The 71,687-nt window shown below is 44.5% G+C and overlaps 1 protein-coding gene across 3 annotated transcripts; it reads left to right on the top strand.

Annotated features, from left to right (window-relative positions):
- The first annotated feature begins 54,598 nt into the window (after positions 1–54,598).
- On the top strand, positions 54,599–62,555 carry LOC126981484 (ubiquitin recognition factor in ER-associated degradation protein 1-like). 3 transcript variants are annotated; one of them, XM_050832567.1, is made up of 6 exons: positions 54,599–54,757; positions 56,017–56,120; positions 58,133–58,250; positions 58,843–58,997; positions 60,332–60,992; positions 61,275–62,555. In XM_050832567.1, exons 2-5 carry the CDS (start codon positions 56,118–56,120, stop codon positions 60,962–60,964), a joined length of 909 nt encoding a protein of 302 aa, XP_050688524.1. In that variant the 5' UTR covers positions 54,599–54,757; positions 56,017–56,117; the 3' UTR covers positions 60,965–60,992; positions 61,275–62,555. The 3 variants fall into 3 exon arrangements, with proteins under 3 accessions (XP_050688524.1, XP_050688523.1, XP_050688526.1); XM_050832566.1 differs by lacking the exon at positions 61,275–62,555 and having other exon boundaries at positions 60,332–61,085; XM_050832569.1 differs by lacking the exons at positions 54,599–54,757; positions 61,275–62,555 and having other exon boundaries at positions 55,992–56,120; positions 60,332–61,085.
- The last annotated feature ends 9,132 nt before the right edge of the window (positions 62,556–71,687 follow it).

The following is a 71,687-nucleotide window of genomic DNA, read 5'->3' as shown; positions in this document are numbered from 1 at the left end:
TTTCTTCTCCCTTCTGGTTACCTCTTTCCATATACCTTCATCTCTCCTTTCAAAGTTACCCTCCCTCCCTTATTTTTTATATATTCCACCTCAGTTATTTTTTTTAACCTCCCTCCTTCTACTGAGTCTACTCCTTCCCTTCTCTCTCTTTTTTTTTTTTTCCACTGTCTCTCCAGCACTTTTCACTCTGTCTTCCTTACTCCCTTTTCCTTACCTTTAAAGCCCTTCAGATTCCCTCACTTCCTCCCTTATGCACTCCTTTAGTCTCTCCATCTCTGCTGCACTTTTTCTCGCTTTCCCTCCCTTTCCTCCTCCCTCCCATCTCCCTTATCTTAACTTCTCTACACTCCCTCACTCCCTTTCCTCCATCCTTCCTTCCTCTTTTGCACTCCTTTTCTCTCCCTCCCTCCCTCTCTCCCGCACTTCTTACCCCTCACTCCTGCTTTCTCTCCCTCCCACACTTTCTTTCTCCCTATCTCCCTCCCCTCTTCCCTCCCTCCCTCCCCCCCCTCAGGACACCCCGACAAGACGTAAGGGGCAACAGAGGACTTTTCTGCATCGATTTTCAATGTGGAAATTCTCTCTCTCTCTCTCTCTCTCTCTCTCTCTCTCTCTCTCTCTCTCTCTCTCTCTCTCTCTCTCTCTCTCTCTCTCTCTCTCTCTCTCTCTCTCTCTCTCTCTCTCTCTCTCTCTCTCTCTTCTTTTCTCTTGTTTTTTTCTTTTCTTTTTTCTTATTTTTTCCCTTTTTCTCTTTTTCTTTTCATTTGTTTTCTCTTCTCTTCTCTTCTCCTCTCCTCTCCTCTCCTCTCCTCTCTACTCTTCTCTTTTCTCTTCTCTTCTCTTCTCTTCTCTTCTCTTCTCTCTCTCTCTCTCTCTCTCTCTCTCTCTCTCTCTCTCTCTCTCTCTCTCTCTCTCTCTCTCTCTCTCTCTCTCTCTCTCTCTCTCTCAAACAATTTAACCATTACCTGGACGAAGGGTCCTTTTGCGGCAGCCGTTGTTAGAATTCACTTCTCGGGTCCGTCTTCCGAAAGGGCGAGTCTGGGGCCCCTTTTTTTTGGTCAGTGGTGGTGGGGGGGAGGGGAAGAGGGAGGGTGATGGTGGTGGTGGGTATAGGGTAGTGGTGGTGGTGGTGATGGTGCCATTAGGTTGTCCATTGTGCCCTGACCAACCAGACGACCGCCCTGCACGATACAATAAGCACCATTACGTATCCTTTCAGTTCCTTTTACTCTACTACTACTACTACTACTACTACTACTACTACTACTACTACTACTACTACTACTACTACTACTACTACTACTACTACTACTACTACTACTACTACTACTACTGCTACTACTGTCCATCTTTTCCCTTCACATTCTTTTCCTTTATTTTCCTTCCTCCCTTCCTCACCCTTCTCTATCGTCGCTAATACTAGTTTCTCATCTCTCCTCGCCCCCCTTTCCTCCCTCTCCCTCGCCCTTCTTCCTCTTTTCTTCCTCTCATAGTATCCTTCTTCCTCCCTTCTTCTTCCTCTTCATAGTATCCTCATTTCTCCATGCACTCAGCAGCTCCCTTTCTCCCTCACCCTTTTTCCTCCTCCTTTAGACTCTATGTTTATTCACCCTTTGTTACTCCCTATCCTTCCTCCCTCACTCTTCATCCTCCCTTTCATTCCTCATTCCTCCACTCTCTGCATCTCCCTTTTCACTCTTCTCTCCTCACTCTTCCTCCTCCTCCTCCCTTACACTTCTCATTTCTCCACACTCCTCACCTCCCTTTCCTCCCTCCCTCTTCTCTCTCTCACTTATTAAACCTCTCTCCCTCCCTCTCTCACACTCTCCCTCTCGTATACAAACCACTACGCCCTCCACTCCGCTACTCCCCTCCCTTCCTCCCCTTCCCTCCAATACCCTTCATCCCTCCCCCCTTACCCCCCCCTAAGAAGATTACCCAGCATCCCCTCCCGTGAATAAGAAACGTGTGACAATTTAATGAGAAGATTGTCATTAAAATCTTCCAATCACTTGAACCGTGAACCTTGTGTATGGAGAGAGAGAGAGAGAGAGAGAGAGAGAGAGAGAGGGAGAGGGAGAGGGAGGGGGAAGGGGGAAGGGAGGGGAAGTGTAGAACTGGCAGTGGAATTCGCTTAATTAGTAAGAATAAACAAAATAATGATAAAAATAATGATAGTGATATTAATAATGATAATGATAACGATAATAAATGTTGAATATTCGGAGTTAAAAGCTGTTTATTCCCCTCTCCCACTTCTTCCCTTTCGCTGCCTCCCCTCCTCCTCCTCCTCCTCCTCCTCCTCCGAACATAATCACCCGGGTTGCTTCTCCTCCTCAATTAAAATCTGTCTCTTTTTACCTTTTTCATCTCGTCACCACCAAAGTTCTTAAGACCATTATCACCTTGTTTGCCTTAATTAATGTTACCTGAGTGCGAGTCGGGCGATCATTGGGACGCGGCGGTAAGGGATAATATTCTGGCGGAGTTGGGTTGTTAGCGCGCCGCCTCCCAATGCCTCCACGCGACCTCGGCTTCGGGTTGAGTTTGGTCGGCGGGCGCGCGGGTGTGAGGGAAAGGAAGGAAGGGACGGGAAGGGAAGGAGGGAGAGAGGGAGGGATTACGTTCTTGCCCCCCCTGTCTCTCCCTCTTGCTCTTGGTCTTGCTGTTGGTTATTATTATTATTATTATTATTTAGCTTTTTTTTTTTTGTTGGTTTTTGTGTTGTGTAGGTGTGTTTTGGGTTTGTGTGTGTGTGTTGTAGTTGTTGTTTTTGGTGGTGTTGTAGACGTAGTAGTAGATGGTCTTGTAGTAGTGCAATAGAAGTGTCTGTGTAGTAGTAGTAGTAGCAGTAGTAGTAGGAGGAGGAGGAGGAGGAGGAGGTTAGTGATATTATTAGTGTTGTTAATGTTGTTGTTGGATTAAGAGACGAAAAAATATTATTACGAGTAGTTTTAACGAGGCGAACACACACACCTTTCCGTCTTAATTAATCACAGGTGAGCGGCTCATTGCAGGTGCTCAGGGATCGGACCCGGAATAAATTGTCAACGAAGTGAAAGAAAATAAAGATATACATAAAATCTCGGAAAACATACTAAAACAAAATTAGTGAATATAGTTAAGATTGAGCGTTAGTGTGTTTATGAAATGGTAATAATAAGCGATACAAAATTAATACAGTATATGAACAGAGATAAGAGCAAGTAATAGCATGTGATAAGACTTGTTAAACGCAAAAAAATCTGGTGATAAAAACTGATTGAATAAATACAAGAAAAAATATAGATAAGGTTGAATAAGACTTGTTAAACGCAAAAATCTGGTAATAAAAACTAATGGAATAAATACAAGAAAAAATATAGATAAGGTTGAATAAGACTTGTTAAACGCAAAAATCTGGTGATAAAAACTGATTGAATAAATACAAGAAAAAATATAGATAAGGTTGAATAAGACTTGTTAAACGCAAAAATCTGGTGATAAAAACTGATAGAATAAATACAAGAAAAAATATAGAAAAGGTTGAATAAGACTTGTTAAACGCAAAAATCTGGTAATAAAAACTGATGGAATAAATACAAGAAAAAAATATAGATAAGGTTGAATGATACAGCGTGTTAAAGAGTTCTATTAAGCGCAGAGAGATGTCGATAATATGAATGAAAAAAAAATACAGGAAAAATAACGTAGAGGGATATAAGGTTCATTAAGTCTTGTCAAACGCAAATAGGTGACAATTAGAATGATACAAATACAGAAAGAAAAGATAAGGTTAAATGATAGCGTGAAAATAAATCTTGTTCAGCTTAAAAAGATCGTAATAATAACATCTCATCTGTCCTCGCCTCCCTTTCCTCCCTCTCCCTCGCCCTTCTTCCTCTCTTAGTATCCTTTTTCCTCTCTTCTCCTTCCTCTTCATAGTATCCTCATTTCTCCACTCAGCAGCTCCCTTCCTCCCTCACCCTTTTTCCTCCTCCCTTAGACTCGACATTTATCCACCCTCTGTTACCCCCTTTCCTTCCTCCCTCACTCTTCCTCCTCCCTTATATACAAATACAGGAAAATAAAATACAATGAACGAAACCAAAATTGCTACACCTATAATATCGCGTTCTGTGTCCGGCGTGATCAGGTAAAGGTAATATTTTGTGTATAGGTGTGATGAATATTATTTGTGTGTTAATTTGTTGGTTATAATCGGTTTACCAGTGAGGTATTATTTTGTTATGTTTATTGATATTGAAGGTTTCTGGGTTTTGTTGTTGTTTGTGGTGGTTAGTGTGATGGTGGTGGTGGTTGTGTGATAGACGCTGTTGTTGTTGTTGTTGTTGGTGGTGGTGGTGGTGTTGGTGTTGGTGTTGGTGGTGGTGTGTTATAATTACTACTACTACTACTACTACTACAACCACCACCACCTTCTTCTACTACCATTATTATTTTTATTATCATTGCTGTTATTAATCATCTTCTCCTACTACTCTTCTTCTTTTCCTTCCCTTCATCCATTATTATTATTTTTTCATGGCCCTGGACATGAGTAATATTTTTTTCAGGCTAATGGATGCTCTCCCGCGTGAAAAATCTTAACGATCATTCAGTTTCCTCATTATCAGCCTTGAGTCCGTGTGGGTGTGTGTGTCTTAATACGGTACACATCAGCAGCCTCGTCATCTATGCTGGTGGTGGAAGAGGAGGCGGAAGAAACGGGAAAGGAAGAGAAGAGAGGATATAACGCGGATGGGATGGGGAGAAAAGGAAGGTGAGTGGTGGAGGAAGAGAAGGAAAGGAAGAGAAAAGAATCGATTGATGGGAGAAGGAAGAGGTGGAGGAACAGGTGGAGAGATAAGAAATAAAAGTAAATGAAGAGGAGTGTTAGAAAATGGAGAAGAGAGAAAGAGGAAGAGAAAGAAAGAAAGAGGAGGATAAGAGAAGGAAGGGCAGGAAAGGAAAGAGAGAAGAAGGGAAAGGTAGAGAAGGGAAGTGGAGGGGCAAGGAAAAGAAAGAAAAAAGAGAAGAAGAAGAAGAAGAAGAGAAAAAGATGAAGAAGAAGAAGAAGAAAAAGAAGAAGAGTAGAAATGGGGATAGGAGTGGCAGAGGAAGAGCAGAAAAGGAGAAAATGAAGAAGAGGAAAAAGGGACCAGTAGGAAAAGGAAGAGGTAGAGCGGAGAAAGAAAAAGGAAAATAAGTACAAAAGAAACAAAGATGTGGTCAGAAATTCAGGAAATGTATAGGAACCAAGTTATAGGAAGAAAAGTTAAAAGTGTGTGTGTGTGTGTGTGTGTGTGTGTGTGTGTGTGTGTGTGTGTGTGTGTGTGTGTGTGTTCATGTCTTTTTTTTTTGTTCTTAGTTTTCACTCCGTCTTATTATGAAAAAAAAAAACGAAAAGGGTGTGTGGTTTCTGGTTTTTGATCTTTGGTCTTTACGTCTGTGGTTTTGTTCTCTAATTCGTCGTTTGTGGCCTGTTGAAATTTAGTCTACTTCTCTTCCTTTCTCTTCCTTTCCTTCTACGTTTCCCTTCTTTCATTTTCCTCTTTATTTTTGTCTTTCCTCTTTCCTTCAATTTTCCCTTCTTTTGTTTCCTTCCTTGTCTTCTTCCAGCTCCCCTCGTCCTTCTTCTCCCTTTCCCTCCTTTCCTTTTTCTTTCTTTCCTTGTCTTCCTCCACCTATCATCTTCCTTCTTCTCCCTTTCCCTCCTTTCTTTTCTTTTTTTTTCCTTGTCTTCCTCCTCCACCTATCCTCTATCTTCTTCTCCTTTTCCCTCCTTCTTTATATCCTCTTCTATTCCTATTCTTTCCTTTCGTCTTTGTTCTCAATAAGTCTGTGGTTTGGTCTTTAATTTTTGGTCTGTGGTTTGTGGTCTGTGTATCTTAAGTCTATTGTCTGTCTGTGTTGTTAGGTCTTTGCTTTGTGGTCTGTGCTGCGTCTCTATAAAAAAAAAACTTCTCCTCTTCTTCTTTTTCCACTTGCCGTTGTTGTTATTGTTGCTAATGTTGTTTTCTGGCTCATACAAACAGTGAAAAAAAAAATCTTGGAAGTCTTTTGAACCTATAAGTACAAAAAAGGTTAATTTATAGTCATTTTGTTGTTGTTGTTGTTATTATTATTATTGTTGCTGTTTTCTAACTTATATACAAACACAGAGTAAGGAGAAACAACAACTTCATATTCAGAACTTGTAACTGAAAACAAAAAGATCATTCATGTTCATTTCAGACTTAACATTTATCAACAAAAAACGAAGCAAAGAACAAGAACGCACCTAACCCAAGTAGCGACCGAAAGAGAACGTAGAGTAAAAAAAAAAAAAAAAAAAAAAATCTTCTGAACTTAAACTAAAAAAAGAAGATCATTCCTATTCATTTCGGACTTAAAACTTATGAATAAAAAACGAAGCAAAGAACGAGAGGAACGCACGTAACCCAAATAGCGGACGAAAGGGAACGTATTTTTTGGACAATTTCACGTTCCGGGGGGGCTAAGCGAGGAAAGAACGGACGTAATGTAGAAATTCTGGTCACGACGAAGCCAGCGGAAAAAAAAAAAAGTTTCAATTTTTTATACTATTTATTTTTTTATCTTCGTTCCTCCAAAAAAAAAAAAAAGGAAATGTTTCAGTCTTCAAAGTGATGCGAGATATGCGGGTTCATGTGATTTTGTTGTTGTTGTTGTTGTTGATGTTGATGGTGATGGTGATGATGATGTTATTAGAATTAGTTTTAGTATTATTTTTATTACTACTACTACTACTACTACTACTACTACTACTACTACCACTACTACTACTACCACTACTACTACTACCACTACTACTACTACTACTACTACCACTACCACCTTTACTACTACAACTATCATCATCATCATCATCGTCATTATCGCTGTTTTCATCGCATTTCGCATCGTTCCCCGGAATAACGAAACAACAAGAAAATTCCAGCCCAGCGAACACTTGACAACGCTGAACAAACGGAGACAAACGAACGAAATAAACAGAAAAAACGCAATGATGAAGAAACAATGAGAGGGAGAGGAAAAAATAACAGGACACGTGTAACAAACAGACAAAAAAGGGGAAATAACATAGAGGGAACAAAGAGATGGAGAAATAAACAAGCAGACAGATAAACAAACAGACAGACAAACAGACAGACAGACAGACAGACAGACACAACTAACAGGCTGACACGACTGAGTGACTAGCGGAGAAATGTAAAAAAAAGAGGAAATAAAACAAAATCTGCTAAAAGTATACATGAACACACATTCCTGCAAACTAACGGGGCAAAAAAACAACAAAAAAAAAAAGCAAAAAAACTCAAATCTGGGAAGTATATACATATTTTTTGGGGGGGCATCAATTACGTGTGTGTGTGTGTGTGTGTGTGTGCGTGTGTGTTGATGTGCGTGAATACCTGGGGGACACACACACACACACACACACACACACACACACATGAATACCCCCCCCTCCCACACACACACACACTCGGAGGCCTAAAAAAAAAAAAAAAAACAGGGCGCCCCGCTTTGAAGAAGGAATAAAAAAAAGGCTCGTCTCTTCCTTTAGTGTTTTCCGCGGCGCTGGTAATGGCGGGAAGTTGCGGCATAAAGAGGCGAAAATAAATAATACGGGACTTTGACAGAATTTTCACACGCTCTTTTTAACTCCGGCATTATTTAAGGTGTTGGCGGTGGCGGCGGCGGTTGTGGCGGGGGGGGGAGGGGGGGAGGGGTGTAGTGGTTGTGGCTCTCTTTCCGTCTGTCTGTGTATGTACCTGTCTGTGTGTATGTTTTTTTTTGTTTATGTTTTTTTGCGTGTTTGTGTGTGTGTGGGTAACCTAACTTAACCTAACCTACTAAGCTGGTAACGGTGGGGGGTGTGGTGGTGGGGGTGGGGGAATGGGGCTCTTTTCGTATGTTTGTTTGTCTGTGTATGTACCTGTCTGTGTGTGTGTTTTGTGTATGTTTTTGTGTGTTTTTGTGTGGGGGGGGTAACCTAACTTAACCTAACCTAAACTAAACTGGTAACGGTGATGGGGGGCGGGGGGATCTCCTTTTGCCTGTTTGTTTGTTTGTGTATGTGCTTGCCTGTGTGTGCGTTTTTTTGTGTATGTTTTTGTGTGTTTTGTGTGGGGGTAACCTAACCTAACCTAACCTAACCTAACCTTACCCTGATATAACCTAACTTAACCAATCCTAAACTGCGCTGCGCTGCTCACGTGTGTTTTTAGGGTCATATATGTGTGTGTTTGTGTGTGCGTTTATTTGTGTATGTGAGTAGAGAGGGAGGGGTCATGTGTGTGTGTCTGTATGTTCGTGTATCTGAGTGTGCACCTATATATATACCTCTAGTTAGTAAGATGTTTGAATTATAAGCATCCCTTTCTATCTGCCCGTGTCTGTGTATCCATCTATATGTGTGACTGTGTGCGTATTTTTCTTTCCCTGTGCGTGTGTGAGTTCATGTGCGTCTCTGTGTGTGTGTTCGTGTGTCTGAGTGTGCATCTATACCTCTAGTTAATAAGATGTATGTATTAGCACCATCCCTTTTTATCTGTCTGTGTCTGTGTATCCGTCTGTAAGTGTGAGTGTGTGCGTATTTTTCTTGCCCTGTGTGGGTGGGTGAGTTCATGTGCGTCTCTGTGTGTGTGTGTGTTCGTGTGTGTGCGCGCGTCTCACTTCCTTTCGATCAGCCTCTCCGGCGGCCGCCTCGCCTCGAAAACAACGAAAGCTGACGGAAAGGCGCCTGGATTTACGATTTCCTATTTTAATGAGACGATGTTTATATCTCTGTAAGTAGAAAGGGTGAGGGCGGCGATAGGGGGGGAGGAGGAAAGGGGAGGATGCTGCGTTGGCTTTGAGGGAAGGGGATGAGAAAGGGGGGAAGCTTTGTTAAGGGAAGAGGAGGAGGAGGAGGAGGAAGAGGAGGAGGATAAAAGAGAATGGAATATAAGAAAAAATGGATGATTAATTTTTTCCTCTTTCTTTGTGTGTTTACGATTTTTTTCCCCGTGTCGAACTTTATTCCGTCTTTTAATTTTCCTTTTTTTTCCCTCTATTTTTATCCTCTTTGTTATTGACACTTTTTGCTTTCCTAGTTACTTATTTCACACTTTTTCCTTAGTTATTTTGTTATTATTTTTTTCTCTAGGTACTTTACTTTTTTCCCTGGTCACCTTTTCCTTTCCCTTTTCCCCTTTTTCCCTTTTTTCCTCTACTTTCCCATATTCCTTACCCTATACTTTTTTCTTGTTCTCTTTCGACGTTTCCCCTTTTCATCACTTTACTTTTCTTTCTTTTCTACTCATTCTTATTGATAACTTTTTCATATAATTTTCCTTCTATTTCTGGCTGTTTTTTTTTCCCTTTTATCAATCTCACCTATTATTTTTTTCGTTCTTTCTGCATCTATTTCCCCCTTCCTATCTCTCCCTCTAACACTCTCCCTGTCTCTCTCTCCCCTCCCTTCCTCTCCCTTCCCTCCTCGACCCCTCCCCTCCTCCCCTCTGTGTGTGTGATAGATGTAATTACCGCCGCACGTTTTGTTTCCAGCTCGCCAAAGTGTGTTGTTCGACCGGCGGTTCGGGCGCGGAAGAAGACGTGAATATACTCCTCGTTAGCGGCGGGAGTAAGCGAAAAATATATACGCGTGTGTGGGGGTTGGGGTACGGAGGGGAGGGGGTGGCGTGTGGGTGGAGGGGTGTGTAGGTGTTTGTTTTGGTGGTTGTGGTATTGGGGTATGTATGTGTGTGTGTGTGTGTGTGTATGTGTGTGTGTGTTTAGCTTTGTTTGTTGTTATTCCTTTTTATTCTTCTTTGTTTTGTATATCGCACAGGTACAGGTAGAAGGAAAGAAAAAATATCCATACAGGTAATATTAGTAGATGTGGGTATGCAGGAATAGAAAGATAGATACATTCGACAGTTTTTTATTTATTTTTTTATGTGCCAATAGCGCCGCCCCAGGCCGTTAGTGGCACAAGCGAATTTTATTTATAGTGGCTGCCTTGATATATGATTATTGCTTGGCTCATCCTGCCCCCCGGTGCTCCACTTGAACGAAGTCGCTGAAGTTTGGGTTAACTGACGATCTAGGCAACATGTGGGTGATCTTCAGACACTCGGCGATGGTTGAAAATTGTCAGGTAGAAAGGAAGGTAGAAAGGAAGAAAGGCAAAAAGAAAGAAAGAAAGAAAGAAAGAAAGAACTTGAGCTGTATCTTGTATCCTTTGTTGTAAAAAAAAAAAAAAAATCATCCGTGGAACTCGAACCTAGTCCACGGTCTCACCACGCCCGCACACTGACTACTCGGCCACATACATGCATACATACATACATAACTACATAGATGAAGAGATAGACAGACGGACACATACAGAAACAGAAAGAGAATGGACAGACAGACATATAGACAGATAAATAAGTTGACTGACTGATTGATGTTATAAGACAGAGTTTGACAGATAGACAAATAGAAAGACAGACAGATCAACAGAAGGACGGAGAGGAAGAGGATGAGAGAGATGAATAACAAAGATGAAAGAAGACAGACAGACAGACAGACAGTAAGACAGAGACAAACCAACAAAGCTGAGGAGAAAAAAAAAATCCCAAGAGGCGTTGATGAAGACACTGATAATTAGAAGAAAAAGTGACATCTCATCTTTAGCGGCATTAAGGGAGAGAGGGAGGAAAGGGAGAGAAAAGGGAGAGAAAGGGGAGAGAGGGATAGAAGAGGGAGAGTTCACATGAAGTAGAAAATGAGAGATAAAAAAGAGGCATAAGAGAGAAGGTAAGAAAGAAACAGTCCATGTGAAAGTTGAGGAAGAAAGAAAGAAAGGTAGGAAGGAAGAAAGGCAAAAAGAAGTAAATAAAGAATGAAAGAAAGAAAAAAGGAATGACGGGGAAAAAGAAGGAAGGAAAGGGCGTAAGGAAGATAGTATGGAGAAAAGAATTAAGGGAATGAGGGAAACGGAAATAGATGGATGAATATGTTGGAGAAAAGAGAGGAAAAAGATGGAGAGAAGAAGGGAAGTAGGAAAGGGAAGAAGGTAAGGTATAAAAAGGAGGGAGTGGAGGAAAAAAGGGAAGGGAAGGAAGGATGGATGGAAGGAGAAGGGAAAAGAAGGAAGAAAGGAAAGAAGAAAGGAGTAAATAGTAAGATTCCTTCGCTATATTTGCCTTCAATGGCCGTCTTGGGTGACTCGCTACGGTAATGGTGATCTCCACACACACACACACACACACACACACACGCACACTCAAACGCACAACACCCCCTCTCCCTCCTCCCACACACAACCCCCTAAACACGCACATACTCCCCCTCCCTCCTCCTCCTCTCACCTCCTTCCCTCCACACACACACTCAAGACAGATATAAGGAGCAAGCAGGCAGGTAAGCAGGTAAGGTAGGTAGGTAGGGGACAGGTAAGGAGGTGGGGAGGGAGGGACAGGTGTACGGGCAGTTAGGTAAGGAGAGGAAAGAGACAGGTAAGGAGGGAGGGAGGGACGGGGACAGGTGTGAGGGAGGGAGGGACAGGTGTTCAGGTAGCCAGGTAGGGGACGGGAACTCACATACATTTGGGATCGTTGCGCGAGGAGCCGTGACATCAAAGACCATAAATTGAGCCATCGATCCGTCAAGAGGCGCTGCGCAGGCCGGGGGGAGTACGCGGATCATCTCATAAAGGCGCAACCACGGCCAGGGATCGATGGACGCACTCACTCACACACTCACTCACACGCACACACACACACACACGTACGCGCATTGCATTGTCAAGAAAGCAAGTCTGAAGTGTTTGTTTTCTCTTCTTCGTCGTATTTTGGTGTTTTCTTTTGGGGTCTTTTCTCTTCTTCTCTCTCACTCTCTCGGGCTTATAGATGCGGACCAATAGCCAGAAATACAGACACACATGCACACACACACACACGCACGCACGCACACAAGAGGGAGATTCGCAATGGATTAAAAACTTGTATACCGACAGGAAGATGACAGGAAGGAGTTGGTTTGTTGTTCCCGTGGCGCCGACGAGAGAGAGAAAGACACGAGAGATAAGAGAGAAGAGGAAGAAAAGAAAGAAAGAAACACAACAGGATCTCGCGTGTTTAGAAAAGTGGGACATTCTTCGCTGCTTTCTATTGATGTTTGTTTTGTTTGTTTGTTTGTTTAGAGTTGAGAGAGAGAGAGAGAGAGAGAGAATTATGATGAAAAGTATATTAAAGGAATTGATATCAAATGGATGTCGAGGAAAACGGATTGCGAAGATTGCTAAAAAAAAAAACGGGAAGACGAAAAGTAAAATAAAGGTAGACTATTATGAAAAAAAAATGTAGTTAAAGAAAATGATGCGGAAGGATAGCAAAAAAAAAAAAAAAATGCAGGTAGTGAAAATATCTGAGCATTGTCTTAAGAGGCTTGAAAAAAAAAATGTGAATAAACTAAACTATGAAATATCTTTACTTTTTTAATTTACATAAGAAGCTCACCTCACCTCTTTTGATTCTTTTTTGTAGGAGCAGCGAGTAGCGTGCTTTTTTTATATTATTGTTTCCTTTTTTTGTGCCCTTGAGCTGTCTCCTTTGTTGTAAAAAAAAAAAAAGGAAACTGCAAGAGGCTGGAAGGATCTTATTTTTTCTTTTTTACAGCAAAGGAGACAGCTCAAGGGCACAAAAAAAAGGAAACAATAATGAAAAAAAGCCCGCTACTCACTGTTCCTAAAAAGAGTAAAGAGGAGTGGCCAAAAGAGAGTTAACGAGAAAGGGTTAAAATTCCAACTTCTCCACAAATCCTCACCCATTCCACATATCCACATACCCAACACATCCAGTTTTCCGTATACTCATTCCACATGCCCAGTTACACCCAGTCATATCCAGTCTTATTGCACCCCCATACCAAACATTTTTATTTTTTACAGCAGAGGAGACAGTTCAAGGGCATAAAAAAAAACAATAATGAAAAAAAAAAGCCCGCTCCTTACTCCTCCTAAATAGGGTGGAGTGGCACACATACCAATCTAAACCAATCACTCCTTCTACCCATTTCCAACACGACTACCAACATTCCACAGTTCTTTTATTCCCGCGTATCCAGTTCAAGAATCCTCATACCCAATCATACCCAGTCATACCCAATCATACCCAATCATATCCAGTCATACCCAGTCATACCGTCGTACCCAATCATACCCAGTCATACCCAATCATACCCAGTCATACCCTGTCATACCCAATCATACCCAATCATACCCAGTCATACCCAATCATACCCAGTCATACCCAATCATACCCAGTCATACCCAATCATACCCAGTCATGCCCAATCATACCCAGTCATACCCAATCATACCCAGTCATACCCAATCATACCCAGTCATACCCTGTCATACCCAATCATACCCAATCATACCCAGTCATACCCAATCATACCCAGTCATACCCAATCATACCCAGTCATACCCAGTCATGCCCAATCATACCCAGTCATACCCAGTCATACCCAGTCATACCCAGTCATACCCAATCATACCCAGTCATACCCAGTTCACCCCGTTTCTTTCTTCTCACGTTCCCGGTTTTAAGAGATCTCGTATACCCAATCACCCATGCCCAGATCATGCCCAGCCGTGCCCAGATGTTCCCCGGGGCATGAGTGGCCGGGGGGGGAGGGCGTGAAGGGGATTAGGGAGGCACAAAATGGCGGGGTTCGGACAAGGGTTGGGTTGGTGGGTTTGAAAAAGGGTGGGGGGGGACAAGGGCCTTTCACACACCCTCTTCTTCCCTCTCTCTCTCTCTCTCTCTCTCTCTCTCTCTCTCTCTCTCTCTCTCTCTCTCTCTCTCTCTCTCTCACCTACAAACACTCTTCATTCCTCTCTGTCCTCCTCTTCCACCCCCCCCCCCTCTCCTCCTCTTCCTCTTCCTTCTCTCCCCTCCCTCCTGCCTTATTCTCTCTTCTCATCTCTTCTTTTCTCCCTTCTCTCCTCTCCTCCTTCTATGCCCTTCTTTTTTTGCTCATCTTTTTTCCTTTTTTCTTATCTCATCTCTTTCGTCTCCTCTCCTCTCTTCCCTTCCCTTCCCTCCTTTTTCCTTATCTTCTCTCTATCTCTTCTGTTCTTTATTAACTCTTCCTCTCTTCCACCCTCTCCTCTCTTCTCGGTTTCTCTCCCTTTCTCTCCATCTCTAGCTTCTTCATTTCCTTCCTCTTCCCTTTCCTTCTTCCCCTCTCTTCTCATCTTTTCAGTTATCCTTCCCCTTCTCTTCTTACTTCCCCTTCCCTCTCCTTCCTTTCAATCCTCCCCACTAATCCTCTTCTCCTCCCCTTTTCTTCTTTTCCTCTTCTGCTTCTTTCACCTCTCCTCTCCTTTTCTCCCTTACCCTACCTCCCCCTGTCTCTTCCCTTCCCATCACTTTCCTTTCTGCCGCAGCTCCCCGCCCCCCTTCCTCCCCCCTCGCCTCTGCCCCTCCCCCTGCCTCAACCCTACCCAAACCAGTTCACTGAAATCGCTTATATACTCCATCCTATCCTTTTATTGGTCTCCTCCTCCTCCTCCTCCTCCTCCTCCTCCTCCTCCTCTTCCTCCTCAACTCCTCTGTTCATCACCCTTTTCAACACCATTCAACACCACCCTTCCCTTTATCATGTACCCCTCCCCCCTTCCCCCTTCCCCACTTCCCTCTTCCTCTTCCTCCCTCCTCCTCTCCCTTTATCCACTTCACTCACCGCATTCTACTCCCCCCCCCCTTCCCATCCCTCTCTCTCACTCACACCTTTCCCTTGCTTATTCTCTCATGCCTGTGTCTGTCTGTTTCTCTTTCTATTTTCTCTGTTTATTTATTTTTTCTCCATCTCCATCATCTTGTAGTTTCTTGGTTTCTCATAATTTCCTCTATTTTCTTATCAGTTTGTTTATTACTCTGTTTCTTTATTCCTTTATGTATTTCACGGCGTTTAGTTCCTGGTATCTTTATTTCATTGACTTCTCTAATTATCATTTCTTCCTCTCTTTCTTTTTCTTTTTTGTGTATATTTTATTTTTCTAAGGTTTTGAGTCTGCTACTGTTTTTTTTTCTTTTCTCCTTCAAAGTGGATTACCTTTACGTTATGTGTACTATCTTTATCCCACTTTTATTCATCTTAAAATCAAAATGTTTTCCTCTTTTTTCCCATCTTTTTCTGTGCTCATCTGTTCTTACCAAATCTCAGTATGTGAATATTGTAGGTCATCTGAGAGTTTTTTTTTTTTTCTCCTATTGATATTTCGTTTTCTGTGGGATGCGGAATCGGACACCCCAAGAACCGGTTTTCGTAAATAGAAACGTGAATACTTGTTTGTCATTTCTCATTTCCTAGTTTATTCTCTTATATCTTCCGCGAGTGACCGTTTTCTAATAATAATTCACTAACATTTTTTTATGATGTAGTAAAAACAGTATTTAAAAAGATCTTCATACTAAATAAGCCGTGATATTAGTGAACTGTTCTTTAAGTACCGATTCATTTTCTTATATCGCAGTGCAGTATAAAACAGTATCTGAAGGTTTACATGCTCTAAAAGCCGTAAAATTAATGAGCTGTTCCTTAAGTACTAACTCTTGTTCTTATATAGCAGTGCAGTATAAAACAGCATCTGAAGGTTTACATGCTCTAAAAGACGTAGTATCAGTTAACCGTTCCTTAAAAGAAAACTAATCCACTAACTTGATTTTCTTACAATATTATTTTTGTAGTGTTGGAAGATCTACATACACAAAAGGCCGAACCATAAGTGAACCGTTACATAAATACTAATCCACTAACTTCATATTCTTACATCACTATTTTTGAAGTATTCGAAGATTTACGTTAAACAGCAAAGCGTGAATACTCCTGAACCGTTCCTTAAGTACAATAAATACAAGTACAATAGACACACAACATACCACAACTGTCCGAATATTATGACGGCTCGTTTTTCCTATTTTCCATCCCGCGTTTCTTTGTTGTGGTTCTGGAGACACGAGTTTCCTTGCCGCGCGGGAGTCCAACTTGGGGCTTTATTTACTTCGTCGCCCAATCACACATATTTGCCAAGGCTTTCGTAGGAGTTTTGGGCATTCCCAGGGGTAGTTTATTGACCCTGGTGGTAGTTTGACCCTTCTTCTGTACCATGAACCTAAAGAAACACTCACGAGAACTCGATTGATCTCCTTTTTTGGCCCTTGGAAATAGTTGGCGAGGGAGAAGGAAGCGTCTGAGGATACCGACCCGAGGCTCTTCTTCACGCGGCGGCGGAGTGACAGCAGGACAAACAGCCACCTGGGCCCGCGGGACAGATGAGCAGCCACATAAATAATATGGGCGAGGGAACAGAGGGTGGGAGGGAGGCGGCCAAGAGGAGGAGGAGGGGAAGGGAAAGGACGAGGAGGAGGAAAAGAAAACTGGATCGCGAAAACTGAGAATGTGATGAGGAATAAAGGCGGTCGAGTCTATTGCAAGGAGGACCGTTGAAGAAAAGGAGGAGGAGGAGGAAGAGGAGGGAAGAAGATAAGATATGAGGGACCATACAGGAGGCTTAGATGGAGGCTGTTGATGGATTGGGAGGGGAAGGGGGAGGCTGGGAGGGGGCGGAGGGCATGGGAGAAGGGGGGAGGGGCCGGTGGGGGCGCGGAGGGCCCAAGACCCCTCACTCTATTTATCGGGCCAAGAGCTGCCCTCAATAAGCCGTCGGGGCGCCTGTCCCCCGCCCGCTGGTGTGCCTCAATGGTGACGCCAATCATGGTGACGCCGAGTGTGGAGGGCCGCGGAGAAACCATTCACCCATCCCCGGCCCGGCAGGGGGGGGGAGACGGCTGGGCGGCGGGAGGAGTGGACAAAAACATATACAATTACATTCTCATCAACCAATCTGTCACAGGAAATCAGAGGCAACGATGTGCCTTGGAGGCGCCGCCGATGCCTGCCCGCGGCGGCTGTCTTGGCCCGCTGAGTGTGGTTATGGCGGTGGTGGTGGTGGTGTCCCGCTGCTGTTGCTGCTCCTGGTATGTGCTGCTTGGCGATGCTTATGTACTTGTGTATTTTTCGTGGGGGTGACTGACAGTGCTGCTGCTGCTGCTATTTTTGCTGCTCATGCTGTTTTTGCTCCTGCTGCTGTTGCTGCTGTTGCTACTGTTGTTGCTGCTGCTTCTGCTACTGTTGCTGTTGCTGCTATTTCTGCTGCGACTGTTTTCGGTATCATAGCTTCTTCTGTATTTGCTGCTGTTGTTACTGCTTATGCTGATGCAGTTGTGTTTGCTACTGTTGCTGCTGCTGCCACTGTTCGCCCGAGGCCTTGCCGTCGTGGCCGCGGCGCGTCACGTGGCGCTCCTCATGGAACCGCTGCGTCACCGGCACCTCGTCATTAGGGACTCGCCTCACCGGCACCGCTCCGCGCCCCGCGCCCCCGGGACGCCGTGCACACTGACCTGTCCTTGACCCGCTCCTCAGCATTAATTGTATTTAATCATGGAAGTTGTGTGAAACATATTTTCTATAAAATTTCATACGCTAATGTGGCCCGCGGCCCCCAGCCTCGTCAAGGAAACAAAAATTATTAGAAAATGTTCATCATCATATCCGCGAGGCGCCCCTTCCAAAAATTCATACCTGAAATTACGGCCAGGAGGGAGGCCCCGCGGCCCCGGGGACTCCCATCACGCCGCGCTGTCTTCAGGAGCCGCGCCGCCCCCGGCACCCCCACCCATCACCGCGCCCCCGCCCCCCGCCCCTGTGCGAGTGTATCACCGCCACACAATGTCCAAACTCCCGCACTGTGGCGCCGCTCTCGACACATCATCAGCCAAAAATGCACTTGGCAAATTGACATGAGAGCCCCGAGCGGTGGGGTGGGGAGGGTGGAGGGGGGAGCGCTCCTCTTACCGCCGCAGTCCCGGGGACTGAGGCAGCACCAGCGGAGGCAGCAGCAGCATGACCAGCCATCACAGCGTCCCCCGCAGGCCGCGCCGCCGCGTGCGTCATGAGCCGCGGCGCCGCGGGCGGCGTCGTGCCGCGGCGGCCTGAGGGCGGCGCTGTCACTCCGCCCACCGCACTTATCACTCACGCCCGCACGCCGCCGCCCACCATATTAAAAATGAATATTAATATCGGCCAATCATCAGCCCGGAGCGGGAGTGAGAGGCGCCTTAGTGCTCGGCTCTTTTGTTTGACTCCATCCGCCATCTTGGTTTGGGCGACGCTGACGCCCCCCGGCACCGGCCTTTTAAGCGACCCTCACACGTGGCTGGCGGCCTTTGTGCCGCCTCGCTGCGGGGGGCGGGGGGCCGCGGCCTGACACTCACGGCGCGGCTCTCGGCGTCCTGCGCAAAACTGTGCCGTGTGAAAACCTCAAAAATAGTAATCACGGAATTGAATGCCGCGGCCACTGCGCCACAAAAACACTCTGTGCGCGCCTTTATGCCGCTAATGCAGGAATTCCCGCGCCGGAGAGTGCTCGCGATCTCTGTAAACACCGTAATTTCCAGACATTTTCCTGAGTTTCCTGAGCTTAAGAGTTAGTATTCATGGCGCCGCGGCTCCGGGTGGCGGCTGAGTGGTGTTGAGTGTACGGGGCCCCTCCCCCCTGCCCCCCTCCACCCTTCCCTTCACCCGCTCCCCCCTACCCTTCTCCCGCCCTCCCCCTGCCTCTTCCTCTTTCGCTATGCCTCCTCCAGCCTCCCTCGCCCGCACCACCACCTGTCGACCACACAATTCATAATTCACACACACACACACACACACACACACACACACACACACACACACACACACACACACCATCATGGGCCCTGACCGTCGGAAATAAGATTTTTATGATAATGAGTTTGGTGAGTGAATATTGCTGAGTCCCTTGTGAAGAGGTGCACGCAATTCCTCGGCCCGCCACGCCTCATCTCTGTCCTGTGTGTGTGTGTGTGTGTGTGTGTGTGTGTGTGTGTGTGTGTGTTTACTTCACCTATGACCTCCGTTTACCTGTCCGTTTTTTTCTTCTTACCTGTTGGTCCTGTTTACGGTTCACCTGATTTTGTTTTTTTTTACTTTATTAGAAAAAATTTTGGTCCTTTTTTTTACTTAGTTCTCGTATTTTTTTTATTTTTTTTATTTATTTATTGTATTTCTCGTAATTCGTGTTTGTATTTATTTTTATGTCGAACTCTCGTATTATTCTCGTCTTCATGTTTTTCTTATTGTATTTTTCATATATGTTGTAGATCTCTTTTTTTTTTATTTCCTGTATTTCTTTCTCATTCGTGTTTCAGATAAATTCTTCAGCATTTTTTTCCCATTTTCTTCTTTATTTTCTTCGTTACATATTCCATACACCATCCCTACCTCCTCCTCCTCTTCTCTTTACTCTTCATCTTTTTTCTCTTCCTCTTTTCAACTCCTTGTTTTTCATTCTTCCTTCTCACCTTCCTTCCTTTCCATCTTATCATCTTCCCCCTCTTTCTTCCCCTTTTCCTTTTCTTTTTCTTTTTTCTTCCATTTGTGTCCTCTATTCCTCCTCTTCCTCCTCCTCTTCTCTTTACTCTTTATCTTTTTTCTCTTCCTCTTTTCAACTCAATTTTTCATTCTTCCTTCTCACCTTCCTTTCCATTTTGTCATCCCCTTACTCCTTTTCTTCAATTATTCCTCTTCTTCTTCTTCTCTTCTTTCATTTGTGTCCTCTATTCCTCCTCCTCTTCCTTTTGGTCTTTTTCTCTTCCTCTTCCTTCTCTTCCTTTTTCGTATGTTTCCCCTTCCTTCTCCTCCTCCTCCTTTTTCGTCTTTTTCCCCTTCCTCCTCCTTCTCCTCTTCCTTTCTCGCCTTTTGCTCTTGCCTCCTCCTCTTCCTTCTTTTGTCTTTTCCCATTACCTCCTCCTCTTCTTCTTCTCCCTTTTTCTTCTTTTCCCTCTTTCTCCTCTTCCTGCTGCTCCTTCTCCTCTTCTCCTCCTCCCCTGCATCCTTCTCCTCCCTGGCATCTTCCTTCTCCCCTGCCTCCTCCTCCTCCTCCTCCTCCTCCTGGTCTTCCTCTTCCTTTTCCTCCTCGCGTCTGTAATTCTTGGCGGCAAATTGGCTGCGGCTTCGCGTTGCCTCGCCGCACTTTTCCTCCTCTGCCATTGTTAATTTGGGCGCCATTGTCTCCGGCGGGAAGTTCAAAATTGGCGCGCAATTTTCGGCGCGGACAATGACCAATCAGCGAGGCGGGGCGGCGCGGGATTGGCTTTTTACCTTGATACCAGGCGCGTCAGACATTTTTACCTTGATTTTTACTTTGATTTTTTCTAGATTGATTATTTACCTTGAAAATTTACCTTGATTTTTTAACCTTGACTTTTTACTTTGATTTTTTTTATCTTGATTTTTTTACCTTGAAAATTTACCTTGTTTTTTAACCTTGCCTTTTTTGTACCTTGACTTTTTACCTTGATTTGTACCCTGAAATTTTACCTAGAATTTTACCATTTACTTTTTTTTTTGTTTTTGCTTTCTTTTATTCACTACATCTCTCTCTCTCTCTCTCTCTCTCTCTCTCTCTCTCTCTCTCTCTCTCTCTCTCTCTCTCTCTCTCTCTCTCTCTCTCTCTCTTTATTTGAGTAACATCCCCCCTTGACTTGATTTTCCGATTTCTTTTCTCCTCTTCCTCAATCATTATCCTCCTCCTCCTCCTCCTCCTCCTCATCATCATCATCATCATCATCATCATCATCATCATCATAATTCATCAACATCCTCTTCCTTTTTCACCAACATCCTTCTCATCCTTCGTCAACATCCTCCTTTTCCTCCTCCTCCTCCTAATTCATCAACATCCTCTTTATCTTTATCCTTTTCCTCAGCCTTCGTCAACATTCTCCTTTTCCTCCTCCTCCTTCACCACAAACAACAACAACAGAGGACGCAAAATTACCACCAATGAGGCGCCGCCCTGCCCCAAGCCGGAAGTGACGTCAGATCCGCCGGGGAGGGGCAGCCAATCAGAGCCCCGGACGCACTCTCGCTGCAGAACGGGATAAATAATATGCTCTCATGCTCTCTCTCTCTCTCTCTCTCTCTCTCTCTCTCTCTCTCTCTCTCTTCACTACTTTCTTATCATATTCGTCGTTTTTCCTTTCCACCATTTCTTTATTTTTAATTTATTCCCTTTCTTTGTTTTTTTTCATGTCTTTCTTCGATCTTTCATTTCATATTTCTCTCTTTCCTTCCTTTCATTCGTATCTACTTTCTCCTTCCTTTCTTTCCCGTATTTCTTCTTTTTATCCTTGTTTCCTTCCATCTCTTCTCTATTTTCTTGTCTCTCCCTCCCTTCCTTCATAATATCTACCTCCTTTCTTTCATTCCTTCTCTATATCCTTCCTTTTTTCCATCTCTATAATCCTTCTCTCTTTCTTTCTTTCCAAATCTACCTCTTTCTCTCCTTTATTCCTTCTCCATATCCTTTCTTTCTCTTCATATATTTCTTTCTGTCTTTCTCTCCTTTCCATCATTCATATTCACCTCCTTCCTTTGATTCCTTCTCTTTTTTCTTTCTTCTTTCCATATCTATATTTCCTTCTCTTTCTCTCTCTTTCCCTTTATTCATATTTTCCATTATTCCTTCTTTGTATCTTTGCTTTCTTCCATGTCTCCTCTATTTATTCTTCCCTTTTCTCTTCTTCATTCCTTTTCCATAACTTTTCTTCCTTCTCTCTCTTACTCCTTCTCTCGGTCTCTCTCTCTCTCATACTCGGTGCAGGGGAACGGGAGAGGAAAAAATGGATTGTTCATATCTACTATCTCTCTCCCTTCATTCCTTTTCCATAACTTTTCTTCCTTCTCTCTCTTACTCTCGCTCTCTCTCAGTCTCGGTGCAGGGGAACCAGAGAGGAAAAAAGGATGTAAAAAAATTGGCGGTTCTTTAAGGTTGACTAACACGGGAATTAAGGCTTCGAGGGCGGGCGCTTTGGCGTGAAAGAGGCGGGAATAATTATCGTGGCCGAGTGCTAAAACCCGCCCTTTGCCGCGACCCACTTGGACCGCTCACAGGAAACGCCTCGCCTCGACTCCCACTCCCTCTCTCTCACTTGACTCTTGACTCCGTGAAAGGGCGGCGCCTCCAACTCTCTGCGGCCTCTTCCTCTTCCTCCTCCTCCTCCTCTTTACCGTCCCTCTCCTCCTCCTCCTCCTCCTCCTACTTCTACTTCTTTTCCTACCACTCCTACCCATCTCTTCCTCTTCCTCATCATCATCCTCCTCTTCCTCCTCCTCTTCCTCTTCCTCCTTCTCCTCCTGGTAATGCAGTTAATCGCTTCATTACCGCCGCGTACAGGACCAAGGTGTAAGTTGGGTATTTTCAGTGTAATTAGAGAAATGAGGCAGGTGTGGAGGGCAGGTGTGGAGGACAGGTGTGAAGTGTGTGAGATGTATAGCCACAAAGAAAAACCAAAGGCATATTATTAGTGTGAAATGCGTATTACTCTGAGCAGGACTACGTAATGTGCTAAGTTCATGGGCTCACCTTTTAAGACTGAGTGTGTAATTAAGGGTGTGTGTACCTGTGCATTACCTTACCTCACGCTAGAAAGGTGTGATGGTGAGCGGGGAATTCATTTAGAACCCGAAATTAAACCTTCGTCTACTTATCTCTGTTCCTCTCTATTATGTCTGTTGGTGAGCATGAAAGTAATATGGATCTTGATTTTATTCCATCTTCCACTTATTTAACTTTCTCTGTACCTTACATTTTTGCAGTGATATGCAGTGAACAGCCTTGACATACTATATTGATATTTAGAATGATGTCAAAGAAATATATTAGTCGCTGTGGGTGTTAGAGAGATTGAAATACTTGATAAGGACACTTGGAAGGCGGTCATCGAGTACCTCACCTCACAAAGAAGACGAAAACATGATGATGATGATGATGATGATGATGATGATGATGATTATGATGAGAGACATACGGAGGTAGTCATCTAACGTCTAACCTCACACATAGGTAGATAGGTAGATAGATATTTATTGACCACTACTTACAATAAAACGTATCAATCTCAATTTTACATAATGGTCCAAAAACTAACATTTCTTTAAAACACTGAAGGAAAATATACACTAAACAAAAGCGCAGAATACGTACAAGGTAATAAGAACACTTAGCACCACAAAACATACAGCACATAAAACGAATGAAACACACAAGAAACACGTTAACCTCCCCAAAAAAAAACAAAAACAAAAACGAAAACGCATGACGATGATGATGATGATGATGTAATTAAAAGTTGTAGATACCTTACGCTTTTTCAGGTATTTCGAATTCTTGATCTGTTTCCTTCCCTCTGCAACGCTTCATCTTTCCTCTGACAAACTCTACCACGAGGCGAGTACATCAAGACGCGACTCTGGGACTGGATTCGGCAGTTTTCTTCGTCGTCTCCCTTTGTTTTCTTTGTCGGAGCAGCAGGATTCGGGCGTTTGTTTCGAAGCCTTTGATCTTCCTCCTCTTATCACAAAACGAATGAGAATTGATGAACACCAACTCGCTTAGATTCCGCCTGACTTATTAGAAATTTTTGTCAACAACGAAATTATCAGCTTGGGATATCCTAAAATGCGTATGTGTATCAAGGTAACGAGTTCAAGAAAGTAGGTGCTCGTAATGTAATAGTGTGTGCGTAATGGTAGAGTGAATAAGTGGAGGGATAAGTGGAGGGAAGAGGAAAGAATTTGTTGGTAAAGTGTTGCTTCTGTATATGCGTAAGAATTTTAATATCCACAACAGATTCAGAATTTTCTACAACTATTTAATACTACTAACAACATCATCAATAACAATAATGATAACAACAATAACATACATATACATAAGGGCAGGGCGGGGCAGAAAGTTGGATGCAGGTAAATGTTAAAAAAGACAGGTAACAGGTAGTACAGAGAGCAGGTGAGGGGGGGAGACGAGGACCAGGTAAGGGAGAGGGCTGGGGGCGCTAGGCAGGAAGATGAGACAGAGGCTGAGGGAGAGGCAGGGAGGGGAGAGGAAAGGAAACAAGGGAGGGAGAAGGAGGTGAGGCAGAATGAGAAGGCAGGTAGGGGTGTACATAACAGTAGACAGGCAGGTAGGGTGTGAAGGTATGCAGAGAGCACCCCAGTTGACCTTATTGGGTGTAGATGCAACACACACACACACACACACACACACGCAGAAATGAAGAAGTTAAGGCGCGGGAGTGTATTAGGTAAACAAGGGGTGTATCTGAGCGGAAAACACTCCTGTCAACCGTATTCTAGAGTGTATTGGGTGTAAGTGCAACATACACACACACACACACACACACACGCAGAATTGAAGACGAAGCTGAGGCACGGGAGTGTATTAGGTAAACAAGGGGTGTAGCTGAGCGGAAAACACTCCTGTCAACCGTATTCTAGTGTGGATTGGGTGTAGAGGTCACATACACACACATATACACTCATATACAGAAAAAGAACAAGTTGATTTAAGGGGAAAAGAGCAGGAAGAAAGGGAGGCAGCCGCGGTGGTGGGTCGTGAGTGCGTTTGAGTGAGTGCCCAGAGTGTACACAGATGCACTCACACGCACTCACGACGGGATTGTTTTCACCCACGGCGTCTGAATTCACCTATAATAGACCCCTGGAAAATGAGGGTTATGGAGGGCGGGGCGCGGGCCTGGCGTCATAACACTGCGTCAAGTCATCCGTCCGTTCATCCGTCTCCCGTCCTTCCGCCCGTCCGTTCATCCACCCGTCCGCCCGTCCGCCTGTCCGCCTCGCTCAAGTAATAACGGTGATTGCGGGAATGATACTAACGCCGCTTTTACCTCCTTTACGCTCGCTCGTCCTTTTTTCATTTTCGAGTTTCGCGGAAAGGCCTTTAGGCGGCGCTTTTCGGGGGCGTGTGTGTGGTGTTTAGACTTAGTGGTGATGAGAGTAGGTACTTTCCTTCCTCTTCTTCTTTCTCTTTCTTTTATCTTCTTCCTCTTTCTTTTCTCTTCTTCCTCCTCCTCTCCTTCTTCCTCCTTTCTCTTCTTTCTATTTTACTCTTACTTTCCTCCTCTCTCTCTCCTCTTTCTTCATTTTTATTTCTCTTCATTTTCCTCCGCCCCTTTCTCTTCTTCAATCCTTTCTCTCTTAATTATCTTTCGTTTCTTCTCTTTGTTTGTATACTCGCCCTCGTCCTCCTCTTCCATTTCGTCTTACTATCCCTTCCTCCTCCTCTTCTTCCCTTTCTTCTTCATCATCTTCACTCCGGTCCTTCTTCATTTTTTCCTTTTTTTATCGGCGTCGCAGACGCCGATCAACAGATTGTCCATCTTGTTGTTGTTGTTCTCTTCAAGTTGTTTTCCTGGCTTAACCATGCATTGTAGACCTGACATTGTATTATAAAATTTGTTAGCCCTGATGAACCCTACAACATGGCATTATAAAGTCAGTTTTTTGTTTTTTTTTTACGTCTTGGCCTGTGGCGCCGGTAGGCCTTCATAGAAGGGCCCGTTGTGGCGCAGGCAAGTGTTTATAGTGGCGCCATCTTTACTTTTCAGCATTTTCCATTTTAGACCCACAGTTGCATAATATGAATTGTTGGGGGGTGTTGGAGGGTCATGCGACGCCGATCTAGCACAGTTTTTGTGCTATTAACACTTGTTTTTACCATTTTCCTTCTTTCCATATTGTCATTTATCGGTATTTTTTTCTCAACAGGTAAAAGAGTAAAAACAAAAGATCGTAAGTTAATAGAAAGAATAACGAAAGGAAGAATTGGAGAATAAGGCTAACAGAGAAAAGCAAAATGAGAGAGGAAGAAGAAAATGAAGAGAGGAGGAGCTGAGAAGAGGAGGAAAGAGTAAGAGAAGGAGGAAAGTGAAGAGAGATAGCAATAAAGAGAGTAGAGAGAAAGAGGAAGATAGTGAATAGGGAAACAAAAAAGTGAGGAGACGGAAAAAGAGAGAGAGAGAGAGAGAGAGAGAGAGAGAGAGAGAGAGAGGAGAGAGAGAGAGAGAGACACCCACCATCTAATACCTCCTCACTCCTTTTTTTCCCTCCGTACCTCCGCGACGCGAGAGGAGTTTCCACACAAATAGGCAATCGAATGTAAGGGCCAATCGGAACGCGAGGAGGAGCGCCGGATATGACGGGGAGGAAATTGGGGGGTGAGGGGGAGAAGGGGGGGAGAGAGACGGAGGAGGAGGAGGAGGAGGAAGGGAGGGAAATGCAGACCGAAAGCACCTAGGGAGACAAATTTTTTTTTTTTTTAGGGTAGGGGTGTGGGGGGGGTTGGATGAAGGGGGCGTGAAAGGGGGGGGGGGGTATGGGCGCGTGTTATTGGTAGGGAGGAGATCGAGGAGGAGGGAGAGGATGCGTTGGAGGTAATGAGGTGAGGGAGAGAGAGGGAGAGAAGGAGGGAGGGAGAGAGGAAGATGGAAGGTGAGGAAAGAAGTTGAAGATTCGTCCAGGTATTTCAGGTGTAATTAAGAGAGAGAGAGAGACCATATACCAATTCCCTTTAAAAAACAGAAAATAATGAAGACGGTGGAAATGAGCACACACACACACACACACACACACACACACACACACACACACACACACACACACACACACACACACACACACACACAAAATACCTTTCCTTTTTAATCCAGTACATCCTAAAAGTGACATCAAAGCCCCTAACATCACCTCCACGTCTTAATCCCTCGAAGTAACAGGAACTGACCGCCGAGAGTCACGCGGGAAACAAACTCGAGAAAACTTCATCAGCAACGCGTAAACAACTTGGTTAGGCGCAGAAGTTGTCTCGTTTCCGCCTCGTGTCCAGGACGTATCGAGGGTCGCGGGGCTGGAATCGAGTTAGCCGCCAAGTTTACCATTTCCTTTATGAGCGGACCAGCGGCGGCGGGGAAGGCGGTGGCGGCGGTGGTGGCGACACATGAGGAAAGGGATGAGCAAGACTTCCGAGGCCAACGACGAGGCTGCATGGGAAATTACTTGATGTCATTTGCGCTTCCTCGTTACATGGACGCTAACGACGATGATTTATAAGGAAAAGGATGGATTATTACTTTTATTTATTTACTTATTTGATTATCTGTTTCGTAGCCTTTCATATTTACTGACTTGAATAGGATGATGGCGATGATTTTAGGCTGAGGGACATCCATTTTTATTTATTTATTTACTCTTTTTATTATTTATTTCGTAGCATTTCATCTTTACTGCCTTAAATAAGATGACGATGATTTTAGGCTGAAGGAGATCCAAGTTTTCTTTTTTTTGTTATATATATTTACTCCTGATTATTATGTATGCCTTTCATCTTCATTGGTCCCTAACGATGATCTGTGAGTTAAAGGATGGATTCAAGTGTTTATTTGTTCATTTATTTGTTTACTTGTGCATTTATTAAGTTCTCGGAAAGTGAGTGTAAGCTAAAGGACGGATTTAAATGCTTGTGTTTATATATGCCTTTCATCTTCATTGGTCTGCGAGTTAAAGGATAAATTCAAGTGTTTATTTATTAAGTCCTCGGAAAGTGAGTGTAAGCTAAAGGACGGATTTAAATGCTTGTGTTTATATATGCCTTTCATCTTCATTGGTCCCTAACGATGATCTGTGAGTTAAAGGATGGATTCAAGTGTTTATTTATTCATTTATTTGTTTACTTGTGCATTTATTAAGTCCTCGGAAAGTGAGTGTGAGCCAAAAGACGGATTTGAATGCTTGTGTTTATATATGCCTCTCATCTTCATTGGTCTGCGAGTTAAAGGATAGATTCAAGTGTTTATTTATTCATTTATTTGTTTACTTGTGCATTTATTAAGTTCTCGGAAAGTGAGTGTGACCCAAAGGACAGATATAAGTGTTTGTGTTTATATATTTGCATTCGGAGAGTGTGGGTCCCGTCTATTTTATTTTATTTCTTTCCCGGTACTGTGACGCCCCGGACAGATTTAGGAGTGGACGGAAGGAGGCCGGCGGAGGACTTGTGATAATGGGATAAGCCAACCACGTCCTGCCGGTCACTCCGTCGCTGTGTTTTACTTCCCGCTGAAAAGAAAAAAACCCCACAAAGTTACTCGTGGCGGAAATTTCACACCCTGTCTTTTATTTTTACAGTGGAGGAACGAGTCCGAGGGAAAAACAAAAATTGGAAGAAAAGACCCCGAAACACACCTTAAAAAAAAGTAAAAATAAAATAATAAACCTAAATTGCTGCTCATACTAATAAAATGACAATAGATGCCAGAAGATCCATTTCTTGATTACGTGAGCTGTATTTAAAGTGAACTAAATAACAGTCTAGCCAAACATTCTTATATGAAGATGAAATTGAATGCGTTGTATAAGCAAGTGTGAAGGTAAAAGGTATGATTATTGAACCTTTCCATTATTATTGTTGTTGTTATTATTATTATTATTATTATTATTATTATTATTATTATTATTATTATTATTATTATTATTATTATTATTATTATTATTATTATCCTCCTCCTCCTCCTCCTCCTCCTCCTCATCATCATCATCATTATCAGCATCATCATCATCATCTGTGCAAAGCGGCAGCTATAATTATTTTAACCTCAGAGTTGTGTCCTTCGTATTAACAACAAGAATACCTGTGACTGAAATTTGCACTTGTCTTTGTATTATTATTTTGTTTCTGCATCGTCGAAAGTATACATGAATCTCTTGAAATGGATGAGTGAGATGAGGTAACGTTTGTGTGTGTGTGTGTGTGTGTGTGTGTGTGTGTGTGTACGGAGCGGGGGAGAGGGGGTGAAATGCGGTTTATGCAAGGGGTGGATATGAGGGGAGGAGATGGGTGAGGCGGGGCGGGGCGGGGCGGGGCGGGGAAGGGTGGGGAGAGGGGAGGAAGATTCGCGGCCTGAGTACAATGTCGCTTTATTAACGGCGCCGCTAATTACTGTGTTGCATCACGGCCCAGGGGGAAGGATTTATTTTATTTTTATTTGTTTTCATTTAACATTATTTATTTATTTTATTGATTTACTTATTTAATTTTATTTTATTGATTTATTTATTTGTGTGTGTGTGTGTGTGTGTGTGTGTGTGTGTGTGTGTGTGTGTGTGTGTGTGTGTGTGTGTGTGTGTGTGTGTGTGCGCTTATCTCCTTTTTTGAGGGTTTAAAATCGTAGGAGAAAAAAAATAGAATAACTGAAAAACACTCACAGAAATACAAATGAGGAAAAGTATAAAAGTAAACAAGACAAACAGCAATTTCATACACGAGAGAATCAAACACACAAACAACCAAACAAACAAACGAACACGCAAACACGAAGAGCAACCTGTATCACCACCACCCAAAACACCACAACAACCACAAAAAAAACTACATAACATAACTTAACCATATCAACCAGCCGCCATCACCACCACAGCCCCCTTCCCCCTTATACATAAAAAAAACTCAACTACCACCATCTCTACCACTACCACCACTACTACAACCAACACCATCTACCATTACTACCACAATTATTACCTATCTCTATTACCACAACCATCACGTATACCTACCAACACTACCACTATTGCCATCTCCATTTCATCTCATCTCATCCCTCCTTCCCTCTCTCACTCCCTCCCTCTTTCACTCCTTCTTCCCTCCCTCTTCCCTCCCTCCTTCCCTCCCTCTTCCCTCCCTCCTTCACTCCTTCCTTCAGCGACTAATTCCTAAATGGAGTCACTCGCGGCTGGTTTTTTTAGTCTCGCAGCCTCGTCCCGTCTTTAGAGAGGACCCCGAACACAGCCACCCGCCCGTCGATAACCGATACTCATTCTCTCTCTCTCTCTCTCTCTCTCTCTCTCTCTCTCCTTCCTTTCTTTCCTTCTTTTTTTCGTTCTTTCTTTCTTTTTTCTTTCTCTTTCTTTCTTTGTCTCTGTCTATATCATTCTATATGTCTATCTATGTCTTTCTTTTTTCTTTCTTTCTCTTTCTTTCTTTCTTTCTTTCTTTCTTTCTTTCTTTCTTTCTTTCTCTATCTATCTATCTATCTATCTATCTGTATGAGAGAGAGAGAGAGAGAGAGAGAGAGAGAGAGAGAGAGAGAGAGAGAGAGAGAGAGAGATTAAATGCGACGTGTTTTTTTTTTTTCACCGAACTTTCCTGCGACTCTATTTAATGTAAACTCTTTCTCCTCCGCAGTCGATGAGAAGCTGTCGCGTGTGTGTGTGTGTGTGTGTGTGTGTGCTTAACCAATACGCACACACTTCAGACTGCAGTATAAGTATTCGATATGTTATGAAGACAATTTAGCGACATCCAGAATTCTTGAAGTTAGGAAAGCCACATAATCACATTAGAAAAACAAGTCTCTTTTTTTTTTAACTTAAGAAATTATTATCCTCCCAAGACAAGTATATTTTTTTTAGGTCGAGAATTTATTGTCCCTTTAAGAAATAGTCTGTATATTTTCAGATAAGGAAACATAACCTCCATACACACACACACACACCAAAATTGATTAATAAATAAATCAGTTTTCTTTAAGGCAGGAATACTATAATCAGGAAGAAAAAGTACTCGTCCGAATTTTATAGTTCAATGAAAAAAAAATATTGAGTTGTATTTTACTGTATTATCCTCTAAAATAATTCAACTTTGGGTATGAAGGTAAATCTGTGTGATGGTTGTTTACTTCCCTTCCCTCGCAGGTGTTTTATCAAGGTGAGTGATGTGGCTTAGTACTGTCCTCCTTACGGCACTTCTTTAAACACTTTCTCTCAAGAACTACAAGTGGAATTATGTTGTATAAATATTGCTTTTTCCTCTCCCTCGCAGGTGTGTTGACGAGATGGGTTCTTCTGATTAAGTCTTCTGCCATCACCTGTGCAGCTTTATACAAAGGTAAGACAACTATATATTCCTAAAATGAAATAAAAAAGACAGTTATCAGCTGTAGAAAATTACGTATATGAAAAAAATTACATTAAACTTAAAATCATGAAAAATAAGCTGACAAAACAGTGAAAAACGGTGAAGTAGTGAGGAAGAGGAAAGGAAAAGTGGGACTCGTTCTTATTTTTATTTTATTTATTTATTTTTTTTCTTGCGAACGGACTGGACAGGACTTGACTAATGCGTTTGGACTTGTTTTATGATTTTATTTAGTTGTGTGTTTCGTGTTTTCTTGGTCTTTACTCCTGCAAGCTCTTTTGTGTTTTAAATTATTCAAAGTATTTCGTTGTCTCGTCCTCGTTCAGTTCCTTCAATAAAACTGTTTCTTGGGTTTTCCATCAGCACGGATATATTTTTTTCCCTTCATGGCTTCTTCATTGTTTCTTCAGTATTCTTTTTCATTTCATATTTTCTTGATTTGTCACACTTTTCTTTTCTTCATTTTTTTTCATATTTCACTTGCATTTCATTATTTTTTTCTACCAGTTAGTTTTTTTTTCATCCCCTCCACTTCCATCTTCCTTGTTCATCCATATTTCTCTCCTTTTTTTTTTCTTCATCATTTCCACTTAATCCATTTTCTCATTTTTCTTCCAGTTTACTATTTCTTTTCTCTTACGTCTCCTAGTAGTTTTTCTGTCTTTAACTTGTTCCTTCAATACTCTTTTCTTTCTTTCTTTCTTTCTGATTTCTACGCCTCATCAGTACTTCCCTCCACCCCTCCTACTCTACCTCCCTTTTCAGAACCTCTCCCTCCAGTACCTAAATTTTCTCCTCTTTATCGTTTTCTCATCATTTATTAATCATCATCTTCTTCCTATTCATTCATTTATCACTTTCATTATTTATTATTAATCTTCTTTCTCTTATCCTTCATCTCCAATACGTCACCAGCACAACAACAACAACAACAACAACAACAACAACAACATTAGGAGTACCAACAGAGGGGGGGTGTCAAAAAGGGGGCGGGGGGTTGTTATTAGCGACGCCCCCCGCGGAGAGGCACACAGTAACAGTAATTGGTCTGTCTGTAGCGGGGGGGGAGAGGAGAGGGGCGGGGTGCGGGAGAAGGGGGGTGAAGGGGAAGGGGAGGGGAGGGAAAGGGGAGGGAGAGGAAAGAGGGGGAGGGAGAGAGGGTAGGAGAGGGGAAGTTGGAGGTGGAAAGAGGAGGAGAAAGGGGAGAGAGAGGGATTAGGGTGGGAAAAGAGAAAGAAGACGAGAAAGGAAAAGTAGGAGATGGGAGAGGGAAGAGTTAGAGGGATTGAAAAGGGAAAAGAAGAGAGAGGACGAAAGGGGAATGGAGACGCCGAGGGAGAGAGGGAAGGATCAGGGGATGAGAGGGGGAAGAAGAGAAGGGGAGGAAGGGAAGGGACAGAGGGGAGAGTGGGGAAGGCAGAGGAATTGGGACGGGGAAAAAAAAAGAGGCAGAAAGGGGAGTGGAGACGCCGAGGGAGAGAGGGAAGGATCAGGAGGTGGGAGGGGGAAGGAGATAAGGGGAGGGAGGGAAGGGAAAGAAGGGAAAGAGGGGAAGGGTTAACGGGGAAGCAAATTACTGTGGGATTACTCTTGTTGTGACGTGTGTCCTCCCTTGTTCCCCTCGGTCACGTGACGAGGCGCGAGGGTGAGGGAGGGAGAGGAAAGATGATAGAAGGAGATGCAAGGGGAATGTAGGGTGAATAAGGTGAAGGGAAGAGAGACAAGAAGGGAGAAGAAGAGGGAAGAAGAATGATACAGGGAGAAGGAAGGTAAAATTAGGGTGAAGGAAAGGAAGGTGAGAAAGAAGGACGACGTAAGGAAGGGTGAATGAAGGTGATGGAGAGTGAATGAAGGTGAAAGAAGGGTGAGAAACGAAGATGCTGGATGCTGAAGGACGAAAAAAAAGAGGATCGTGATTTAGAGTGTCGGAAAGAGGAGAAATAGAAGAAGAAGAAGAAAAAGAAAAATATAATGAAAAAAGAAGAAGAAAAAAGAAAAAGATAATGAAAAAGAAGAAGAAAAACAAGAAGAACAAGAACGAGAACAAGAGAGATGACGCAGGATGGAAGTGAGGTGAAGGAAAAGAGGGAAAAAAAAAAAGTGCAAAATAAATATGACGAATGGAGAGAATAACAGCAAGGAAGAATGACGTAACGCAGAATGACGCAGGGAGGAAGAGTGATGAAAGGGGGTGGAGAGAGAGAGAGAGAAACAAGAACGGGAAATAGTGAGAAACGATAGAAAGGAGATAGACGTGACATAGCGAGACGGAAAGAGAAAAAGAAGGTGAACAAGAAGAAGAAGAGAGGTAAAGCAGAATGAAGGAGAGGTGAACGAAAAAGGGACGAAAGAGTGGAAAATGAAAATAAAGCAGTAAATGAGATACGAAAAGGAAGAATGATAATGTAGACTGACGTATAGAGAAAGGGTGATAAAGGAGTGATGAAAGAGGGTGAAGGAAGGGTGAGAAAGAAAGATGATGGATGCTGTTGACGAAAAAAAAATATAGAAGTGACGGAAAGAAAGAAGGAGAAGAAGAAAAAGAACAAGTAGAACAAGAAGAAAGAAAGAAGAAGAAGAAGAAGAAGAAGAAGAAAAAATAAAAAGAAATAGAAAAAGAAAGAAGAAGAAGAAGAAGAAGGTGACGGAGAATGAAAGAAGGGTGAAGGAAAAAGATAAATAAGAGTGGAGAATAAAAAAAAAGTAGTAAATTATGAAGAACGAAAAGGAATTAGAAGGACGTAATGAGGGTGCAGAATAAGGAAAGAGGGTGAAAGAAGGGTGGGACAAGGGTGATAAATGGTAAAAAGACGATAAAAAGGATAAGGGTGTGATGTAGACTGACGAGAAGAGAAGAAAAAACAGGTGACGAAGGGTGGAAGAGGGTGATGAAAGGGGGATGAAGAAAAGGGTGAAAGAGGGTGAAGAAGAAGGGAAAAAAGGAAGGAAGGAGGGAAGGAGGAAGAAGGATGAAAGAGGAGTGGAAAAGAGGGTATAAGGGAGATGAAGAGGACGTATAGTGAAGAAAAAGGGAGAGAGGATTGAAGGAAGATGAAGGACGGAGAATGAGGAAGGAGGACATAATACAGAGTAACAGAGGATGAAAGAGGAGAGAAAGAGGAGATGAAGAGGAAGAGGAATAAGGGAGATGAAGAGGAGGTCGTGAAGAAAAAGGGAAAGAAGATTGAAGGAAGGAGAGAAGGAGGAAGGAGGAGGTAGTACAGAGTGAAGGAGGATGAAAGAGGAGAGAAAGAGGAGGGGAAGAGGAAGAAGAGAAAGAGGAACAACCAGCAAGAGGACGTGTTTTTTCCCTCCTTATTATCTTATTTTCTTCTCTCGCCCTAATTTTCCACCCTTCTTTCCTCTTCCCTCTCTCTCTCTCGCTCCTCTTCTCCTCCCTCTCCTCCCTCCACTTCGCGCTCCTCCCTCGTTTAATCGCCTTATTCCACCTCTCGTCTCTTTCTTTTACGTCACTCCACTTTCCTCCTTGTTCCACTTACCTCATTCTCCCTTTTAACCTCGTCCCGTTTTCTTTTGCTCCACTTCCCTCCTTCTCCCTTCTCCATCTCCTCTCTCTCTCTCTCTCTCTCTCTCTCTCTCTCTCTCTCTCTCTCTCTCTCTCTCTCTCTCTCTCTCTCTCTCTCTCTCTCTCTCTCTCTATCTCTCTCTCTCTCTCTCTCTCTCTCTCTCTCTCTCTCTCTCTCTCTCTCTCTCTCTCTCTCTCTCTCCTCTCTCTCTCTCTCTCTCTCTCTCTCTCTCTCTCTCTCTTTTTAGGTTTGTCTCTCTCTCTCTCTCTCTCTCTCTCTCTCTCTCTCTCTCTCTCTCTCTCTCTCTCTCTTACTCCTCCTTCTCCTTCCTCCTCTTCCTCCCTCTTCTCTTCTCTTCTCTTCCTTCTCCTTCTCTTTCTTTCCTCTCCTCCCTCTTTTCCTCTTTTGGTTTTCTCTCCCTTCAGGTTTGTGTCTCTCCATCTTTCCTCCACGTTTCCTCCATCCAGCATCATCCATCTCTACCTGTATTTTACCTCCTCACACCTGTGCAACTTGTGTCCTTATACCTCTCACAAATCCTCCTCCTCCTACTTCTCTTCCTCTTCCTCTTCCTCCTCCTTCTCTTCCTTACCTGTTTACCTGTATTTTACCTCCTCTTACCTGTGCAACGTGTGTCTTTATACCTCTTACCGATCATCCTCCTCTTCCTCCTCCTCCTCTTCCTCTTCTTCTTCTTCCTCCTTCTCCTCCTTACCTGTTTATCTGTATCTTTCCTCCTCTTACCTGTGCAACGTGTCTTTATATCTCTTACCGATCCTCCTCCTCCTCTTCCTCTTCCTCTTCCTCTTCCTTCTTCTTACCTGTTTACCTGTATCTTACCTCCTCTTACCTGTGCAACGTGTCTTTACGATCCTCCTCCTCTTCCTCTTTCTCTTCCTCCCTCCTCCTCTTCTTCTTCTTCCCTCTTCCTCCTCCTCCTCCTCCTCCTCCTCCCCATCACGCCGGCTCTCGTAATTCAGAGGGGCGTCGTTGATTGGTCCCCGCGTGATATAATTATCTATCAGCCATAATTAAGCACAATTAAGCGGCCTTATTCCCACCTCCAATCCCGGAGCGTCACAGGCCTGCCCCCCTTACCCCCCCTTACCCCCCCTTGCCCCTCTGCGCCCCCCTGGAAACTGCCGGATGTACGAGGTTTTAGTGAGAGTGTTGGTGCGGGCTTTCTCTCCCTTCTCCCCCTTCTCTCCTTCTCTCCCTTCCTTCTTCCTCCTCCTCAAGGGTCCTTTCGGCAGTCCTAAGGGGTCGCCGCGCCCCCTCGAAGCCCCCGGGTTGAGGAGTGGCGTAACTAGCAATGCGTGTGTGGCTTAGTTTGCGTTCTTTGTGCGTGTTAAGGATGGTAGGGGGATGCCAGACGCCTCCCGCTTTCCCTCCCTTCTTCCCTTCTTCCCGCCTCCCCTTCTTCCTGCCTTCCCGCCTTCCCTTCTTCCCTTCTTCCCGCCTTCCCTTCTTCCCTTCATCCCTTCTTCCCGCCTTCTCTTCTTCCCGCCTTCCCTTCTTCCCGCCTCCCCTTCTTCCCGCCTTCCCTTCTTCCCTTCTTCCCGCCTCCCCTTCTTCCCGCCTTCCCTTCTTCCCGCCTTCCCTTCTTCCTTCTTCCCCTTCCCTTCTTCCCCTTCCTTCTTCCCCTTCCTTCTTCCCTGCTCCCTTCCATGCCTTCCTCCTTTCCTCCTTTCCTCCCTTCCTTCCCCTTCCCTCCCATGCCTTCCCTTCGTCTTCCTTTCCGCTGCCTCTCTGCCCCTTCCTTCCCCTTCCCGCCCTTCCCTTCGTCTTCCCTTCCGCTGCCTCTCTTCCCCTTCCTTCCCCTTCCCGTCCATTCCTTCCCCTTCCCTCCCATTCCTTTCCCTTCCCGTCCATTCCTTCCCCTTCCCGTCCATTCCTTCCTTCCGTTCGTTCCTTCCCTTCCTCCATGCCTTCCCCTTCCGTCCATTCCTTCCTTCCTCCATTCCTTCCCCTCCCGTCCATTCCTTCCCTTCCGTCCATTCCTTCCCTTCCTCCCATTCCTTCCCTTCCGTTCATTCCTTCCTTCCGTCCATTCCTTCCCCTTCCCTCCCATTCCTTCCCCTTCCCGTTCATTCCTTCCCCTTCCCGTCCATTCCTTCCCCTTCCCTCCCATTCCTTTCCCTTCCCGTCCATTCCTTCCCCTTCCCGTTCATTCCTTCCCCTTCCCTCCCATGCCTTCCCCTTCCCGTCCATTCCTTCCCCTTCTCGCCCATTCCTTTCCCTTCCCTCCCGCCTCTTCCCCTTCCCGCCCATGCCTTCCGCCTCCCATCTATTCCTTCCTCTTCCCGCCCATGCCTTCCCCTTCGCGCCCCCTTCCTCCCCGCCCCTTGCTTCTCGCCCCTTCCCGCCGCCCATCCTGAAGTGTCACGTGACTGGGAGAATTCTTACACTCGTGACTTTTTTCGCAATATGACATGACTTTTTCCTTGTTTTGTTTCCTTCCTTGATGTGACCGTCCTCCTCCCGCCCCTTCCTTCTCGCCACTACCTCCCCTGCACCCCTTTCCCGCCCCTTCCTGCATTCCTGAAGACGTGACAGGGTTGGAAGACATGATTTTTGTTCTTTTTTATTTGTTATGAGCTTGTATGTGACGTGAACTCTCCCTTCCCATTTTTTCTCGCCCCATTCCCGCTCCCTTCACGCACCTTCTCACCTCTTTCCTGCCCTTCCTCTCTCTTTCCGTCCCTTCCAGCCCCTTCCTGGCCCTTCCTGCACCTTCCCTTCTCTTCCCTCCCGTTCCCACCCCTTTCCTGCCCTTCCTCTCTTTCCCCGTCTCTTCCAGCCCCTTCCTGGCCCTTCCTGCACCTTCTCTTCTCTTCCCTCCCTTTCCCACCCCTTTTCACCCCTTCACACACACACACACACACACACACACACACACACACACACACACACACACACACACACACACACACACTCAAAACACAAACACATGCATACACGCAAACGAGAAACAAACACACATACACATATACATACACAGAGAACATATGTGAAAACGAAAACCAAAAAATGAAAAAAAAAGCATAGAATAAATAAAAACCACAAAGAAAAAAAAGACACAAAACAACGGGGGACCTTAAAACAAACAACACCAAAACACACACACACACACACACACACACACACACACACAAAGAACGCACAGGCAACACGTCACAATATTTACAGTCCTCGCCCCCCCTTGCCCCCCCCTTGCCGCCTCGCCACCGCTCACGTTTCCAAATATATAATGAATCCCGTAACGAAACTAATTTGAGGACCTTTTGTGCTTATTTGTCCCTGAACTCTGAGACCAATTTTGAGGAATTTTCCACCTTTTTATTTTTTTTTAACACCTCTCTCCTCTCTCGCCTCCCTCCGCTTCCCCATTCTTCCTCTTCTTCCCCTTCCTCTTTTCTCTCTCTCTCTCTCTCTCTCTCTCTCTCTCTCTCTCTCTCTCTCTCTCTCTCTCTCTCTCTCTCTCTCTCTCTCTCTCTCTCTCTCTCTGCTTTCCCCTTCTGTCCCCTTCCCCTCCCCTCACTCCTTTCCCTTTCACTCTACTCTCCCTTTCTCCCCTTTTCCCATTACTCCCTTTTCCTTCCTCTCCCCTCTTCCCATCTCACTCCCCTTTCCCCCTTCTCTCTCTTCCCCTTTCTGTTTCCTCCCCTTTCCTTCTCTCCCCTCCCCCTCCTTCCCTTTCTTCCCTTTCCTTTCCCGACAAGAGTAGCTCAGGGTAAGGGGTCGGGGGAGGAGGGGAGGGGAGGGGAGGGGAGGGGAGGGGAGGGGGGTTAGCAAAGGCGACCAACACTGAATTGCTCGTTTGGGGGCAACACACGGAGGGCAAAAGCGTCCATTCAGCGCAACACAAACCTCCGCAACTCAATCACAGCTTCGGCCGCGTCTCCTTCGACTGTAACGACCAGGTATACAGCGCCAGGTAGCCCCCCCCCCTACCCCTCCTTACCTTACCTTGCCTTACCTTACCTTGCCTTTGCCTTGCTTTGCCTCATTTTACCTTACTTGCCCTTACCTTATACCTAACATTACCTTATTTCCCCGTTTTTTACCTTACCTTACCAAACCTTCCCTTCCCTTCCCTTCCCTTCCCTTCCCTTCTCTCCTCCTCCTCTTCTTCTTCTTCTTCTTCTTCTTCTTCTTCTTCTTCTTCTTCTTCTTCCTCCTCTTCCTCCACCTCTTCCTCTTCAACTCCCTGTCCTTTTTATTCTCTCTCTCTCTCTCTCTCTCTCGCTCTCTCTCTCTCTCTCTCTCTCTCTCTCTCTCTCTCTCTCTCTCTCTCTCTCTCTCTCTCTCTCTCTCTCTCTCTCTCTCTCTCTCTCTCTCTCACACACACACACACACACACACACACACAGAATACATAATAAAGAAAATGAGAGAAAAAAGAAAGAGAGCACGCCAAAAATACATATATATCTCAAAATCGCATAAAATATATATCTCCCTCTTGCTTTGAAGGCGAGGAAAAGAGGAAAACACACAAAAAAAAAGAAAAAAATGGAGGCGTGGGGCGCGATATTCAATTTGGAGCGATCAAACCATTAGCAGGAGCGGCCGCTTTGAATTGCTGATGAGACACACGAGGACTGCCGAGGATTTTTACAAACAATTCAATTCAAACACGAGTGCGAGGCGCGGCTGAGAGGCTGGAAGGGAGGAAGGGTTGGAGCGATGGGGTGGATGGAATGGGGTGAATGAGATTGTGGATGGAATGGTGGATGCAGTGGGAGGGATAGAAGGATGAAAAGAAACGGAGATCGATTGCATGGGTGTGAACAGAAGAGAATGAAGGATGACAAAAAAAAATGGATAGAATAGAAATGGAACGAAGAATGGATTGGAAGAATGAGAAAGATGGGGATAGATGGATGAGTGGATGGATGGAGTACAAAACCGCGGGAAGGATGACACAGAGAATGGAAAGGAAGATGAAAAGGAAAAGTGGAACAGATGGATGAGAGGGAAGAAGGATAGATGGATGGAAAGCGGAATAAACAAAATGAATATAAAGAAAGTATGAGTATGATTTAAGAGAGAGAGAGAGAATGCGGACCTACGTAAACAATTGGTCACTTGATGGGCTCTTAAATGACTACTTACCTGTCAACACCTCCTCCTCCTCCTCCTCCTCCTCCTCTTCTTCCTCCTCCTCCTCCTCCTCTTCCCGCTCTCTAATTTTCTTAAGAGGATAATCGGTGCTCTCGTCTTCTTCTTAACTCACAGACCGCTGAGAGAGAGAGAGAGAGAGAGAGAGAGAGAGAGAAAAAAAGTAGAAAGGTCGATGGGGACAGAAATGACAGATGGAGAACAGTTAGAAAAGACAGACAGACAGACAGACAAAAAATATGAAGTGAAATACGAGCTTGAAGTAAAAAAATAAGAAGGATTTGAGATGAAACATGAATTTTAAGAACATGTTAACCCCAGCATCTTTTTTTTCTAGTCATCTCTGCTCCTTCAAAATATTTCCCAAAGAAGACGAATTGATTAACTTAACCTCGAAAAGAAAAAAATGGTTAGTTCGGTCGGTTTTTTAAAATTTATTTATTTATTTTATTTATTTATTTATTTATTTTTTTTTTTTTTGTCATGGGTGTGGAGTCGGAGTCGGAGTCGGTAAAAATATCTGTGACTCCGACTCCCTTACGATATGTGTGATGTTGTGTGGCTGGGTGTGGTGTGGTGTGTGGTGTGGCTGGTTTTGATATGCTTACCGCTGTACTGCCGAAGAGGGGAAGGGGGAGGGATGGGGAGTCGGAGTCGGAGTCGCAACCTTAAAATTTCCTGGAGTCGGAGGCGGAGTCGAAAATTTCTATATCCGTCTCTGCACCCCCGTCTTTTTTTTTTTTTTTTTTTTTTTCACCCCATCACTTGCCATTCCTAGTAGCGGTGTAATTTGAGTCAATGGGTCACACTTGCTTAAGAATGCCAATAAAGTCCACCGTTAATTACTCTTATGATAATCGCTGAGCCTCGTCTTAATCCCTCCACACAACATTCTATCACAGACTCATCATTCATCTTTTTTAAATACTTGATGAGTCACGAAGGTCTGCCCCTCCCTTCCTTCACTCTCCCCTTCCTTGCCCTTTTCCACCTCTCTCTTCTCTTCCCTTCCGTCCACTCATCATCTCCTTCTTCCCCTCCTTTCCTTCGTTTGTCTCATCCTTCCCTTCTTTGTCATTCTTTTCCTTTCTCCCTCCCTTCTTTCCGCATCATTTATTTACCTCTTCCTTGCTATTCCCTCCTTTTCCTTTTTCCCAGACACTCATCTTCCCCTTCCTTGCACTCCTTCATCCCTCTTCCCTCTCCCTCCCTTCGTTCTACTTATTCTCCCCTTCTTTGTTATCGTTCCCGTCTTCCTTCCCTTCCTCTCTTCCGCAACATTTATTTTCCCTCTCCTTCCTTTCTCTCCTCTTCTCCATCCCTGGCAATCATCTTCCCCTTTCCTTGTCATCCTTCCCCTCTTCTTTCCTCTCTCCAGCTCTTACTTATCTTCCCCTTTCTTGCCCTTCCCCTTTTTCTTCCCTTCTTTGTCATTCCCATCTTCCCCTTCTTCCCCACTCACTCGTCCTCCCCATCCTCGTCATCCTTCCCCTCTCTCTCTCTCTCACCCACTCCCCTCTCTCCTTATATTTTCCCCTCCCATCCCATTCATTAAGCAGACCACCTCTCCCCCAAACCCCCCCTCCCACACACACGCATTCACGCACCCTCAAAGCCCCTGTGATTGGCTGATGAGGGCCAATTGGAAGCCTGGAAATCATGCGGCTCGTGACATGCCAGTTCGAAACCACTTTTAGGTGACGAAATTTTTTGGTGTTTTTTGGTTTTATTTTTTGTTATCCATATTTAGTTTTTTTTTTTTCTTATTCCTTATTCGTGTTGATTTTGAGTGGAGATTTACAAGAGGATTTATTTTTTTTTTTCGAGGGAGAGAAGGAGAGTTGGAGGCATCTGTGAAAGAGGGAGGGAAGGAGAGAGAGGGATGGAGGGAGGGGAAGAATGAAGAATGTTAGGAGGGAGATAAATAGAGGGGGAGAGAAGAATTGAAAGGGAGAGAAGAGCGGTGGGGGGCAGGGGGGGTGGGGGAGGGGGGTGGGGGTGTAAGGTCAGCTGCTCCCGGCATGTCTAAAGGGACGAAGAGGAAGAGGAAAGAAAGAAGATGCGTGGGAGAAAGAAATAGAGAATAATAGGAATAAAAGGAAGGAAGAGAAAGAAAAGAGAGAGACGAACGAATTATTATAAGTGGATAAAAACCGGTGAGAGAGAGAGAGAGAGAGAGAGAGAGAGAGAGAGAATAAAGAATGAAATAAAAGCGAGAAAAGAAAGAAAAAGAGAAACAAACAGAAATAGACAAATAAATAAATAAATAAATAAATAAATAAATAAATAGATAGATAAACAGAGAGAGAGAGAGAGAACCAAAAATCTCATCCCGGTGTCACATGTCCGCGGGTTGTCCACCAATAGCAACCCGCCAGCCAATCACAGCGCTCCCTCGTCCCTCCTGGCTCCTGATTGGCCGAGAGCGGGGTACATTGGCGATGGGCGACGCTGATTGGACGGGACACAACGCCACTGAGACTTGGGGTTAATTGAGGCTTTTGTTAAGCGAAAATAAAGTGGGTTTGGAGCCATGACGTGCAGAAGAGGAGGAGGAGGAGGAGGAGGAGGAGGAGGAGGAGTAAAGAGAGATTCCTATGAAGAGATGAAAAGAGGAGGAGGAGGAGAAGGAAGAAGAGGAAGGGGGGAAGTGGTATTTTAGTAAGGGAAGAAGAAGGAGGAGGGGGAGGGAAGGGGAGGAAGATAATGAAAAGGGGGGAGGGAAGGGAGAAGAAGGTATGGGGAGGGAAGGGGAATGGGAGAGAGAGGAGGATGGAAAAGGGGAGGGGGAGAGAAGGGAAGGGAGGAGGAGGTAAAGGGAGGGAGAGGAGGAGGATAAAGGGGAGGAGGAGAGAAGGGAAGGGAGGAGGAGATAAGGGGATGGAGAGGAGGAGGATAAAACGGGGGAGAAAGAGGAGGAGGAGGAGGAGGAGACGATAATAAACAATGATTGAAGCACCTCCCCCCTCCTCCCCTTCCCTCCTTTTCTCCCCATCTCCCCCCCCTCCCGTTTACAGATGTCCCTCAAGTGATGTCCCCTTCCACCTCCCCCTCCCCCTACAATTCACGACTACTTAACCCCTCCGCCAAGGACCCACTTCGAGTCCCAGATCTGAAGGACAAAAACATGTTAATAATAGGTGTGTGTTTGTGTGTGTGTGGGGGGGAGGGTAGGGGAGGGGGAGGGAGGAGGGAGGAGGCAAATGGAAAAATGGGGGGTAAGCGAGCCAGGTGTTCTTGAGAGAGAGAGAGAGAGAGAGAGAGACTTTTTATATATATTCTCTCTTATCTTAATTAAAATTCGCTTCACATTTTCCTGGAGTGGAATTTTTACGAATCTAGTTGATCACACGCTCTCTCTCTCTCTCTCTCTCTCTCTCTCTCTCTCTCTCTCTCTCTCTCTCTCTCTCTCTCAATATGAGATGACACTTATCTTAATTTCTCTCCAAAAATCATTTATCGCTTTCCAAATCCCTGAGAGAGAGAGAGAGAGAGAGAGAGAGAGAGAGAGAGAGATATGAAAGTGGACAGATAAAAAGAAAGAAGGAAACAATTATTAGGGTGGCTACAGAGAGAGAGAGAGAGAGAGAGAGAGAGAGAGAGAGAGAGAGAGGATCCAAAATTTCTTTCCCCAGCCGCCGCTATAAAGAGGCGAGTAACCACCGCCTCTTTGACTAACTGACCGTGATGAACGCGTCGCGAACCCGTCCCGTGACCCCGATCTCCTCTTCCCTTTCTCCCCTTAACACACACTCACACGGATTCGAACACCTCACCCAACCCTTCCTACACCCAACCCACACACCAGACACCCATGGAACTACAGGAATGGGTTTGGAGTGGTCGGGAGGAGAGTCGGCCGCAACGAAGTCATGTGCCCAGGGTTCGAGACCAGCTGGCGGTCAGTGGGGATGATATTGGGTAGTTAGGTCATCGAGGCAGCACACGGGATAATGACCACTGCGGTAATGCGCCGTAATGACCGTCTTCCCTCGGCCCCTCTCTCGCTCCTCTCACCTCATCCCCCCGAGAGGGCCGAGGGAGAGGGATGAGAGGGAAAGTGAGTGGGATGAAGGTGGTGGTGGTGGTGGTGGTGGTGTCTGTCTCTGTGGTATTGTGATATGGAGAGACAAAGGTAGATAGATAGATAGATAGATAAAAAGAAAGGAGAGATTGACAGCGCCAGGTAAAAGTAGACAATGAGATAGGTAGATAGGAAGGTAGGAAGACAAGCAGGTGAAGTAGCTGATTGATTGATTGATTGGCAGGTAAACAGACAGGTATGAAAATGGTTGCCTTGTTACGGTGATAGATAAGGAGATAGATAGTTAGATAGATAGATAGTTGAAAAGACAGACATATAAGAAAATAGAGAATATGAAGAGTGGTGATAGTGATGGTGGTGATGGTGACGGTGACGATGATGGTGATGATGGTGGTGGTGATGATGGTGGTGATGGTGGTGGTGATAGTGGTGACGATGATGGTGATGATGATGGCGATGGTGATGGTGATAGTGATGTTGGTGGTGGTGGTGATGATGGTGATGATGGTGATGATAGTGATAGTGATGGTGATGATGATGATGATGGTGATGGTGATAGTGATGGTGGTGGTGATGATGATGGTGGTGATGGTGGTGATAGTGACGGTGATGGTGGTGATGGTTGTGACGGTGTTGGTGATAGTGATGGTGGTGGTGATGGTGATGATGATGGTGATGATGGTGATGGTGATGGTGGTGGTGATAGTGGTGACGATGATGGTGGTGATGGTGATGGTGGTGGTAGAAGGAGGCTGTGTGGTGGCATTACGTCCCTACACACACACACACACACACACACGAACACACACACACGAACACACAATGTCTCCATAATGACGCCGGGGCGGACGTCTGCGCCTCACAAGATGGTCATCATATCTTCAAAGTGTACGGCTGACAAGCGTTTATCTTCTCATAAAAGGGTTGGATCGCCTTTGGGCCGTCTGGGATCCTCTATTAGATTGCGTCCAGGGCGATCCGATTAGGAGAAGGAGATTGGGATTGGCAGACGGCCAGACCCAATTGGATTTGGTCAAAGTAATAATGGTCGTCTAAAGGGAAGGAGGCGGGGAGGGAAAAGAACTAATTTTGCTGCTGAAAGGACCGCTTCTGTCCCGACATTGGAGACGCCGCTCGCCGCCCACCCCACCCTAGATATTACTCCCCTAAACTCCCCACTCCTCCCCACTCCCCTTCCACTCCCCACTCCTGTCCACCCACTCACTCACTCCCGCCCATCTTCGCCCATCACTCCCACATGTCTTGGTTGCCTCCTTCTATTATCCGCTGCCTTCCTCCTCCTCCTCCTCCTCCTCCTCCTCCTCCTCCTCCTCTCGTCTTCGTCTTTGTCTCTGTCGCTGGTTCCTCTGTGAGCGTCTTATATATCTTCAACAGACAGACGGACAGATAGATAGACAGACAGACAAAAGGAGGTATATTGGAATTAGAACCAGGAGGAGGAGGAGGAGAAGGTGGAGAAGTGTAGGGAGGAGAAAGAGGCGATGGAGAAGTAGAAGGAAGAGGAGGAGAAAGAAGAGGAGGAAGGAAAAGGAAGCGAAGGTGAGCTGGGAGAAATGGAAGGAGGAGGAGAAAGAAGAGGAGGAAGGAAAAGGAAGCGAAGGTGAGCTGGGAGAAATGGAAGGAGGAGGAAGAGAAGAAGGAGAAGCGAATATGAATGAAGAGATATAATGAAGGATATAGAATGAGGAGGGGAAGGAAAACAAAAATAAGGAGAATGAGGAACTAAAGTAAAAGGAAAGGAGAAAGAAAACAGAGAAATGGAAGAAACAAAGGAAGGAGGAGGAGAGTAATAAGGAATAAAAGGAGGAGAAAGGAGGAGAAATGTAAGGAGAAAGTAGGGAAACAGAGGAAGGAGGAGGAGAGGAAGAAGTGTTTTGGAGGAGTGAAAATATAAGAAAAGAAAATATAAGAAAATATGATTGAGTATAAGGAGGAGAAAGAAGAAGAGAGGAGGAGGAGGAGGAGAAATAAAAAAATATAGGAGGAGAAAGAGGAGGAGAGATGTGAAGAGAAAGTATAGGATAAGAAAGCACAAGAAAGTATGAGTGAGTATAAGGAGGAGAAAGAAGGAGAGAGGAGGAGGAGGAGGAGAAATGAAAAAATATTGGAGGAGAAAAAGGAGGAAAGATGTGAAGAGAAAGTATAAGATAAAAAAAGTGTATGAAAATATGAGGAGGAGCAAGAGGAGAAAGAGAAAGACCCCGTACCCCTTCCCCCCCTTGTCCCCCTCCCCCCCCCCCCCTCCACCTCCATCCCCACAAGACAGCAGCGGATGACGGACGAGAGCGTGTCCGCCCCTCGCTGCCTTCACCTTCCGGAAAAACTGGTCATTTGTCCGCTACTAACGAGGGTGGCGGCGGCGGCGGAAGAGGAGGAGGAGGAGGAGGAGGAGGAGGAGGTCACCGCGGCCCATCCTCACTCCCTTCCTCCGGCTCTCCTTCCCTTCCCTGTTATTCCCTTCTCTCACTTTCTCTTGTCTTCTTTTCCCCTCCTCCGCACTGCAGTTTTCTTGTCTTCCCTTCCTCTGTCTTGTTTTCTCTTCTGTCCCTTCTTCTCTTCTCCCTTCTGCTCCCTTTATTTTCTCCTTCCTTATCTTCCCTTCCTGCAGATGTTCTTCCTGTTGTGTTATCTTTTATTTTCTGTGTTCCCTTCTTTTCACTTCCCTTCTCTCTTTCTCTTCTGTTTCTTATCTATCCCCAATTTCCTTCTCTATCTCTTTCTCCTCTGTTTCTTATCCATTCCCAAATTTTCTTCTCTATCTCTTTCTCTTCTGTTTCCTATCCATTCCCAAATTTTCTTCTCTATCTCTTTCTCTTCTGTTTCTTATCCATTTCCAAATTTTCTTCTCTCTCTTTCTCTTCTGTTTCCTATCCATTCCCAAATTTTCTCCTCTATATCTTTCTCTTCTGTTTGTTGTCCATCTCCAAATTTCCTTCTTTATCTCTTTCTCTTCTGTTTCCTATCCATTCCCAAATTTTCTCCTCTATATCTTTCTCTTCTGTTTCTTATCCATCAGCAAATTTCCTTCTCTATCTCTTTCTCTTATGTTTCTTATCCACCTCTAATTTCCTTCTTCAATCCAGTTCCTCTTCCTCTGTTCACTGCTCCTCTCTATCTTCCCTATCTTCATTTTTCTATTCCTCCGTTTACTGGTTCATCTTTCCTACTCTTTTTCTCCTTTTCCTTCTACTTATTTTCTTTTGTTTTTTCATGTTCATTATTTTTTTTCTTTATATCTTTCATTGCCTCTGTCCTGTCTAATTTGTTCCCTTCATCCAGGAGTCAAATATTAATCTCCACCTAACTCGTAATATTTCCTTTTGTTTTTCGCCTTTTCTATCCTCTCATTACTTGCTATCTTTTTTATGTCTTTGAACAGTTCTCCTTTTTCCTTTTTCCATGGCCTTTTACGGTTTTATATCCTCTCCTTACTTATAATTCTCCCTTTTCCATTTTCTTCTATATGTTTTCTCCTTTTTGCTATTTACCCTCTTCTATGTCTTCTAAATCTAACAGACCTATGTTTTCTTCTTCCTATATCTTCTTTTTTTCCATTTCTTTGCTTATAATTCTCCCTTTTCCATTTTCTTCTATATGTTTTCTCCTTTTTGCTATTTACCCTCTTCTATGTCTTCTAAATCTAACAGACCTATTTTTCCTTCTTCCTATATCTTCTTTTTTTCCATTTCTTTGCTTATAATTCTCCTTTTTCCATTTTCTTCTATATGTTTTCTCCTTTTTGCTATTTACCCTCTTCTATGTCTTCTAAATCTAACAGACCTATGTTTTCTTCTTCCTATCTTCTTCTTTTTTCCCATTTCTCTATTTTCTATTTTCCAACTTCCAATCTTCCCTTTTTTCATGTCTTCCTATAGTTACGGTCTAATATATCGATCCGCTGTACTCTAAACTGGCAAATCTGTTCCCTTCCATACTGCCGGTCACACAGGGAAGGGGAGTGAAGGGAGGGAGAGGGAGGGAGGAAGGGGAGTGAAGGGAGGGAGAGGAAGGGAGGAAGGGGAGTGTCGGGATGAACGAAGGGAGAAGTGTAACATGTCGAAATATCTTATTGTCTCCTTATTTGTCTGCCTTACTCTTGTGTTAGTAGGTTTATATTGTATTTTTTATTTTTTTTATCTATCTTTATACCTATCTATCTATCTATCTATCTCCGTCTATCTATATCTGTTGTCTTTCGCTTGAGTATGTTTATATCATTTTTCTTTTTTATATGATCTTTATCTATGTATCTATCTACCTACTTACCTATCTGTTTTTTTTATCAGTATCTGTGTGTCTGTTTATTTTTCTTCATTTCTTTCTTTCGTTCTTTCTCTGATTATTTTTTTGTTTCGTATTCTTGTGCGTGCTTGTATCTCTCTCTCTCTCTCTCTCTCTCTCTCTCTCTCTCTCTCTCTCTCTCTCTCTCTCTCTCTCTCTCTCTCTCTCTCTCTCTCTCTACCCCCTCCCCTCCCCTCCCCCCCTTGATTGCCTGCCATCACCGCCCATCACCCCCCCCCTCCCCCCTTCATAGCTTGGCACTGTTAAGGCACTGTGCCACAAGGCTTATGGTCCTACACGTTTCTCTCTTTCTCTTTCTCTCTCTCGCTCTCTCTCTCTCTCCCTTCAGTAAATTCACCGACCGTAAGAGTCTTGAGGTAGTAATTCTCGTTGATGGTGGTGGTGGTGGTGGTGGTGTTGGTGGTGGTGGTGGATCTGGTGGTGGTGGTAGTAGTAGTAGTGGTAGTATTAGTAATAGTAGTAGTAGTAGTAGTAGTAGTAATAGTAATAGTAGTAGTAGTAGTAATAGTAAAAGTAGCTGTAGTAGTAGTGTAGTTTAGCTGTTTATAGTAGTAGAAGTAATAGTAGTAATAGTAGTAGTAGTAGTAGTAGTAGTAGTAGTAGCAGCAGTAGTAGTAATAGTAGTAATAGTAGTAGTAGTAGTAGCTGTTGTTGTTGTTATTGTGATTATTTGATGATGTTTTATTATTATTATTATTATTATTATTATTATTATTATTATTATTATTATTATTATTATTATTATTATTATCATTACTGACACACGTATATACATTTACCAGCACATTTCCACGTTTATTCATGTCTTATGTCGCCATCCATCACTCCTCTCTCCCAATTCCTCTCCCTTCCTTATCCCTCCTCTCCTCCTCCTCCCCCTCCTCCTCCTCCTCCACTTTTCCCTTCCTGCGGCTCACAAACTCAATTTTCCTGTAAAATGTCCTGTAACAAATTTCGAAATGGCTGGTTCGGGGTAGAGGTAAATGTATGCACGGAGCGAGGCTGGGGCGAGGGCGAGAGGGCGAGAGGGATGAGAGGGATGCGTGGTGAGAGGGATGAGAGGAGAGTGGGGTGAGTCGAGGGAAGGGGGATGAGTTGGAGTGGGGTGTGTGTGGAGAGGGGATGAAAGGGGATGAGAGGGGATGAGTGATAGTGAGTGGATGGTGAAGCAAGATTGATGTGGTGATGGTGATGATGATGATGATGGTGATGATGGTGAAGATGTATGTGTGTGTGTGTGTGTGTGTTCATGGAAAGATTATTTTTGTGATGTTTATTTATGTTATTCCTCAATTATTTATTTATTTATTTACCCTTTTATTTGTTTAGTAACCCGTTTACGTATTATTTCTTATTGTTGTTGTTGTTGTTTTTGCTGTTGTTGTTGTTGTTGTTGTTGTTGTTGTTGTTGTTGTTGTTGTTGTTGTTCATAGTTACAATAAGTGTAGCCAATTTCTGGAGCCGGAATTTTCATATTATTCCTTTTTTTCCACCTCCTTTTATGTTCCATCATTATTATCCTTCCCCTTTACCTCCTTATTCGTAGTCGTCACATTATCTGCTAACTCGTAAGGAGGAGGAGGAAGGAAGGAGAGAAGGAAGGAAGAAGTAAGGTGGAGTAGTAGGAGGAAGAAGAGAAGGAGGAGGAGGAATCTTTCATATCTTCCTCCTCCTATTGATGTGTGGACGGATGGAAGAAGAGAAGAGGTGGAGAAGAACGAGAAGAAGCAGAAGGAGAAAGAGGAGGAGGAGGAGGAGGAGGTAGAGTCTTTCATATCTTCGCTCTTTTGTTGGGTTGTGGACGGGTGGAAGTGGAGAAGTGGGAGACGAGGAGGAGGAGGAGGAGGAGGAGGAGGGATGTCGGACAAAGAACCAATTTTCAGCCTGTGCCCAAGTCTGCGTCGGATTAACTTTGTTGGGAGCAGAAAGAGACACTTACCAACTTCTTCAACCTCGTCTTCCTTCTCCTCCTCCCCTTCCTCCTGCTCCTCTTCCTCCTATAATCTTCTTCGTATTCTTTTTCCTCTCTTCCTCATGCACATTTTTCCTCGGTTTTCTTTCCTCATATTTGTTTCTCCTTCCCTGTTGTTGTTTTTGTTATTATTATTATCATTATTGTTATTTTGCAGACTCCATATGTTCTTATGTTCTTATTGTTGTTGATATTACGTTTTTCACCATCTCTACTACTACTACTACTACTACTACTACTACTACTACTAATGCTGCTGCTGCTACCACTACGACACGTGTGTATATAGGATTAAACACCCTTTGGACATCACGACAAGGCCTTTATGACGTCTATACAGCGCCTTAATAGCATCCATAGAGAACACATTTCCCGCGTTTATACAAGTCCCTTTCCCTCGCCCAAACCGACCCCATCTTGTCTCCCTCTCCCCTCCTCCTCCTCCTCCTCCTCACCGTACCCTCTCAAAATATACACACAAGAGGCGAAAAATACAGAAAATTTAACGTTACTGGACCTGCCATGTTGAATTTCGTTTGCCGGGGAGGATTGGGAGGGAGGGAGAGGAAGGAAGAAGGGAGGAAAAGTGGGAAGAGAAGGAAGAGAGGAGAGGAAGAGAAGTAGAGGGAGAGGATGGAAGGGAAGGAAGGGATTGCAGGGGAGAGAGTGGGTGGGAAAGAGGAATGGAATAGGGTGAAAAAAGAGAGGAAAGATGAACAAAGAGGAAAGGGAAGGGAAAGGAAAGGAGGGAAAAGGGAGAGATGAAGGAATGAAGAGAGAGCGAGAGATTGAAGGAATAGGAGAGAATGAAAAGAAAGAAGAGAGGAAGGAATAAAGAAGGGAGGGAGGAGAAAAAAGAGGAGGAGGGTGTATCAGGGGAAGAAGAGAAGGGAAAAGAAAGACATGGGAAGAGAGAAAGGAAGAAAGAGGGAAGTGAGAGAGGGGATAGAGAAAGGAAAGAAGGAAAGAAGACTGAACAAAAGGGGAGAAAGGGAGATGGGAAAGGAGGAAAGGACAGGAAGGAAGGAGAGGGAAGAAAGAAAGAAGGAAGAGAGAGGGAAGAAAGAATAGAGATGAAGGTAAACAAGAAACGGGAAAAGAAGATGAACTGGAAGAAGAAGAGAAAGAAGGGGAACGAAGAAGGGGGTAGAAGAAAGAAAAGAGAGAGAGAGGAAAGAAGGGGAAGGGAGAGAGGGAGGAGGGGGGGGGGAGGGAAGGGGGTACACAGTTCAAACTTGTCGGAAAAGTTCAGCTAACGAGGGTTGGAGTGACTTTGATAGGTCCCCCCCCCCTCCCCTCTTACCCCTGGTGGAGGAAGGGAGGAGGCGGAGGAGGAGGTGGAGGAGGAGGAGGAGGAGGAAGAGAAGGAAGATGGTGGTAGAGGACGAAGACGAGTTATAAGTATTGTATAGTGTAGTAGTAGTAGTAGTAGTAGTAGTAATAGTAGTAGTAGTAGTAGTCAGTCTATCTAACAAATATTACTTCTAAACACACAAAAAATAACGTCTTCCACTTTTATTTGTCTTCTCCATTTTGTTTTCATCTCCTCTATCCACCCCCTTCCACTTCTTCCTCCACTATCCTATTTTTCCCCATTTCTCCTTTCTTCTTCCCCTTCCCCCTCCTCATCTTCCTTCATCTCCCCATATTTCACCTCTCAACATCCTCTCCCTCCTCCTCCTCCCTCTCCTTCCCCGGGCTTCTTTCTCGAGACTATTCAGGAGGAGGAGGAGGAGGAGGAGGAGGAGGAGGATGTAATCGAGCGTCAATCATCTCCATCTTGAGAGAACACCAGCCGTTTCCTCCGCGATTTGTTCTTCAATGCATAACAAATAACCTGGTAAATACTGCGGCCGAGGAGGAGGAGGAGGAGGAGGAGGAGGAGGAGGAGGGTGAAAGAACGACCCCTACCACCAGTCTTCTTTCAGATTTCTTCCTCCTCCTCTCTCCTCCTCCCTCCTCTTCCTTCTCTTCCTTCTCTCCTCCTCTCCTCAGTATCTCTTGTCTTCTCGTTACATATCCACACCGTTTCTTCTTCTTCCCTTTCTTCACTTCCTTTTCTTCTTTCTCCCCATCTTCCTCTCTCTACAGCCCTTCCATTTATTTCTACATCATTTCCTTTCCTTCCCAGTCCTTTCCCTTTCATTCTATTTTACTTTCTTCTCCTTTTCATCCTTCGTTCTTCTCCACTGTCTCTCTCATCTCAGTTTCTCCTCTTCTCCTCCTCCCCTTTCCCTTCTCTAGTCCTCATCTTCACAGTGTTTCTCCTCCTCCTCCTTCTCCCCTTTTTCTCCTTCCTCTATCTACTTTCTGCCCTATTCTTCCACTTACCTACACATCTTCTCTTTTCCTTCTCTTTCCCTTCTTTCTCCTTCTGTTCCTCTCTCCACATCTCTTTCATTCATCTTTACTTCGTTTCCGCTCCTCCTCCCTCTCTCCTTTCCCTTTTTCCTCCTTCCTTTCCTTTCCTTTTGCCTATAACAAGCCCTAACTACTACTACTATTACTACTACTACTACTACTACTACTACTACTACTACTACTGCTGCTGCTACTACTACTACTACTTCTACAACCATACAATTCTTCAACTTATGATCTAACCCTTTTTATTCCTCTTCTTCCTCCTCCTCCTCCTCCTCCTCCTCCTCCTCCTCCTTCTCTCCGTCATCATCTATTTCCATTAGCAAAAGTAAGGCGCCGCTTGTCCCCTCTCTAATGGGTGTATAGTTAATTGTGTCATTAGGAGTGGAATTGGTTGGTGTGTTAATGGGGGTGAGGGGTGCAGGGTAAGGGGTGTTTAATGAGCTGTGAGGTGTTGAGATGAGCGGCGCCAAGTGGTGTGACGTGTCCCATTTGTAAGTTCTGATCCTCTTGTTAATAGTGTTGGAATCTACATGTAATTTGCGCTTTTTTTTGGGGGGAGGGGTTCTTAGTGGTCCATGATTTTGTCTTATTTTGTTAGCAACGTGTCCCATTTGTGAGTTATATGATCTTGTTAATAATGTTGAAATCTATGTCATTTGCATCACTCCCCTTCCCCCCATTTTTTTTTTTTTTTCGTTTTATAAGTGGTTCATATTCCTGTTTATTTTGAGAACCTTTTCGTGAGTTCTGGTTCCTTTTCTTGATGGTGTTGGAATCTATAAACTCAATAGCGCTTTTTATCTTTTTTTCCATATTCGTTTTTTTTTTTTTTTTTTGTTTTTTTTACAGGTCTATCTAATGATCAACTTGTCACCGTTTCTTATTCTTTTATTTATTTGTTTATTAATTTATTTATATATTTGTTTTTACGTTTGGCCTATGACGTCGGTAGGCTTTCTTGGTGGGGCCTGACTATCGGCCCCAGCCCATTGTGGCGCAGGCAAGTATTTATAGAGGCACCATCTTGCTTGGCTCATGCTGCCCCCCTCGGAGCTCATCTTTGGTCCTGTGAGAGAGAATCTAGAGTCCTGGTCACTGATCTCTATTATATTAGAGATCAGTGGTCCTGGTTGATGGGTGGTCTTCATGACAGCAGGTGGGTAGTCTCGGGTCACTCGACGGCGGCTGAAAAATTGCCAGTTTGTTTGTCGGGACGGGCGGGGCGCTTCCTCCTGGACCCCGGTCGCACTACTCAGCCACCGCCTCCCCCTATAGCTTATCCCACCTACCCTCTTTCTTCCTATGTACAGAGGTAGACATAGGAAGAAAAGCGAGGTTCATAAGAGTTACTCATTGTAGCTTCAGTTCTCTTTAATCATTGTAGGAGAAAATAAAGGGGTGACTATATCGTCTTTATAACTCCCCTCTTAAACCTTTTCCATATGCTATTATTATTATGCTATAAATCGTTTCTTTATAACTGAACAGCTAACGAAATAGGACTTTGGAGCAGTTACATTCTAGCCTTTTTCAACTATATATGGTTTTGTCATTGTAAATTGTAATATATGGACCGCATAAAAAAAATATTACACTCCAACTTAACTTTTACTGTGAAGGCTTAATCAGGCGTCCATAACGGGGGGCAAACCTTCCGTAATAAGCATGGTAATAAGAGGAGGGATGCTATGCTATGCTATGCCGGCCTCCCCATCACCCTACCCCCAGAAAGAATATTGTAAGGATAACCAAAGTGTTCCTATTACGCGGTGCAGGGAAAAAAAGGCGCTGCTTGAGTGAGTCCAAGGAGAAGGATTGAAAACAAGTGATTCAAGCAACAAAACTGAAAATATTGCGATTGTGCATTACGGTGAGGAGAGATTGATTGATTGATGGTTAAATTATATAATGCCATTGAAAAGCAAAGTGTGTGAATAAAAAGGAGAGAGGACAGAGGAGGAGGACCTAAGAAGCGATATATGTTGCTCAAAAGAAGAAGGAGGAGGAGGAGGATGAGAAGAAAAAGAAGGAAAGAAGAAGAAAAAGAAGGAAAAAAATAAAAAGAAAAAGAAGGAGAAGAAGGAGAAGGAGCAGGAGAAGAAGAAAAAGAAGAAGAAGAAGAGGAAAAAAGAAGAAGACGAAGAAGAAAAAGAAGGAAAAAAGAAAAAGAAGGAGAAGAAGGAGGAGGAAATGAAAAAGAAGAAGAAGGAGAAGAAGAAGCAGCCATGACAACCAAGACCAAAACAACCAGGAAGAAGTTGGAGTCGACGTTCAAGCGAAGCGTATTTGTGAAGTTAATAAGAGATCAGAGGGAAGAAAAAACTAGTAAAACAACACGAAAAATTATACCATAGCTTCTCCATGAGAGACAATAAGAATAAAACAGCCACAGAGGAGTAAAGAGAAGGTCGAAAAAGGGAACTCTCAGCCCAGACCAAGACCAAGACCTCCTTTGTTTACCTCCTCCAGCTGTACTTGAGGGTCTTATTTTTAAGGTATTTACTCGTTATTTCAAGGTATTTACTATGTAGGGGCTCAGATATTATTTTTAAGGTATATTTCTTGTTTTTCAAAGGTTTAATGTTAAGCTAGACCATTATTTTTACGCCCTTTTAGCTGTATATGAGGTTCTTATATTTGTTTCAGGTATTTACTCATTATCGTTAAGGTATATTCTCTATGGGGCTCAGGTGTTTTTAATTAAGGTATATTTCTTGTTTTTCTAAGGTTTAATGTTAAGCTAGACCATTATTTTTACGTCTTTTAGCTGTATATGAGGTTCTTATATTTTTTTCAGGTATTTACTCATTATCGTTAAGGTATATTCTCTATGGGGCTCAGGTGTTTTTAATTAAGGTATATTTCTTGTTTTTCTAAGGTTTATTGTTTAGCTAGAGCCTTATTTTGTCCCTGAGAGCTCGTTATTTGTATTTTTTTTCCTGTGTGATGTATTTTTTTTTATAGTGAGTTAGCAGTGTGTTTTTGTGGCCCTGGTTTAGTGTTTTATATTACACTTGCATCATGTTTCATCATCCTGCAGTTTGACAAAGGAAAGGAAAATAGCATGGCAGTGGGGAGGCTATGCTCGGTAAATATGGAAAATCACTAAGCGGCTCCAGTATTGCTCCCACGGCATTACTAGCCTTCCCAAGCTATCATATACTGTTGTGTTACTCTAGTTTTACCGGCGCATCAAACATATACTGCGTCTACAAGTGATGATAAGGAATAACAGATAATATTCTTGTCCCCTTCAACAAAATTAAAACACCTGGTAGTGGGGAGGGCTATGAAGACCAGGGAAATTGTGGGGTTAAATGAGCTAAATTATTGGGTCTCCAAAACCTGTAATGTAGGTCCAGCTCAAAAACTAATCTAACCTAACCTGCTGAAAACTAAGCTAACCTGGATGATAACCTAAAAGAAAACTATAGAGTCAGTTGTTGCTCATAAATAGTATATATTGTATGTTTATCAAACAGTAACACAGCACAGCACCTACTGACCCACTCTCCCAAACATGCAGGACACCGTAATCATCCTGGCGGCTTGTGAGTAAAAACAGCTACGAATGATGCATTATTAGATTTTTTTCTTCCATATTCAGCTTATAGTTCCAGTAGGCTTTCTTGATGGGGCCAGCTGGTCAACCCCAGCGCGACAGTGGTTCAGGCAGTAGTGGTGCCAACTTACTTGACTCATGCTGGTTATTGTTTGCAGGCAAGTGTCTTGACAGTCAATGTTTTACCCTCAGAAACCAAGCAATCGTAGAGGCCAGTGCAGCATTGGAAGAGGCAGTCTTACTGCCAACCAACACTTGATTGTCAAGTCACTCTTCAGGAGCTAACAGTAAACATGGTAAGTATCTGTCATAATGTATGTGAATATAGACACTTGGTTGTTCCTGTAACCTTATGATTCTTTCTGACACATAGCAAAGTGATTGCCAGCATGTTATAGTATAAATCATCAAAAAATGACCTCACTTTTTTGTATAGAAACTAGAAAGTTTCATTAGTAAGGAAGCATATATGAATTTTCTGTGTCAAGACCTATAGTAACAGTTTGGGGTTTTGTTAGGTTAGGTTAAATTTAGGATATCTTCAAACAAATGATTAACAGCACATTATGGTATAAATCAACAAAAGATGACCTCACTCTGTTGTATAGAAAATCTCATTAGTAAGGAAGCATTTTTGAATTTTCTGAGTCAAGACATATAGGAACTGTTTGGGGTTTCGTTACGTTAGGTTAGGTTAAGTTCAGGATGTCTTCAGAGACATGATTGCCAGCACTTTATGGTACAAATCAATAAAGACTGACCTCACTCTGATGCATAGATAGTCTCATTAGTAAGGAAGCATATATGAATTTTCTGAGTCAAGACCTATAGTAATGTTTGGGATTTAGTGAGGTTAGGTTAGGTTAAGTTTAGGATATATTGCCAGCACCTTATGGTATAAATCAACAAAGAATGACCTCAATCTGCTGTATAGAAAGTCTCATTAGTGAGGAACCATATATGAATTTTTTGAGTGAAGACGTATAGACTTTTTTTTTTTTAGGTTAGGTTAGATTTAGGGTATCTTCAAACACATGATTGCCAGCACCTTATGGTAATAATCAATGAAGATTGGCCTCACTTTGTTGAATAGAAAGTCTCATTAGTAAGGAAGCATATATGAATTTTTGTGAGTCAAGACTGTTTGGGGTTTTGTGAGGTTAGGTTAGGTTAGGTTAACCGGAGGGCGGCATGTGCCTCAATGGGTGTCACTTAAATAATCTTGCCTGTGCTGCCACCGGGCTCAAGGACATGCACTAACAGTCCCCTAAAAGTGTATTCTAAAGAGGCAACAATAGCCTCAGCCCCAGTAAAATAAAATATAAAAAGCCCAAAGGTGCCATAGACAATTTTGTAATTTTTTTCAATTCTCAGAGTTCATGAAAATTTCCAAAAATTCCCAGTTTCCATGGAATGTTTACCAGTTCAGAATTCCTGGGAATTTTACAACCCTAATTTCAACCCCTCCCATCTTACCTACCAGCCTCCCCTTTATCTTGTCATCCTTTTCTCCACTGTCCAGGGGAGGATATACCCATATATATATTTTTTTTTTTTATAATACTGTAGCTTGTAAATGCTTTGGGGTCTATCAACAATCTGAAAACTTTAAAGGAGTTGATGAGCCAATGAATTTTGCCACTCTTGATCAGGGGGACAATTATAGCATCCTTCTTAACCTATGGTGCTGCCCCATGTTTGCAAGCTAATCTGTATAACAAAAATATGCATTCCTCAATTTTAACACTCCTGTATTTCATCATTTCAGTTGTTTTATCATCTGCACCTTTGATTCTACCCATCCCTAACCTCTCCATTGCTTTCCTTACCCCTCTTCTCTCTAAAATTTCCTGCCCTCCATGTGCTCGTGTTTGTTTTTATACTGTCATTAATCTTTCTTCTCCGCCGACAGTTCAGTTTCAATGTGTTCGGGGAGGTTGTTTCCCATCCCTAACCTCTCCATTTCTTTCCTCACCCCTCTTCTCTCTAAAACTTCCTGCCCCCCATGCGTTCTTGTTTTCTTACTGTTATTATTTCTTCTTCCTCCCACAGTTCAGTTTCAGTGTGTTCGGAGAGGCCAGTATCCATCAATAACTTCCTCATTTCTTTCCTCACCTCTCTTCTCTCTGAAATTTCCTGCCTCTCATGTGTTCTTGTTTTTCAATTATTATTATTTTTTCCACCTACAGATCAGTTTCAATGTCCATCAATAACTTCCTCATTGCTTTCCTCACCCCTCCTCTCTGAGACCTCCTGCCCCCCATGTGTTCTTTGTTTTTACTCTTATTAATCTTTCTTCCTCCCACAGTTCAGCTTCAATGTGTTCGGGGAGGCCCTGCAGCCCCGCCCCTTCAACACCCAGTACCGATGCTACTCCGTGTCCATGTTCCCCGGGGACAAGCAGGCGGTGGAGAATGGCGGCAAAAGTAGGTTCATCACACCTGTCCATTACTAGGCTCGCCAATTACCCGTCCATCAGGGAATCTACCTCTCACCTGTTCATTCCTTAGCCTATCCCGTCACCGTAGAGTCAGTCTCAACTATTTCATTGGTCCCATTTTGAGTGGTCTATTAAGTTAATTTTTTTCATTGATTTTAGGAATGGCGATTAAAATAAGTGTATAGAAAAGTTTAATTTTGGTAAATTTGAGCGTTTGAGATTTCCATTGTAGACATATTTGTATGATACTTATATATGTCTAGATTGCATTAGTATGGCTTTTTTTATACTGGAGGGAGCAGTGAAGGCCAAACAGCAACCAAGGGGGAATAAAACCCCACCATGAAACATTTTAATATTAATGTTGACTTTTAATTAATTTTACATGTTACTGTTGACTGCTTCATAATAATAATTTTTGTATTAGTGTTGACTGCTTCTAAATTTTGTTCCTAACTTCTCCATTTCTTTCTTTACCCCTCACCTCTCTAAAACTTCCATGTGCTCCTGTATGTTTTTACTGTTATTAATCTTTCTTCCACCCATGTATTAGTGCTGACTGGTTTTTAATCTTCCAGTCATCATGCCACCGTCAGCGCTGGACGTCCTGACGAGACTCAACATTGTGTACCCCATGCTGTTCAAGCTGACCAACCAGCGCGCCAACAGACACACACACTGCGGCGTGCTGGAGTTTGTGGCGGACGAGGGGAAGGTTTACATCCCTTACTGGGTGAGTGGTCGAGGGAGACTCATGGCGGCTGGCTTTGGGGGTGTTATGTGGACAGTAAAGTAAAAATCTGTTAATCTGAATGCGAGAGGTTGGGGTGTGAGTTGGCTTTCTAGTCACTTCAACAAAAAAAGAAGAATACTTTCCACATCATTCACGATCAGATGCTCTTCTTTGGCTGTTCTTTTCCTTTACCATAAGACTTTGGACTCGTATGTGCTCAGAAGTAAAAATAGTTCACTGCTGTTCTGAATCTTAGCAACTGTTCAGTCACCTCCAGCAACTCTCAGGGACAAAGCTACATGCTAGCCTGTGAAAATTTTCATGTCTAAATCCAGTAACACTCACAAGTACCACGAGGGCCAGTCTTACAGTCCAGCTCCCCAGCAAAAACGACGAAAATTCCTTGTATAGTGGGTTTTTTTTTTTTTTACAGCAGAGGAATCAGTTCAAGGGCATAAAAAAAAGGTAACAAATGTGAAAAAAAAACACTATACAAGGAATTTTCGTCGTGTTTTGTGTTTGGTTGGGGAGCTTACAAACGTGCTGTACTGGACTGTAAGACTGGCCCTCAGTGTATGGGGCATCAATGATAGTCACACAGCCAGCCTCACAACTGATAATGTCTTGTTTACAGCTACAATAGATATTACCTGCCAGAATTACTTTAAATTGTTAGAATTGTGAAAAAATTATATGATCATTGAAGCATAGCCTTTGTTTCTTAAGAATTACTTGCATGATTTGAGTGCAGTGCATGTAACTTTGTAATGCTGCATGTCTGATGTACTTATTTAGGTACTATAGTGAAACCACATTGCCGAGATCGTTTTGGCGTTGGCTGCTGCAGGTCCTTCCCTCCCTGCCGCTCTGCCACACAGTCCCAGCACCTATCTTTTCCCTCATATATTAATTATAGCTAACATATGAGAGGAAGAGATAGGTGCTGGGACTGTGTGGCAGAGCGGCAGGGAGGAAGGGACCCTCAGAGCCAATGCCAAAATGATCTCGGCACTCTGGTTTCATTATAGTGGAGGCTGTTGTGGGAAGCAGCACTCAGAAGCTTAACCTTGATCACAGTAAACATAAAGCTACACAGAATTTTTATTACGTTTGTTTAGTTTATAGATTATGTTCAACCTTATTCCTTTTTTATTGGGTTTCAAATTGATGGATGCCCATCTTTGATTTTCCATCAGTTCCTTATGTTCAGTCCAATAAAGGGTTTTGGATACATCTATTTATTACTGAAGTATTAAGGCCTATATGTCGTATACTATGTAGGTATTGAATATATATTTATTCAGCATTGGGTGATTATTGATATTATTTTCCAGATGATGAGAAACTTGCTGCTGGATGAAGGGGATTTTGTGCACATTGAGTCAAGATCTCTCCCTGTTGCCACATTTTCAAAGTTTGAGCCTCAGAGCGTGGAGTTCCTTGACATCACCAACCCAAAGGCTGTCCTGGAGAATGCCCTGCGAAACTTTGCCTGCCTGACCCAGGACGATGTCATCGCACTGAGTTACAACGACCGGATCTATGAGATGCGTGTGCTGGAGGTGAAGCCCGGCAACGCGGTCAGCATCATCGAGTGTGACATGAACGTGGAGTTTGCGGCGCCGGTGGGTTATCAGGAGCCGGAGAAGATGGACACTTCCTCTCAGCTGCCGGAGGGTGAAAAGGAGGATATGATTCCAGAAAATGTTGGCTTCTACTCCTTCCAGGGCTCAGGAAACAGACTTGATGGGAAGAAGAAGAACTTGGAGCTTCCCCAAGAGGAGCTTCTGAAGAGGCTGCCCAGACAAAGAGGCATCCCGGACTACGAGTACGAGGTGGGCTACATCAAGTTCTGGCGCCGGATGCCCAAGACCAACGGCACGGAGAACAAGGTGGAGGAGCAGGAGGAGTTTGAGTCTTTCAAGGGCAAAGGCACGTCATTGCGGCAAGCCAAGAGCAGGAAGTGATGGATGGTTTTCTAACCATATTTTTTGGGTATGACTTTTTTTTCTACGCACTAGTTGGTTAGTGGTACTGGCTACTCCTAATTATTAATGTGAATATATGAATAATAAAAGAGGAAGTAATTTCTCTGCTTCTAATAACCAACACATTGTTTAGAATATAATTTGCCATTCTGGAAATCAATACGCAGGTTTCTTTGTAGTGTAAATGAAAGAAGAATGTTTTGAGTAAGATGCCAAAACCTGCCTGGCACCAGACATCTGCAACAACTAGTCACTACATTTATTACTCTTCCGTTGTGTTTTGTTTCAGGTCCAAAGTTTCTGGTTTACTGCTAGTATCTAAGTATCATAAGGAGCATTATACTATGTTCTTGAAGGCAGGAGAATACACTCACACCACAGAAGGTCACCTTGTTAGACGCACCTTTCTCCTTTTCTTCCTGACAATACTCCCAGAAATTTTCCTGCGTCTGAGAAGCTCATAATCAGCACTCACCTGTCTGTGGAAAAAAAGGTAACTTCCAGCTTAGTTTTATAGCAGCATTGTTTTGTGATATTTAGAATTGTCTATAATACGGAAAACTTATATTTTCGTAAGTGCATTTAGTTTTAATGAAATATGTATTGTACTTTTTATGTTAGTCCATTTTTAGTTTGCTAAATTGTAAAAACTTTAGCATATTATTTAGAACCTGCTGAAGCATTGTTATTTAGTGCCTAAATATTAAAAGTTGTGGTAAATAAGATCAAGGTGCAAGGCAGTAATTTTATGCCTAGGTGTATGCATGCCTGCAACAACTATCTGGAACCAATATTAAATAACCAAGAATTTGGTTATTTAACAGTGTTAAGAAAACAATTAGGAGTGATTACCATGTTAGGTGTTGCATTAGAAAAGTAAGATAAAGAAGTTTGAAAGTATATTGAGGTAAGTATTTTATAAGGTAGGGGAGTGGGTGCTGTGTGAATGCGAATACTTCTCACCATGTGTCACAAGGAGAGGCCATTAGGAATGGTTAGATAACCCCTTGCATAGGAATTTTCATTTCCATGTAGATATGGAAAATATATAAATTTTCTGTTATTTTACATGTGGGAGGAGGCTTTGTTTTATATGAAAACTTACTCTGTATGGGAAGGTATGTGTTGCATTGATGGGCCCAGAGAAGGGATGATGGTATGAAAGATCCTGTGGAATGGTGAGGTTGAGATGTGTGTGAAAGGGAAATAAGAGGAAGTATTAGATTCATCATCGGAGAGAACAGCATAATATTACCTTAGCTCAGTAAGTTTGCATATAGATGGTGTTATAAGAGGAACAGAGACGGGAATTGACAAGGTCAAGTGTAATTGTGAGAAGGTGTTTGTAAACTGAAACAGAACACACTTCATTGCAGAAATTGGAGAGAGTTTTTAAGTATAGTAAGTTCATTATTATATGATGAAGTGAATGACGGTAAATATAAATACAAGTAAATCATTGGTCTTTCAAAGAGGCAAGAATGCCATGATTTGCTATGAGAAAGCACAGAAGAGTTAGATAAGAAACAAATGTAATGAAGTCAAAAGAACAAATCAGGAAAAAGGTGAATGTGTTTAATTGAATGATTTTAACCATCTTACTTTAATCTTTACTATTAAACGATGGGTAGCATACCCCCAGGAGTGCATCGCTTCTCTCACTCGCTGCCTCCACTCCAAGTAAGCTCCCATGCAGGTGCCCTCTCCATCCTAAGGCCATCCTGGCAGGAACGGTCGGCTTCCCCAGCCTTGAGTTACGTGGGTCGTCTCATACAGAAACAACCCTATGAGCAGGATTGACGTCCAGGAGTGCCACGTGCCCATATACTGTAGTTGGCCGGAGTTGGTGTTCATGGACTAAGCTGGTAACAAGTCTTGATAGTTTCATTACGTGGTCGCTGGTTCAACTCGAAGTCATCCCAGCTATACCCCATTATCCTGTGAAGGCATTTGGCACTTAGTATAATCTTTGGCAAGTGTTGAGGAATGTATGGCAAGAGTAATGAGAAAACATATGCAGAAGCTTAGGCATGGCACCTTAGGTTAATGTACTAATCAGATACAAGACACTTTCCTCTTCCCGTCTAGCACACTCGGTTCACAACCGAGAGAGCCCGGGTTCAATTCCCGGGCGGAGTAGAAAAATTTGGGCGGCTTTTCCGATACCCTATGCCCCTGTCCACCCAGCAGTGAATGGGTACCAGGTATTAATCAGGGGTTGTGTCCCGTCTCCTGGGATCTGTTCCCTTCTACATAATTCCTTCCCTTTCTGTCTCGCTCCGGCATATGACCACAGATGTTGCGCCGACTAAACAAAACTTTCCAACTTCCTCTTCCCGTCTCCATCCCTTGCCAAACTATCATTTAGCCTTAATTTCAATCCTTATCAGAACAATATAAAGATGAAAGCCATGGAATACTCCCCTCACAAATATTTAATGAGCTATGTACTGTATTTTTTTCTGTTAATCTATTTTCAGGTTGCCATATTGTAAAAACTTTAACAAATTACATAGAACTTCCTGAAGTGTCTAAACTAATGACATCCAGCCCTCCCTATCCACCAGTCCTTACCAGTCCTTCTCCACCAGTCCATTACCTGCCTTCCCCTATCCACCAGTCCCATTACCTATCTCTTCCCCTATCCACCAGTCCCATTACCAACCCTTTATCCACCAGTCCCATTACCTTCCCCTATCCACCAGTCCCGTACAACCTTCCCCTATCCACCGGTCCATTACCAACCCTTCCCTATCCACCAGTCCATTACCAACCTTCCTATCCACCAGTCCCATTACTAGCCTTCCCTATCCACCAGTCCCATGCACCAATCCTTCCCCTATCCACCAGTCCCATTACCAACCCTTCCCAGTCCGTATCACCTACCCTTCCCCCATCCACCAGTCCCATTACCAACCCTTCCCTATCCAGTCCATTACCAACCTTCCCTATCCACCAGTCCCGTACCAACCCTTCCCCTATCCACCAGTCCCATTACCTTCCCTATCCACCAGTCCCATTACCAATCCTTCCCTATCCACCAGTCCCATTACCAGCCTTCCCTATCCACCAGTCCCATTACCAACCCCTTCCCTATCCACCAGTCCCATTCATACTTCCCTATCCACCAGTCATTACCAATCCTTCCCTATCCACCAGTCATTACCCTTCCCTATCCACCAGTCCCATTACCAGCCTTCCCTATCCACCAGTCCCATTACCAACCCTTCCCTATCCACCAGTCCCATTAATCCTTCCCTATCCACCAGTCCATTACCAGACTTCCCTATCCACCAGTCCCATTACCAATCCTTCCCTATCCACCAGTCCATTACCAATCCTTCCCTATCCACCAGTCCCATTACCAGCCTTCCCTATCCACCAGTCCCGTACCAACCTTCCCTATCCACCAGTCCCATTACCAACCTTCCCTATCCACCAGTCCCATTACCAACTATCCACCTTCCCATTACCAGTCCTTCCCTATCTATCCACCAGTCCCATTACCAATCCTTCCCTATCCACCAGTCCCATTACCAATCCTTCCCTATCCACCAGTCCCATTACCAACCCTTCCCCTATCCACCAGTCCCATTACCAACCCTTCCCTATCCACCAGTCCCATTACCAATCCTTCCCTATCCACCAGTCCCATTACCAATCCTTCCCTATCCACCAGTCCCATTACCAATCCTTCCCTATCCACCAGTCCCATTACCAATCCTTCCCCTATCCACCAGTCCCATTACCAATCCTTCCCTATCCACCAGTCCCATTACCAACCCTTCCCTATCCACCAGTCCCATTACCAATCCTTCCCTATCCACCAGTCCCATTACCAATCCTTCCCCTATCCACCAGTCCCATTACCAACCCTTCCCTATCCACCAGTCCCATTACCAATCCTTCCCTATCCACCAGTCCCATTACCAGCCTTCCCCTATCCACCAGTCCCATTACCAACCTTCCCTATCCACCAGTCCCATTACCAACCTTCCCCTATCCACCAGTCCCATTACCAATCCTTCCCTATCCACCAGTCCCATTACCCCTTCCCTATCCACCAGTCCAATTACCAAGCCTTCCCCGATCCACCAGTCCCATTACCAATCCTTCCCTATCCACCAGTCCCATTACCAATCCTTCCCTATCCACCAGTCCCATTACCAATCCTTCCCTATCCACCAGTCCCATTACCAATCCTTCCCTATCCACCAGTCCCATTACCAACCTTCCCCTATCCACCAGTCCCATTACCAATCCTTCCCTATCCACCAGTCCCATTACCAATCCTTCCCTATCCACCAGTCCCATTACCAACCCTTCCCTATCCACCAGTCCCATTACCAACCTTCCCTATCCACCAGTCCCATTACCAATCCTTCCCCTATCCACCAGTCCCATTACCAACCTTCCCTATCCACCAGTCCCATTACCAATCCTTCCCCTATCCACCAGTCCCATTACCAACCCTTCACCTATCCACCAGTCCCATTACCAATCCCATATCCACCAGTCCCATTACCAATCCTTCCCCTATCCACCAGTCCCCTTACCAGCCTTCCCTATCCACCAGTCCCATTACCAATCTTCCCTATCCACCAGTCCCATTACCAATCCTTCCCTATCAACCAGTCCCATTACCAATCCTTCCCCTATCCACCAGTCCCATTACCAATCCTTCCCCTATCCACCAGTCCCATTACCAATCCTTCCCCTATCCACCAGTCCCATTAACAATCCTTCACCTATCCACCAGTCCCATTACCAAACCTTCCCAAATCCACCAGACCCATTAACAAACCTTCCCCAATCCACCCGTCCCATTACCAACCCTTCCCCTATCCACCAGTCCCATTACCAATCCTTCCCCTATCCACCAGTCCCATTACCAACCCTACCCCTATCCACCAGACCCAATACCAAACCTTCCCCTATCCACCAGTCCCAATACCAACCTTCCCTATACACCAGTCCCATTACCAATCCTTCAACTATCCACCAGTCCCATTACCAACCCTTCCCCTATCCACCAGTCCCATTACCAATCCTTCCCCTATCCACCAGTCCCATTACCAACCCTTACCCTATCCACCAGTCCCATTACCAAACCTTCCCCAATCCACCAGTCCCATTACCAAACCTTTACCTATCCACCAGTCCCATTACCAACCCTTCCCCTATCCACCAGTCCCATTACCAATCCTTCCCCTATCCACCAGTCCCATTACCAATCCTTCCCCTATCCACCAGTCCCATTACCAATCCTTCCCCTATCCACCAGTCCCATTACCAATCCTTCCCTATCCACCGTCCATTACCAACCTTCCCTATCCACCAGTCCCATTACCAATCCTTCCCCTATCCACCAGTCCCATTACCAACCCTTCCCTATCCACCAGTCCCATTACCAATCCTTCCCTATACACCAGTCCCATTAACATATCTTCACCTATCCACCAGTCCCATTACCAATCCTTACCCTATCCACCAGTCCCATTACCAATCCTTCCCCTATCCACCAGTCCCATTACCAACCCTTACCCTATCCACCAGTCCCATTACCAACCCTTCCCGTATCCACCAGTCCCATTACTAATCCTTCCCCTATCCACCAGTCCCATTACCAACCTTCCCTATCCACCAGTCCCATTACCAATCCTTCACCTATCCACCATTACCATTTAGAATCCTTCCCCTATCATCTAGTCCCATTCCCAACGCTTCCCCTTTCCACCAGTCCCATTACCAACCCTTCCCCTATCCACCAGTCCCATTACCAATCCTTCCCCTATCCACCAGTCCCATTACCAACCCTTCCCCTATCCACCAGTCCCATTACCAACCCTATCCACCAGTCCCATTACCAACCTTCCCCTATCCACCAGTCCCATTACCAATCCTTCCCCTATCCAGTCCCATTACCAATCCTTCCCTATCCACCAGTCCCATTACCAACCTTCCCTATCCACCAGTCCATTACCAACCTTCCCTATCCACCAGTCCCATTACCAACCTTCCCCTATCCACCAGTCCCATTACCAACCCTTCCCTATCCACCAGTCCCATTACCAACCTTCCCTATCCACCAGTCCATTACCAATCCTTCCCTATCCACCAGTCCCATTACCAATCCTTCCCTATCCACCAGTCCCATTACCAACCTTCCCTATCCACCAGTCCCATTACCAACTTCCCTATCCACCAGTCCCATTACCCTTCCCTATCCACCAGTCCCATTACCAATCCTTCCCCTATCCACCAGTCCCATTACCAACCCTTCCCCTATTCACCAGTCCATTACCAATCCTTCCCTATCCACCAGTCCCATTACCAATCCTTCCCTATCCACCAGTCCCATTACCAATCCTTCCCCTATCCACCTGTCCAATTACACAACCTTCCCCTATCCACCAGTGCCATTACCAATCCCCTATCCACCAGTCCCATTACCAACCCTTCCCTATCCACCAGTCCCATTACCAATCCCCTATCCACCAGTCCCATTACCAATCCTTCCCTATCCACCAGTCCCATTACCAACCCTATCCACCAGTCCCATTACCAATCCTTCCCCTATCCACCAGTCCCATTACCAACCTTCCCTATCCACCAGTCCCATTACCAAATCTTCCCCTATCCAACAGTCCCATTACCAACCCTTCCCTATCCACCAGTCCCATTACCAATTCCCTATCCACCAGTCCCATTACCAATCCTTCCCCTATCCACCTGTCCCATTACCAATCCTTCCCCTATCCACCAGTCCCATTACCAAACCTTCCGCTATCCACCAGTCCCATTACCTTCCCTATCCACCAGTCCCATCACAAACCCTTCCCCTATCCACCAGTCCCATCACCAACCCTTCCTCTATCCACCCGTCCCATTACCAACCCTTCCCTATCCACCAGTCCCATTACCAACCTTCCCCTATCCACCAGTCCCATTACCAATCCTTCCCTATCCACCAGTCCCATTACCAATCCTTCCCCTATCCACCAGTCCCATCTTCCCTATCCACCAGTCCCATTACCAATCCTTCCCACCAGTCCCATTACCAACCCTTCCCCTATCCACCAGTCCCATTACCAATCCTTCCCCTATCCACCAGTCCCATTACCAATCCTTCCCTTATCCACCAGTCCCATTAACAACCCTTCCCTATCCACCAGTCCCATTACCAACCTTCCCCTATCCACCAGTCCCATTACCAATCCTTCCCTATCCACCAGTCCCATTACCAATCCTTCCCTATCCACCAGTCCATTACCAATCCTTCCCTATCCACCAGTCCCATTACCAACCCTTCCCTATCCACCAGTCCCATTACCAATCCTTCCCCTATCCACCAGTCCCATTACCAACCCTTCCCCTATCCACCAGTCCCATTACCAATCCTTCCCTATCCACCAGTCCCATTACCCTTCCCTATCCACCAGTCCCATTACCAATCCTTCCCCTATCCACCCATTACCAATCCTTCCCTATCCACCAGTCCCATTACCAACCCTTCCCTATCCACCAGTCCCATTACCAATCCTTCCCTATCCACCAGTCCCATTACCAACCTATCCAGTCCATTACCAATCCTTCCCTATCCACCAGTCCCATTACCAATCCTCCCCTATCCACCAGTCCCATCCCCTATCCACCAGTCCCAGTACCAATCCTTCCCCTATCCACCCGTCCCATTACCAACCCTTCCCTATCCACCAGTCCCATTACCAATCCTTCCCTATCCACCAGTCCCATTACAAACCCTTCCCCTATCCACCAGTCCCATTACCTTCCCTATCCACCAGTCCCATTACCAACCTTCCCCTATCCACCAGTCCCATTACCCCTTCCCTATACACCAGTCCCATTACCCTTCCCCTATCCACCAGTCCCATTACCAATCCTTCCCCTATCCACCAGTCCCATTACCAACCCTTCCCCTATCCACCAGTCCCATTACCAATCCTTCCCCTATCCACCAGTCCCATTACCAAAACTTCCCCTATACACCCGTCCCATTACCAATCCATCCTCTATCCACCGGTCCATTCAATCCTTCCCCTATCCACCAGTCCCATTACCAACCTTCCCTATCCACCAGTCCCATTACCAATCCTTCCCTATCCACCAGTCCCATTACCAACCTTCCCTATCCACCAGTCCCATTACCAACCCTTCCCGTATCCACCAGTCCCATTACTAACCCTTCCCCTATCCACCAGTCACATTACGAATCCTTCCCGTATCCAGTCCCATTACCAATCCTTCCCCTATCCACCAGTCCCATTACCAATCCTTCCACTATCCACCAGTCCCATTACAAAAACTACCCATATCCACCAGTCCCATTACCAATACTTACCCTATCCACCAGTCCCATTACCAAGCCTTCCCCTATCCACCAGTCCCATTACCAACCCTTCCCCTATCCACCAGTCCCATTACCAATCCTTCCCTATCCACCATTCCCATTACAATCCTTCCCTATCCACCAGTCCCATTACCAATCCTTCCCTATCCACCAGTCCCATTACCAACCTTCCCTATCCACCAGTCCCATTACCAATCCTTCCCTATCCACCAGTCCCATTACCCCTTCCCTATCCACCAGTCCCATTACCAATCCTTCCCCTATCCACCAGTCCCATTACCAATCCTTCCCTATCCACCAGTCCCATTACCAACCTTCCCTATCCACCAGTCCCATTACCTTCCCTATCCACCAGTCCCATTACCAATCCTTCCCTATCCACCAGTCCCATTACCAATCCTTCCCTATCCACCAGTCCCATTACCAAGCCTTCCCTATCCACCAGTCCCATTACCAATCCTTCCCTATCCACCAGTCCCATTACCAATCCTTCCCTATCCACCAGTCCCATTACCAACCCTTCCCTATCCACCAGTCCCATTACCAATCCTTCCCTATCCACCAGTCCCATTACCAACCCTTCCCCTATCCACCAGTCCCATTACCAATCCTTCCCTATCCACCAGTCCCATTACCAATCCTTCCCTATCCACCAGTCCCATTACCAACCCTTCCCTATCCACCAGTCCCATTACCAATCCTTCCCCTATCCACCAGTCCCATTACCAACCCTTCCCTATCCACCAGTCCATTACCAACCTTCCCTATCCACCAGTCCCCGTACCAATCCTTCCCTATCCACCAGTCCCATTACCAATCCTTCCCTATCCACCAGTCCCATTACCAATCCTATCCACCAGTCCCATTACCAACCCTTCCCCTATCCACCAGTCCCATTACCAATCCTTCCCTATCCACCAGTCCCATTACCAACCTTCCCTATCCACCAGTCCCATTACCAATCCTTCCCTATCCACCAGTCCCATTACCAACCTTCCCTATCCACCAGTCCCATTACCAATCCTTCCCTATCCACCAGTCCCATTACCAAGCCTTCCCTATCCACCAGTCCCATTACCAATCCTTCCCTATCCACCAGTCCCATTACCAATCCTTCCCTATCCACCAGTCCCATTACCAATCCTTCCCCTATCCACCAGTCCCATTACCAACCCTTCCCTATCCACCAGTCCCATTACCAATCCTTCCCTATCCACCAGTCCCATTACCAATCCTTCCCCTATCCACCAGTCCCATTACCAACCTTCCCTATCCACCAGTCCCATTACCAATCCTTCCCTATCCACCAGTCCCATTACCAATCCTTCCCTATCCACCAGTCCCATTACCAACCCTTCCCTATCCACCAGTCCCATTACCAATCCTTCCCTATCCACCAGTCCATTACCAATCCTTCCCTATCCACCAGTCCCATTACCAATCCTTCCCTATCCACCAGTCCCATTACCAATCCCTATCCACCAGTCCCATTACCAACCCTTCCCTATCCACCAGTCCCATTACCAATCCTTCCCTATCCACCAGTACCATTACCAACCCTTCCCCTATCCACCAGTCCCATTACCAAACCTAACCCTATACACCAGTCCCATTACCAACCCTTCCCTATCCACCAGTCCCATTACCAATCCTTCCCTATCCACCAGTCTGTACCAATCCTTCCCTATCCACCAGTCCCATTACCAATCCTTCCCTATCCACCAGTCCCATTACCAATCCTTCCCTATCCACCAGTCCCATTACCAACCTTCCCTATCCACCAGTCCCATTACCAATCCTTCCCTATCCACCAGTCCCATTACCAATCCTTCCCTATGCACCAGTCACATTACCAATCCTTCCCCTATCCACCAGTCCCATTACCAATCCTTCCCCTATCCACCAGTCCCATTACCAACCCTTCCCTATCCACCAGTCCCATTACCAACCTTCCCTATCCACCAGTCCCATTACCAAGCCTTCCACTAACCACCAGTCCCATTACCAAGCCTTCCCTATCCACCAGTCCCATTACCAACCCCTTCCCTATCCACCAGTCCCATTACCAATCCTTCCCTATCCACCAGTCCCATTACCAACCCTTCCCTATCCACCAGTCCCATTACCAATCCTTCCCTATCCACCAGTCCCATTACCAACCCTTCCCTATCCACCAGTCCCATTACCAATCCTTCCCTATCCACCAGTCCCATTACCAACCTTCCCTATCCACCAGTCCCATTACCAATCCTTCCCCTATCCACCAGTCCATTACCAATCCGTCCGCTATCCACCCGTCCCATTACCAATCCTTACCCTATCCACCAGTCC

This window comes from Eriocheir sinensis, chromosome 48 (assembly GCF_024679095.1).
Source record: "Eriocheir sinensis breed Jianghai 21 chromosome 48, ASM2467909v1, whole genome shotgun sequence".
In the NCBI taxonomy this organism is placed as follows: domain Eukaryota; kingdom Metazoa; phylum Arthropoda; class Malacostraca; order Decapoda; family Varunidae; genus Eriocheir; species Eriocheir sinensis.
This window is presented reverse-complemented; position numbering and strand designations above follow the sequence as displayed.

Excerpts from the sequence above, each read along its gene's own strand:
- LOC126981484 (XM_050832567.1), top strand. Across the intron at positions 58,251-58,842 it reads GGTGGAGAATGGCGGCAAAA|TCATCATGCCACCGTCAGCG; the intron begins GTAGGTTCATCA and ends TTAATCTTCCAG. Across the intron at positions 58,998-60,331 it reads AGGTTTACATCCCTTACTGG|ATGATGAGAAACTTGCTGCT; the intron begins GTGAGTGGTCGA and ends ATTATTTTCCAG.